This window comes from Fringilla coelebs (genome assembly GCF_963513975.1).
Source record: "Fringilla coelebs genome assembly, chromosome: 1".
NCBI classification, from domain to species: Eukaryota; Metazoa; Chordata; class Aves; order Passeriformes; family Fringillidae; genus Fringilla; species Fringilla coelebs.
The window spans coordinates 138,760,267-138,832,355 of NC_140028.1; the positions used below are offsets into that span (position 1 = coordinate 138,760,267).

General features: G+C 39.6%; 1 protein-coding gene across 2 annotated transcripts; it reads right to left on the bottom strand.

Moving 5' to 3' along the window:
• Positions 1-2,248: 2,248 nt before the first annotated feature.
• KIF5B (kinesin family member 5B) lies at positions 2,249-36,315 on the bottom strand. 2 transcript variants are annotated; one of them, XM_084223061.1, is made up of 26 exons: positions 35,959-36,315; positions 28,577-28,664; positions 26,936-27,009; positions 26,415-26,519; positions 25,963-26,011; positions 25,602-25,657; positions 25,401-25,488; positions 23,871-23,995; positions 22,273-22,377; positions 21,768-21,913; positions 19,862-20,010; positions 18,258-18,451; positions 17,225-17,293; positions 15,911-16,117; positions 14,042-14,185; positions 13,176-13,361; positions 12,199-12,316; positions 11,792-11,853; positions 11,569-11,678; positions 11,288-11,389; positions 9,166-9,226; positions 8,997-9,068; positions 8,718-8,822; positions 8,005-8,221; positions 6,181-6,310; positions 2,249-4,795 (listed from the first exon to the last, which is right to left on the bottom strand). In XM_084223061.1, the coding sequence occupies exons 1-26, from the start codon at positions 36,082-36,084 to the stop codon at positions 4,789-4,791; spliced, it is 2,895 nt and encodes a 964-aa protein (XP_084079187.1). In that variant the 5' UTR covers positions 36,085-36,315; the 3' UTR covers positions 2,249-4,788. The 2 variants fall into 2 exon arrangements, with proteins under 2 accessions (XP_084079187.1, XP_084079186.1); XM_084223060.1 differs by having other exon boundaries at positions 13,176-13,364.
• Positions 36,316-72,089: the final 35,774 nt, after the last annotated feature.

Genomic DNA, 72,089 nt, shown 5'->3' on the forward strand with positions numbered 1-72,089 from the left:
GAAGCTCACCCTGCTGCCGTCCCACGCAAACCAGCCCCGGGCACGGCAGTGACCAGGCTGCTGCAGGCACAGAAAGGCTCGCAGTGAGCTGCGGCTGAAACGAGCCTTCCTGTGGCAGCAGATAAACTCAGTCCTGGTTTCTGCTGAAGGGTGTTTCCTGCAGTAAAAGCATTCAAAGAATCATTTACACACTCTCAAAGATCATAACAAAACACCCTCCAAATACTCGTTTGTTTATCGGATGATGAGTGATCACTTAAAACATCTGTCCCGGCAGCACAACACGCCCCTGGCCGATGGAATCGGGCCTGCTGATGAGGACGATAAGCAGACTGGATAACGCCCGACATTTACACTTTGCTGAGCTAATTCACCTTTACTTTTTAATTCTGCTCCTGACAAAAGCAAAATCAAGAATCCACTGAAAGAGCAAGTGGCTTGCAGGTATCTTCAATACGCTGTTACAAGCTGTGAAGTGTATTTGTCTTCAACTGTAGGAGACAATTTAGCTGACTTACAGGACAGGGGCTTTCAGGCATTTGCTTCTCGCATCAGGAGCTGTGGAAATAGCTCTCTTTAACACACACCCGGGGGCACCTCCGCGTTATTTCCACGCCCAGTTTTGTGGATTCAGGAACGCGGAGAATGTGGGTTATGCTGCCCTCCTTGCTGCAGGTACATATCAACACTTCCCTCGGTACCGGAGGTGGAGACGGTCGATGGATTTAGCTCTGTTCCACAACACCGCTGTGCCCACACCATGCAGAGCACAGCCTGCAGGACATGCCAGGGTGCAGATATGCCACACCATGCTGTGCAACGCCTCAGCTTTCCCTTTATAATAATTAGCCTCTTACTTTCCTTTTCAAATGCAAATAGGCTAAACAGGCTCTTTTCTTTTGTACTGTATTTTCCTTCTTCACTTAACTCTTCTGCCCACCACCCTGGACAGCGCAGCTGACTGACCCGTACCCTCTGCCCCTTCAGCTTTGACAGTGAAAAGCTCCGAGGAGTCAGCGGCTCACACTGCCCTGCCCGCACTGCTCTCAGCAAGGGCTGGGTAAAGACAAAACAATGCACAGCCCCGTGCAGAACTCAGGAAGGCTCAGGAGCTCAAAACTCCTCAGGCAAACTCTGACGTACCCATCAGTCCACAGTGATCATCTTCCAGAGGTGTTTCCATCGTCATTTAGTGAGGGTTTATTATTTCCTTAATACGTACTTAAGTGGCAGTTTTGCACATGTTAAATAGTGATTCATTTCGACACTTCCTAAACGGGTGTTACAACTCAGTGCATTCAAGGGGGAAGGCACCTAGGCCAGCCACTGAATTCCTTACCAGTTTGACAGTGCAGGTAACCACAGCTTTTCCCTGGCAGAGATGCAATAATATTTTTTGCTCACTTTCGAAAGTGATTTTAGACCACTCCATTGCTCATAAGAAACTTCAGAGTGAAAGATTTCCTTTCCTTTCTGAGCATCCCTTAGTGGCTGTCTGCAATTAAAGAGGGCTGAGTTGATCAGCCCTAGCAGATACAGAGATTTATTCAAAAGGGAGCTCTGTGACTGAGCCATCTTCTGTTAACAGAGCACACTAGGAAATATTTTACAGTATAGATCAGCTCACTGCTGAACAGTTTTACAGATGCAATTTCTCCCTCCTGAGATCTTTGCTTTTACAGTAACTGTACTGGGAGACTTAAATCATTACCTCCTTTCTGCTTTTTATATATATGCATATTTTTATAGTACAAAGCTATACATCCAGTTAAATCTCTTTTTCTGTGGAAATCATCCAGAAATTGTTTGCAGCCTTGCATAACCACACTGCTCCATAATAAACATCAGTTCAATAGCACTAAGAAATAGCAGAATCAGCTATTAACAGATACTGGTAAAGGAAAAGGAAAAAAAGCCTACAGAAGTCTACACAGAAACACTGGAAATGGATTAAACCGTCTCAACCAGAAGGAGGGGTCACCAAATCAGCAGACACCAAGTTTAAGAAAAGAGAAGTTCACAAAGCAAGTGATAACTCTTGGCAATTCCTTTCCAACCAAGTTTACATGGATTCTGGAAACAACTGTCCAAGCATGTGGATAAAAAGAGAGCTTTGAGCACCACCATACAGACAACTGCCATTACACTCAGGAGAGCCCCAAGCACAACACAACACACCTGGAGAAGATTGTTGCATCACCACATTTGACCACATGTGGAGAAAATAAATGGAATAAATACACAAAAGTTCAAAGATTTTTCTCCTCTTTATTTAAACACAAATACATTTACAGCATGCAGGTAAGTTAAAACTATATGGCGTCTTCCCCAAACCAATTGTTTTAATGCATCTTAAGTGTACTGAAGTTAAATCAGATTCCACAGGTAGACTTGTCCTCATGTCAAATTTAGAGTTACACACAGTAGTGAGTCAGCATTTAAGTTATGTAAATAATTTAGTTGTTCACCAGAAATAAATATTATTTCACCAAGTTCCTATCCTAAACCATCTTTTAAAAATATGATCTAGAGGAACAAAAAATAAGAACCACTCAAAGACTGCAAGTCGAAATAGCAGTGTTGAACATTCCCTGTATAGACTGAATACTTTCATTTACAAAATACAGTAATTGTCCTGTCTGGCTGAACTATGACAGCCAAACCAGAAAGCACAGAAAGTTGTGTGGTTTTTTCATTTTTTACATTTTAAGAGGCAGTTCTTGGTAAACTTCATAAAATGTTTAAAATAAAAAAAAAAGTTTAAATATAAAAAGGTGATGTACACTGAGCTACACGCTAGTTACTATTTAATCTAATTTTTTAAACACAGCAATTTTCAGCACCAGAACCCATGACAATTACCTACAGGAATGAAACCCCCATTCACAGGCATGAGAAAAAAATCCTGCTTCATTTGAGTGTGTTGTTTTGTTTTTATGATTGCACATTGACAAATGAAGGCCTGAAAACCTGTAGTTAACATTGAGAAAAATAATGGACAGTGCTGATTCCATGATGAGAAATTTAATTCAAAATATTTTGTTGTTTTTTTATTTTTTTCTCTCATTATGCTGCCTTCAACTGTGCTCTAAAACAACTGCAAGTTTGGAGTGTTTAGCGGCCTTAGTGAAAAAAACTGTCTTAAAAGCTGAGAACTCCAAAATAGTGGGATTTCCAACTGATACACTCAACCTTTAAAAATCAAACTACTAAAAATTCAGACTACTGTAGATATAGAAAAAAAGTGGTTCAAGGTCTAAAATTTGACTATACTCTGTCACAATATAAATATTTTGCCTATTTTAAAATATAAAAATTGAAAGTGATTTCCTGTCTGAACAGTCACAGAGTTTCTACTGTTTCCACAATAACTGAATACCCAGCAAAAAACTCAAGCCAGAACAAAAAGTTGTATTAACCAGGTCTCAAAAACTCATTGAATTCTTCCAGCAATACTAAGTTTCTTCTTTCTTAAAGACCTGGTAACTAGCTAGTTTCTATACAGAAGAAGGCTGTCCTAAAAATTATAGTGGCTAAACCCTATGAATAAGTTAAGTAAATTATACTATAAAACTTTAAACCCCGGATTCAGCTCAGTGAGAGTACCGGAGCTCAAAACAAACAAACAAAAAAAAATCAAAACCCCATGTTTTGTTTTGTTAGCCACTTTACAGGACTTTATTGCAAAGAGAAGAAAAATATTCAACAACTACTACTTTGGACATTTCATATACCTACTTACAAATGAATTACAAATACAATTCAGGGTAGCACTTTATTTTATTGTTATTTTAAACACATGCCTCTGGCATTTCTGGATACATCAGTTTTAAAAAGTTGTGTCCTTTATTTATGTATCTGAATTCATTGGCCTGTTGCTGAAAAATGCTTTTAAATTGAAAATTAAAATTTTAGTCAAAAATTCCACTACTGTATGTAATGGAATATAAAGTTACAGTTTAGATTGCCCTCATTTCACTATTACAAAATAGTGAAAGTGAACCGTCACAGATACAGACAAATGGACAGACAGGCTCATCAGAATGAAGCAGAATGTTTTCACTCCACCAGACTGTACTGTGTGCAGGAACAGGACAGATGGGATAATCCATTGCCAAAGTCTTTCTTGTAAACTCAGGTTTACTCTTATTTCCGTCCAGTATTTAATTCTAAGTCAGCCGCTGGCCGGGCACTGGATGAGATAACAGTTACAGAGCCTTGTTCTCACCCAGCTCTTTAGGTCGGTGGTGCCCCGAGGCAGCCGTGTCAGCACTTCAGGATCCTCACACTGTCCAAACACAGTTAGTTCCAATGCTCTATGCAGCATTCCAAAAGAACACTGTAATGCAGAGTGCCGCCCTAATTCAATGGGACATGTAGTGTTATGTGAAGTGATAAAAATGAAAGTATACTTAAACACTGTTGCACATTCCCTAAGACAATAAGATGTACACAAATTAAGCTAGAAAATTCGAACTAAGATTTTTCTCAACGTACATTCAGCTTGGCACAGTGCAGACTAAATTTAAGACATGAAAGACAAACTGTGTAATAAGCAGAGCTACACTTTAAGTAACATGTCATTTTTCAAGACGCCAAAATTGCACTCTAGTTGGTTTTTTTGGGAATCAGTTAGCAGAATTTGTAGAAGGGGGAAGAGCTGTACAGGCCAGGTATAATTTATACAATTTTCAAAAAATAATCCTACAGTCCCCAAAAGGAGAGATTATTGTCATGGAATGACTCCCTCTACACAATATCCAATCGTCCTCATGCTGCATTTACTTTTCAGCAACTGTAAATGAAAAAAAAATAAACCACAGAGTTAAGACAAAAAAAGCAAAGTTATTTACATTTACAGTAGACCATATCACTATTTACATGGCCTTTAAGAGCCCAGTTCTTAAACCACTCAGATAAGTGCCAATAAAAAACCCACTTTAAAATAAGAAATCACACTACACACAAAGCATTTTAGCAATGCTGTCTGCTACCAATGATTTTACAGCACCACAAACTGACTAGGTATGCAATTTGGATTGCAATAACGGAGTAAACATTACAGACAGAAACCATTTAGAGCCCAGCTCGATTTCCCACGACTGTTGCTGCTATTCCTGGCAACTCCTTGGTCATTCAAGGCAAATGTTATTCAAGGCTGAAGTACCCATCAGTTCAACCTCTTATTTACTGAGACATTTCTGAACAGAACCAGGTACCTTGACTAGTACTACAGCCCTCTTTTCTCTCAATTGGAGAGAAAGCCTGGAAAGGCCAGTCAGCTAATGAAAAGAAACAGATAGAAACAAGATTGACAGAAGCTGTTCTGGAGCCCTTCAGAAGAGGAGCACCCAGATTTCAAGCACCACACCCCATTTTAGATGTATTTCAAACTGAAGATGCAGATAATTAACTAAGGGAATGCCTACAAGACATTTATAGACACATTCAAAAGTGAAGATGACAACAGAGAATATAAAGTACAGCATTACTGTTAGATGACCAACAGATCAACTATAAAGCAGATATTAATTAAGAAGAAAGATGGTTCTGTAAAGCAACTTGAACATATTAAATACCATGCAACAAGTAATTACTTTGGAGATCAGAGATGTTTTAAAGTAAGTGTACATTTAATTTCAATTACTGAAACTGCATTTCAGCTAGGCTAACATTTTAGGTTTACTGGATGAGGACATGGATTCTTCTGTTAAATAATTCCAAATCACTGACACACAAAGCAGTGTGCAAACACAGTAAGAAAAGTAAATAACATGTAAAAATAAGGGAAATTTTATTTTATTGCCGAATGTTTTCCTGAAGAAAACCGTATTTAAAAAGATACTAGCGAGCCAAAAGAATTTAAAATATCCAATCCTTTCTCAAACAGTGGCTACAGTCTTTGACTGGTAACCAACTCCAACTGATTGTTTCCACATTTTGTTCTACTCATGCAGAACACCATCAGAATTACCGTTTTACAGCAAACACATTTAAGAAGAAAAGCAGCAGCATCTTTAGTCAGGTGTACATTATACCATTCCACTGGCTATAAAATTCTGCAAAATGGAGGAGTTTATCTGACTATTCAAGTGACTTTATGCCACAGAATGAACTGTAATAAACCTAATACAAGTAGTTTGATGACACATTTTAAAAAATGCTACAGGACAAACTTACACTTTGTCTTGCCGTCCACCTCCGCGCAGCACAACTGGCTGGCTGTTCTGAGTGAACGCACCTCCACCGCGAATTGCACTTGGATGAGTTGGAGAAGCTGCTGGATGCTGGCCAGGGCGGATAGGCTTAGCTGCATGACAAGAAATGTGACTTACAAATATACACACAACAATACCTTGGATTATTCAAATTTCCTGATATCATTAGCCAAATGTAATAGTCACAATTGAATGCACTTTGAATAAGAAAACAAGTTTAGAGGATAGCATTCTGAGAACATAACAGATTAGTGTCAACTACAACAAACCCTGGAGAATAGACAAGGTTTTGCTTTTATTGTTCCCTGTTAGAGCTTGCAAAGCTTCTGATAAGGATTATCTTCACAAGAATTATCTGTCCCACCTAATGTATTATCTTCTATGAATCCTTTTTTTTTGGCAATAAGAACTCAAGTAAGACACAACACTAAGACAGCTTCCTGAGAGTTATGTATCAGTAAGGAATCATACTTGCTGTCCTTCCCACATCTACTTATTGATAAAGTCACTAGTTACTCTCTCTGCAGGGGGTTCTGTGTACCAATACTCGACAGATAACACTGCTTCATCAACCTACCACCACATAAAAATCAAACTTGTTCTATAGCCATAGTACAAATCCAGCAGTTTCAACAGGTCATTCATAAGCTGCATACACTTAATAAACTGTATTTTCAATCAGTTTTGCACTTAGCTCTTAACAGAACATGCATAACGTATGTGTAGGACTTCACAAAGTTCTGTAATATTAAAGAGAAGCACTTAAAATTTCAGCAGGCAAAAAAGAACCTACAGGCAGCAGCTACAGCAGAGAAACACTTCTCAATTACTGCCTTACAGGAAACTGATCTCCAGGAAGACATGACTAGTTCATCTAGACATCTAATCACAAGAGGCTGTGTACCTCAGGTGAGCTCACTAGAGAATTGTTTGGTTTCTTGGAGACCACTTGAGAGAAAATTAAGACACAAAAGCACCTGTCTGCAAGCTGCCACTTGATGTGACGAAAAAATTTTAATTATTTTGCAACAGCTCTTTGCAGACCTGCAGAACATGAGCAAAATTTAACTGCAACACTCATTTTAGTCACGTGAACATTTAAGAGAAGTATACTGATGACTGAAGTCCTTCAGTTCTACAGCTGTAGCGTAATGTGCACAGTTAAGTTCTCCACAGGTCACACACCTTCTTCATCCCCAGCACTCGACAGAGTAATGGCAGGTGGAAGAGCAAAGGAATATGACTATTTTGCCTCCACCTTCCCTTGTTTTTCTGTTATTTTCCCCTAGAGAGAGCTGTGGATACTGTATGTTTTGGAACAAAGAACTGAAAAAGTAATTAAGGATCTTTGGATATTGTGGGTTTCTGTCTGCTCCTCTGCCCCATAAGAACAGGTCAGTTTTGTTGTTATTGTTGTTGAAGGCAATGGCTTGATCTTTCTAGTTTCATTGAAATACCTATTTAGTCTTAGAAATTGGAATGGAATTGGAATCATCTAAGAGATTAAGACTCACATGCAGTGAGTGTACTGTTTCTTCTAGGAAATGTAACATATTCAGGATAGAAATCTAGATTGTAAGCCTTTTCCAAAGCCAAATAAAATAAATAAAAAGCCAAACAACCTCCACATACAGTCTGTTAACCAAAATATAACTCACACTAGAAAATAGATCACACTGATATGTGAAGTTTCAATGAAGGCTGAAAGACACATATATACACAAAAACAAAACAAAACAAGAAGTAGGAGAGATGAAGCTTTGGGGGTAGGGCATTCTTTACTCACCAATTTGTGCCGAATGTCCTCTCCTGGCCATATTCTTGGATCTTACAGCTTCCTTTATACGATCTACTTCTTGCTGGTAGCGCTTGCGATCACGAGAAGCGTTCTCTTTGGCCTCCTTCAGCGCAGACTCCAGAGCTTTAACTCTTTCAGCTGTAGCTCGAAGTCGCTTCTCCAGTTTAGGAAGTTCGCAGCGCAGATCAGCATTATCACGTACCAGCTACAAAACCAGAAGTGATTATTTTCTTAGTACCTCCCTTCATAGGGAGAGCTAACCAAATACCCTCCTCGCCCCTAAAGAAGAAAAGCAGTAGGCCTACTATACTGCTTAAGCTTTTAGTAAATCTCTGGAGGTCAGTGACACTGAGACTGTCATTTGCAAAATCAGTTACTGTGGAAGAACCTGCTACGCAACAGAGAGACCTCTTCCATCTGAGACAGGCAAGCAGCCCTAGACTCACATATGCAGTCTAAACATGAACCTGGATCTCCTTCTGTTTAAATGCAGCTATTTTATTATACACCCACATGTATTTAAAACAGCTAATTAATTTATGTTACAAAATAATAGATTAAAGTTTTCCTGTATCAAGAGACACACTTAAGATGTAGAAGTATTCACTTATAGAACGTATTTTATGACCAATAGAAAGTTGCTTCTCTAATAATGGATCTGGAGTAGTTTCATTAAATTTTGAAAAGAAGTCTCACTGTACCTGCTTGTGAACCTTTGTAAGTTGCTCAAGATTATTCTCAAGGAAGGAAATCTTCTGTTTCTGTGCAGCACTACCTCCTGTATCATCTGAGTCGATCTCAGCACTCTGCAGTAACAAATACAGGAGGAGGGAGACAGGAGGCTGAGTACAAATCTGAACTTGCATATTAAGATCAAGCCACAAAAATTAAACCAAATAAATATCAGTTCCTTAACTTAGTTCTAAACTGAAATTCATGCAGCATTCCCAGAAACAAGTTTAACTACAGCAGCACATTACCTTTTTCACCCTAGTAGCCAGATCTTGAACAAACAGCTTCCGAAGATTGTGAAGAGTCTGAAGTTCTTTTGCCTACAGTTAAGGACAAGAAATTAACAAAACAACCCAAACAAACTCTGAAAGAAAAAAAGACACAAATATTGACATTTGCTTTGGAATATATTCTTACCACAGTCTCTTCCAAACCCTTTAAATCTTGCCTCGCTTGTTCCCGTCTGTCCTGCATAACCCTAAAAGAGAATATATTGTTCCTGAAATATCCTAGAAAAATTAGAAATTTTCTTTTAGAGGACTAGAGTAATTAACACTCTATGGTACAAATGAGAAAAGTATTTTGGTTGAAGTCTTAAATTAAAGATGTAACCAACAGATGACACTCAGAAATCTGTATGGCATGGAGATGGTGGGACTGGGGGAGTTGCAAAAGGAAAAGAGGGATGTATTTTTAATATTAAATACAAACAAGTACATTCAGATACATAAATTATAAAAGTTTCTAGAATAGTAAAGGACAAAACTCTCAGAGTCCACTTTGGAGTGAATATTTGGGGAGATCTTATTCTACAAATGTTCTTAGCTGTGACCAGCTGAGATGATAAGTATCATGTGCCAGATTAAAAATTTTCTTTGTTTTCTTTAACACCTCATTCTCAAGATGTTGGCAAAACCAGCACCATAAACAACAGTGTCAGTGTACAGGAATAGAACCTGATGATTATCTGTGTACAGAGCTGCTATCTTGCCAGTTAAAGTGAAAGCATTTTCTGCACAGGAAACGTTCTTTCTCAGAACTGTAAGTCAGTGCAGTTACCAAGATGACAGAATACAAGAAAGGAATGTGGACTTTTCTTTTTATGACCTGAGATTGGAATAGAAAGGCCAAGGACTGCACAAAAATGAAGTGTTCCTAGTAGTTAAAAAAGCTTCTTTTCCTCTTGGAATTTCTCCTCACTCAAGTCAGTTTCGCTACTAGTTCACAGTTAAATGAGCAAACATTTGATTTAATAAAATATTCTAAATAATGTCACTGTCCTATCCATTTTCCAGATGTCTCTGGATAAATAGTTCCAGGCATCTTCTGCAACTTCAAATTGAAAAAACTTAAGTGAATCTGCATTTTTCCTGGTCTGTCATTTGCCATGCACACTTATGATATTCAGTGGAAAACAACTGGATTCAAAAAGTCTGTGGAAGGACACAGAATACAATTTTTAGAACTTCTTTGCAAATCTTTTGAAGAGGAATGTTCCTATACAGCAGGTACTTTAAAGTGGTCAGTGCTAGATGTAACTGTGCCTACAAACTGAAATAGAAGCAATGTGGTATGTACAGCAAATCTTACATTAACTACAATAGGTTTTCTTGTCTTGTAAGTTTTGTAATCATTGTGGAAGATAAATAAATCAAAATAAGATAAAATCACAAGACCAGACAATAACAAGACCTGTTAAAATTTTTTTCAGTTAAACAGGACCAACAAACAAACCAACAAAAAGGTAAAAAAAAAAAAATATCAAGCATTGCTTCTTGGTTGCCAGCACAGATCAGTCAGGTCCCCCTGATTACTTCAAATACCATGATAAAAACACCTGAAAACCACTGTGTGCTTTAATCATAGCCAAAAAGAACTTTTCAAAGAGTACTTTTAAGTATAATATATTTTTAGCTCCTGTAAAGATAAATTTGTATGCATCAGGAAGGGGTTACAACTGATACACTTAGAAAGATTTCCAGGAGATTAAGGTCAGATTTCTAGAAGCTAAGAACTCTTTTGGAGTTTGACTTGGAAATTTCTCTGCAAGCAGAATGTAATTCCATTTTCCACTAACTTTCGAGTCTCTAATTCACTAACACATTGTATTTAGTTAATCAATGAACATGCAACTGTTTAATTTGAAGAATAAACCAATTAGAGCCACCTAACAAGTCAAATCACATAAGAACCGTAAAAAGATTAAGGGAACACAAGAACCACAGAAAGAGTAAGGGGAATTGTTAGAAGACTCTTGCAGTCTTACAGAATGCAATACTTAGCTGCAAATTGAAAAAATTAATTACTCCAATCCATAGCATACCAACAAAAACAAAACAGGTGTGGCCTTCATATATTTCATAATTTTGCTTCCTATTTTAAGTATTCATGCAGTGCAAAGGTTTTAAAAAAGGTTCAAGAAGGCCTCTTTAACAAGCATGCTATAAAATGAGAGGCACTGCATCATATTAGGTCTCTAGTTATAGAGCAAGTGTCTCCACACACATTTGTTTCATACATCACTTTTATCATCACTCACGTAAGCTCATGAAGCTTTCTGCTTTTCTCCTGATCAGTCGCTTTCAGCTTCTCATGCTCCACTCTCAGACGTTCCTGTTCAAGCATCATCTTCTGGTTTTGGCTGAACACAAAGTAAATATTTTATCAGCTGAAACTCTCAGACAGCCATTCAGTAACATAATGGAAGACAGAAGGACAGTTCTGGAGGAAACTCTCACCACTTCCTTCCACTGTACTGTGCTTCTGTACTTGCCCAGTCCAGAGACATTTGGCACCACTAAAATAAAGACAAGTACTTACTCTTGAAGCTCAGTGATGAGCTTCTCCTTTGCATCAACTTCATCTCTCAGGCTACTGATCTGTTTCTGATGCGTCTCACGATGGCTCTGAATTTGCTGCTCCACAGCTTGCTATTAGAAAAAAACAGAACATATTAAATGCTCTGAGTTACCATCAGGCTTCACTCTGGGGGGATTTGGGTTGTTAGGGTTTTCTTCTTTTTGAAGCAATGAAATTGGCTTACCTTGACTTCATTTGCAGTTTGAACCTTATTTAAGTGCTCTTTCTCCATCTCATGGACCTTTTCTAGAAGGGACAGAAAACAAAAAAACACAATTCAGCTAGGTATCTATGCAATCACATGGATGATGGCATTGATTTACCTTCCCTTGCCAACACCTTACAATTTGGAAAAAGTCCCCTCCCACCACAAAAATTAATTAAATTAGTAACATCTTTAATCCTGTCAATAACAGTTCTTTGAAGCAGCAAACATGTTTTACCATGGATTAATTCTACATGTTCAGTAGCAAAAAGCCTTTCTATAGCTCTGCTTTTCAACCTAAACAGAACAGAGCAATTCCCACTTTATATTTATCACTGTATTGTTAAAATGGTGGTGGTGGGTGGGTGTAGGGAGGCAAGTCCTACCCTGTGCTCGGAGTTGAACTAATTCTTCATTAAGGGAATCCACAGATTCTTCCAGCTGCCTCTTTTTCTGTTCCACATTCTGAAGATATTCAGTCAGTGACTTGATCTTGGCTTCATGCTTGTGGAATGAAAAGATTCATTTGCTTTGGAACTAGGTACCATGGAATTACATCTGCATAAACGGTTCATACTTTTTTTTTACACAGCAAGTAACCTCATCTCAAAACAAAAATGGTGCCAGCCAGACTCTTAGAAGAATATGACTACTCAACTAGATCTGTAATGCAGCCTTTAAGACAATGTCTTTATTCTGGGTTGGAATGAAATACATTTTTGGCTGGGAGATGTTTTGAATGTTAAATACTAACAGAGGCAAGAGTGGCCCACTGTATTTAGAAGATTGTCCTGAAATGAGCATCCCCTGATTTTAAAAGAGATGATTATCTGTATGAAAAACAATATAGAGAAATATTAAACTGCATATCTAGATTACAGTTTTAAGAAGTGTTAGAATTCACATTACTTATCTTTTCTAACAATCACATTAAAACAGCCTTCCTCACATTAAAAATAAATTTGATCTGCTATAAAAACCTCCTGGAATTTTATTCTGCTATTACCTCTCCCACTTCCAGCCTGGGCATTAGCAGGCAGAGTGCCACTAGCCAGTGCTTCTGTAAGACTTGTATTTGTAAAGAATCCTGTGATGGAGAACACACAGGCTCCAGTATTTAATACAAGTGCTACAAAAGCGTTAGCAGGCCACAGATAAATTGCAGGAATTCTGACATCCTGCCATGCAGAATTACTTAGAAGCATCCAATCTGATGAGAGAACTAAGGAAACAGCTGACTCTTATGGCTGTTCACTCACAGTGTGCTTTGTTAGGTGCCAAAACCCCTGCAACTTTTTTTTTCCCCAATAGGTTAATAAATTTAATTTATAAAGAACACTGTGCACTGTAGAGAAATATTTACCTGTGAGATCCGGAGCTGGCAGGCAGCCAACTCCTTTTCATTTTCTTCCATTTTCTTATTGCTTTCAGCTTGTGTGCCTTCTAACTGTTTGCAACGTTTCACCATTGTTTTCACTTCTGATTTCATTTTGCTAATGTACAGCCTTGCGACTGTGAATTCCTCATCTATCATGCCAGTTCCCTCAGGCTGCTGAAAAGGGTGGATGGAATAGCACATTTAGAAAGCTCACATAACAGAAGTGAACAAACAGTGCACTGGAGCATCTTAATGCCCAGGACACATCCCCAGCCTCAACTGATAACCACAGAACTTAAGAAAAAAAAAAAAAAACAACCTACATTTCGGTATTCAAAATCAGTTTTCTGATTGATTATTTAGAAGTTTGTGCAAAGACAATGAATTGCTTGAAGAAGTAAATGCAATTCACAATTTATTTCTAATACTGCTCAGAATGACTTACTGCAAGTCATTCTTGCCCTATAGCCATCTTCCAGACTTATCCTTTATTTCACGTCCTCATGCTGTTTTTAATACAAGTGTTATCCTGACTATCACTGCAAGTCAGTATTAGATTTCCAAGACAATGCCATTGATTAAGACCACATCATACAGCAGTTTGATAACAGGAATGAGAACACTGCTTCAGAAAAAAAAATACAAGCTCTTCCTTGTCTATGCATAATCAAATTCTGTCTGGGACCTGATTAAGTCACAATACAAGCAATGGAGAAGCTTATGTCCAAATTATTAATATAGATGAAGCTTCCTATGGTGGTAATTTTTACCATACTAAGAAAATATCCCCACCTATCCACAATACATGTGTTTAATACATGGCACTGAAGACAGCAGTGATTAAGTCTTACCTTGACATCATTATTTCCTACTGCAATTCCAATCTCTGCAAGATCTTTTAGTAAGGAGGCCATCATTTCTGTTGCTCGTTTCTTCTGATGGTTGGTCATTTCTTTAAGTTTCTGAAGCTCTGCATCTATACTGGCTAAAGTAACCTACAGTAAAAGAAGTTACCCTTGATTAAACAAAACACACTCTTGTTCTTGGAACTAGTGTTGTACTATTTACAGAGAACCAGCATTTCTTCTGAAAGAACTAAAAAGTATTGGGGATAGAGACCTTCAACTCACAAAATCTTGAAATTCTGCAGCAAAAACAGTGTTAACACTGCTAAACAGCATTTAGAGTCATATACAAATAAATATTGCAGGGAATCACATTTATAGAAAAAGGGTAAATGGACAGTAAGTCCAACACTTTCCACCATATTTTGGTAAATTAAAAAAATTTCACCTCTATCTGCAGAGCTCTTAAATCTTCCCTGCTTGCAAATCAAAAAATGAGAATACTCTCCCAGTACTGACATTTTACAAGTACAACATTTATTCTTGAGCGCTTTTTCAGCTGGTTTGAGCTGCTGTGGTTGTAGTGGCTGCAGCTCAGCAGCTTGCATGCTCAAGTGTCTGCTATTAGTCCACATCTCAGGCAGAGATGCCAAAAGAGGTTACTGCATGGGTTAGCAGTGCCAGATTGGGATGTTTTAATTTTATGACACCTCTGAACAGTTGCTTTCTTGCAGATTGAGTTATTTCATGACACTCAGTGGATGTTAGTTATAATATCTAGGATCAGTATGTATAATTTAAAACTACATCAATAAAGCAAACAAAAAATCCCAGCCAAAAACAAATCACACACTTCAGAATCATACAGACATACAGCAAACCTACTCCAACAGACTTTAAATGTTGCTCATAAGACTCCAACTTTCATAATTCTCTGACTTTTGGCCAAACTTCAAGTGATGTAAGTTACCAATGAAGATTACTCAGTTCAGAATACTCAGAAGATTAAAAAGAAGTTTCATGATCTTGTGGACTTCAATTACATCACTAGTGTTCTCCCAAGTCAAATCTTACTAACTGAAAATTGGAAGACAGCAACTAGAAGACTGAGACCATCTTATTATCATCTTCAAGAACAGAGAAGAGTGAGACTTGTGCCATTGTCTGCAATGCCAGCAAACATGCTGATCCTTTCCAGTACTTAGAATTTTAGGACAGTAGGTAGAGTATCAACTGCTTAAAACTGATTGAGGTTTGCCAAATAATTGGCTACCAAAACTGTCAGTTCAGAAACTTTGCAGGGATGTAAGGAGATGCACAGCAGCCTGTGAGACTGATGCTGCATCTGTATTTTAACAAGGGTTATCTTGTGGAATACATCCCCAACTACTCCTTTCAGAAAGTAAACCAAACTGCTTATTTTTGAAGGCATTAAGCTAAGTATCTCACATTCCAAACACACAGCAGGCAAATACACATTCCTTTCAAGAAAAACTGCAGCATGCTCCCTGCAACTTCAAGATTGGAAGAAGCAGATTCTTAAGTCAGGATTTCCCCAACTGCACCAGAAAGACAAACAGAACCAGCATGTAATGAAAGTGTTAAGTTTTCACACCTAGGATATTTCCGAACACTGCAGGTAGTAAAATGCTACAGGCACTAAAAAGACAAGCACTATCAAGGTCAATAATCACCATACATTTTTTTCTTAAGTTTACAGGTTTTAAATAATAATTCTCTGCAAAAACGAAGTAAGTTTTAGACTTAGGATCTCATTTTCCCTTGTGAAACCCTTTCAAAAAACTTTAAGAAGTACAGGTAAGGCAAGAAAGTCACAGTGAAGATTGTCAGTAATTTCCTATCCCAATTCCATACCGATTTTTGATTGAGTTCATCACTAAGCAGTTCATATTCCTTTGCCTTATCTTCTACTTCCTGAGACTTCTGATCATAGTTGACAGCTAATTCTTCAAGGGCTTGTAGCACCTCTTTCACTTCCTCTTTAGAAGCATCATTTTCAGCCTGAAGACGATTCAATTCTGCTTGCAGGTTGTCTTGGTCCCGTCTGGTTGATGCCAGAAGCTGCAACATTGATAGAGGTTTAATAAAAATACAACAATAAATAATCATTAAGAAAATTCCACACATATCTTGAATTTTATTAATTCTTTCAGCTGCTACAATAGCTTGTAGCACTACATTCTACATTCCTAGTGACTAGCTTCATGCAATATGGATACCAAGAACAGAATATAATGAAAAACTAAATTCACCATCTATATTCACAGTTCTTTAAGTTTTTAAATATCCTAAAAATGGAAGTGATTACAAATCAAGACATATAGGATTAGCAACTAGAAATGCACATGGAATATTCTCAAGTTCTCAAAAAAGCCACTGAACACTCATGAGTCTGGAATTATCAATAGTCTAGGGACTAAACTTCAGCATTTTAACATTGTTAGCTGGTGAAGAGTAACTAGACAAAGGGTACAATTGCTAAAAAAGCAGATTTATTTATTTACTTAAATTAGATTCAACAGTACCTCCAACTTCCTTAGTCCTTAGCCCATTCCCTTCTGAATACGCACACAAAGATTCCTTTTTTAACATTTGTGCTATAGAGAAATAATTTTTCTAATATTTTGGTTAAATGAAATTTTCATTATTAATAGGAATTTCCCCTCATTAATTTATATCCCTGGCAACATGTGCATACAAATAATTTCAATATTCTAGCAAGTGTGGTGTGAATTAACACCTAGATACTTCCTTTTTCATTATGGGCCAGTAAATTCCCCTCCTCTCCCTTCTCTCTCTGTACAGCAACTGACCAGAAGTAAACCTTTGAACAGGTTTCTTACATTAAATCAAGTTACCTTCAGTTCTGACAACCTGCTAACTCTGCATAGGGAAGACAACTGCCTTTGCATAAAATATTTCCATTTTTTCAGTCTTCATGGATACTTAAGAGCCAAGTAAAGCTGGTTTAAGTTTGGCCATCAGCACAGTGTAGGTGGGAGGAAGGAACAGGCAAAACATTTAGATAAGGCATAGAAGAGAACTATTGTGCAGCAGTAAGCTTTCATTCTACTCCCTGGTCATAAACTGAGACCTATTCCAAACACCAAAGATTTCTTTAATGGAAAGACAATGAAAATAAAATATAGATGCAAGAGCTAAATTTACCTCTTCCTGATCCAACATCTGTGTCTTCAGTTTTTCTACTAGTTGACTCTGCTGATTAATTTCTTCATCCTGCAGTTGAAATAAGACTGTGTTCATTAAACTGACAAATACCACTCAGAAAAAAATAATCTATAAGACAGCAGACATCAGGTATCTAACTTTTCTCTATTCCAAGATAATTACACAACAAATCAATAAAAGTAAAAAAGCAATTCTTTTCAGTGGTTGGACCCATTCATTGGACCCAGGTTGGACCCAGGCTCTTAACTGGAATGTATGTGTAATACACCATGCTTCAGAGACAAAAATCTTATACCTGTGCTTTTACAAGTCTTCTCCTAGTTGTTCTAACTTCCAAGGAACAATTAATATTTAATTAAAATATTTTTTTCTATTCAAATACAATACTACTGCTTAAATTTGAGATTATTTATTTCAAATAAAATATTCAAATCATGGAAAGAAAAAAAATTTTGTCTTCAAATTACTAATTTTCCCACATCCATTGTTTTCCAACTAACAAACAATACTCCTTTAGCACCAGATAACTTTTGATTTCTCTTAATCAGAATTAAGAGGAAGCACTCTCAGCAAATACTTAAACAAGCTGAGCTAACAAATTAATATTGGCAAATTAAACACAGAATCACAGAATAAGCTGAGCTGGAAAGGATCCATCAGGATCATCAAGCCCAACTCTCAGCCCTGTGCAGGACACCCTGAGGGTCACACCCTGTGCCTGAGAGCATTGTCCAAAGGCTTCTGGAATTCTGTCAGGTTTGGTGCTGTGACTACTTCCCTGGGGAGACTCTTTCAGTGCTCAACCTCCCTCCCTCTGGATGAAGGACCTTTTCTAATATCCAACCTAAACCTCCCCTGACACAACTTCAGGCCATTCCCTCAGGTCACAAGAGTGAAGAGATCTGTACCTGCCCCTTGGCTTCTCCTCCTGAGAATGCTGAAGACATATTATACAATAACATAGTTCAAGACATATTTTCAAGAGATCTTGCATTAAGAAAGAATGGCATACCTTATCATCCAGTTGTTTGTAAAGTTTGGCAATTTCTTCCTCACATTTCCTTCTCTCAGCATCAGTGAAATTGCCAGTTACTCCAATTGTGGTAGCTGGTTTATCATTAATAACAGTAATATCCTTGTCCACTGCAAAAGCTTCTAAGTTGGCCTTCTCCTTGTCAAACTGTTCATCAACTGGTACAGTCTCCCCTTAAAAGTAAACTTAATTTTAGTACTGTTAGCCATGACATATTTCCCACAAAATTACCCTTGAGAAGTATCACATATGTCCTACTAACAGTTTTACACAGTTAAGAAGCAAATGAGTTCAGCTGATTACTTGGCAAAAAAAAAAAAAACCAAAAAAAAAACCAAAAATAAAGACCACTAGATCATCCAAACTATTTCCTACTTACCACAAAACATTCTATTTCACCCAGTTACTCTGCTATGAGCTCCAAACTTCACATCAAACCTTAGCTTCTAAAAAGCCACCTAACTTTCCCAGAAGACATAGAACTCTCTGTCTCCAATGGCACTGTTTTACTAGGTAGCCACAGTTACTTTTACACTGCTCTGCTTCTAATTTCAAATCTTTTCAGTTACTCTTTTATCCTTTTATGTTCGTAAAGATTTTTCTGATGAGAACGCTAACTTTACAGAGAAGAAGACAGAACAAGCCAAGGCACTTCTCTGGTAAATTAAACTGAATTCCTTAGTGCTTTATTCAAAACATTTCACGCAGTCCTTGGAAGGTATAGGCTCTTTCCAACACTCCAGTATCTCATGTTAAGTATAGTTCTTTCAGAATATTGACATTTCAGGGGTGGCCTCATATCAGCTCTACGAAACAATAAAAAAACCCCAACAAAAACCAAAAAACCCCCAACATCCTACCAAACCTATTTCAGCAAACCCATTATTTTTCAGATTTGTATCAGGATGTGGTGCAGTTGTCAGATTGCAAAATCATCTTCTACAGCTGCTAAACTCCAGAGTATATCTGCATGACCTACGTTCTCTCTTCCTGAATTTATGGCTTCACTATTAACTTGCAATTTGCCAGCAACTTGAACTGATAAGAAGTTAATCATTCAAGAAGAATTAACAGGCACATATTTGTTACTGTCAGCAACTTTGGGGTTTGGGTGGGTTTTTTGCCTACTCACATGTTCGTGTTTTAAATGAGGGCAAGATCTTAAGATATTCTTTTGAATCAGAAAACTAAAACAGAGGAAAGATTTTACTTAGTTTCTGTACTTACAAATAATATCAGTTTTTTGTCCCCCAAAATTAATTTGGACTAGTAACTAGTAGAAGTACTAGTAGAAGTAACTACTAGTAAGGACTAGTAAGTAACTAGTCCTGGTAGAAAACCAAGTGTTGAACAATCTAACAGGAATACACTTTCAGACATTTTTGTCATAACATGATTATTAGAAGTTATTTCAGTTGCAATAAAGTGAAAAATATATTCCAAAGCTGACTTACTACTGCAGCTTTAACATCCCTATTACTGCCTTCTATAGTGCTCTTAGCTATTTCTGGTAGCCTGAAGACTAACTCAGTGTGTGTTGTCTTGCCCAAAGTTTGCAGAATAATAATAAAACTGCATCTCACCATTCCTCCATCTGTTGAGCTCATTTTCCAGCCACTGTATGGTGTTACGTAGAGTCTTGTTTTTCTCTTTTTCCTTCTCATATTTTTTCTTCCACTGTTCTGCAGTGAGCTCCACATTGACACAGACCGTGTTCTTAATGGTCTTTGCTCTACACAGAGAAAGCAAAAAGCTCTGAAACTTCAGTTTTAAAGAAAGGGATCAAAGGTTACTCAATACATATTCACATATCACTAGTGAAAACAAACATTCCCACCTCTTCCAAAACCTTATTTCTATTTTCTGTCAAGTTACTATTCTTTCAATTGGATTGACACAACTGTTGAAGGACAGAGCAACACAAATTTCTGAGAAAAGCTGAGAAATCTCAAGCTGATTGAGTTGGAAAAATTAAGCTGCATATCTTCATCTGCAAGAACTGAGGTCAGGACAGCTGTACACAGTTTTGAACAAAGGACAGTATTCCCCATCTAGCAAACACTGTCCAATGGAGAAGACACTTCTAGCACGCAAACCATCTGGCTTACCTAAGAAACAGCTCATTTCAACCAAAACGTCTAGTCACTAGATCTCCACTAACCAAAAAGGTGTTTACTTAGATAACGGCAGACGTGAGTCTGCATTCCGGTGAATTCCATTAAATTATGTTTGGAGGCAGGCACTGATAACATATTCACCAAGTAATGTATGGTTTTTCACTATAGTGCCATACCTCACTTATCTCAGTAATTTTCCTGTTTGGTCTTCTACTACTGAATATCCCACTCCAAAATTCAGAACAGGAAAAAAGCTTAATGGCAGTTAAACATCTCTCTTGCCCTGCATTGACTCCAATGAGGACCCTTCTGCAAAATCTTAGGGAGACATTACTACTAAAATAGATATGATTTTCTACTATGTTATATGAATATTACATAGCCTTTAGTTACTACAGCTGAGGGCTTCAGCATAAATTTGATATCCCTAGGAAGCTGAATCATTACACTGGACTAACTGTGGCTGAGACAGGAATGCACTCTGTTAATTCCTGAAAACATCAAGAGCACAAGTTAGTGAAACTACTAGCTGCAGCTGGTAGACACTTTGCAGTAGCTCATTCACTAAATGATAAAAGGAAAAGACCTCCTACCTTCTAAAAAGAAACCAAAAACCTCCACTACTGCAGAATGAAGTCATTACTCCATGCTCACTAACTATTCATATTCTGCCAGATTTCTAATCTGGTCTCTTTTCCATAATACAGAACTTCTCAGAGAAGACCAATAGGAAACTATCTCGTTGGACTAAAGTGGCAGAGGTACTAACATCAAAGACCAGATGGACTAGCAAAACATTGACTGGTTTTGGAATGTGCTCCACTAAATGGTGCTATTGAATCTAGTGGTCAGGAACTGGAGTATAACAAAGCAGCAACAATAATACAATGGTAAAGAAAAACTACCTAACAAAGTACCTAACTGGAAATGAGTATGTATAAATTCAGTTGCAAATGGCACTGAATTTATTTATCATTTCAAAGTTTACTGGAGTGTTAGATACAGACTAGAGAACAGGCTCTCCTGGCAAATAAAGGATTCAACTTACCAGGAGAGAGCTCCTTCCTGCCTTCTTCCTACCTACTTTAGGGAGGGCAGGGGACAGGGAAGTACTTGAAGCCCTTCAAGATTATCATTAAACCACAATTTGAACAAAATTATATACTTCTTCTGAAAATACAGTCTTCGGGATCCTGGCTGGTTTAAGGATGTATATATATTATGACACAAGACAGACCACAACACTTAGGCAGGTATACACAAGAATTACAGAAAGAAAGTAAACACTGTAATTAACCTGGTTCAGGAATCTTAATAGAGCTACTTACTTATTTCTCATTCTGTATTTATTCCTATTAAGTCATGTACTCACCTTTGGCCGAACAGAAGTGTAGATTTAGTTTCAGACTCATTGTAAGAAGATGGAGAACAGCAAATGACAATAGTGGTTCTGCAATTACCCCCTAGTGAATCTTGAAGGATTCTGGTCATTTTGCTATCACGATATGGAACATATGTCTACCAAGGAAGAGGTTAAATGATCAGTCACAGGTTTTCAGACACATTTGCTGAAATAAGAACTACACTTTTGCTAGGTATGACCTCATTAGAAAGACTGAATGAAGATGCACGGAATGACAAAATTGTATTCTATGTTTGGTAACCATTAGAGCACGAGGAAACTTTCAGTATGATGCTCAGGTCCCTCAGCATCAAATGTAACTTACTAATCTTTACTGTCAATACAGTACAGGAGTAATGGCCACCTGCAATGCACTGGCTCATATCACTGAGATCAGTAAGAATTTCTGCACAGTATGTTCAGAGATGCAAGCTTTTAACCTCTAAGTAATAAAAAGACAAAACAGAACACTTACACTGCTTTCAGCCAGGGCTGAGATGACATTTCCAAGAGCAGACAAAGACTTGTTGATGTTCTTGGCCTCATCCAGCACAGCACCTTCTGCTCCAGTTTTACTAACCTATACAATATTTCAGGACATTACTAAATGCATCTTCAAAACATACCTTAAAAATTTAAGAGAAAACTTACGTAATTTCCCCACTTACAAGTCAGTCTCCCTGACTTTATGAGGTACACATGAGCCAACTCTTAGCCAAACTTTCCCCAATTCATTATCAATTTCTCATTCAAACCTCAGGGTCTGAAGACATTTCTCATGTTTTTAACTGAAGTGAATATTTTCCCTGCAAAGTACACCTTTTGTAGCAGATAAATGTAACTTCTGTCAAATTATCAACTTCTGTCAAATTATCAACTTCAAAAGTTTTTAGAAGTCTGTAAAAAAAGATTCATTCCTTAAAAATAAATAAGCATTATAGATAGTTTGTCCAGAGATCATCCTTAAAACCAAACTACCTCTCCCCCTTAAAAACCCTAACAAAACAAACTATAAAACCCAAACCACATACCACTACTACCCCTGGAAAATACAGCAGAAAATCTTCACAAGCATAAATCTGTGAGAACAGATTTTAGAGACAGAATCTGACCTACATGAGTGCTCTAGGAACTTAAATAGGCAGCAGAAACATGAAAAAATCTGACCTGATGCCATTCTATCTACCTTGCCTCTTTTGCCTCAGGGGTTGAATTTGACTTACAGTTCCATAGCATTCCCTTTACTATTTCCACCCAGCTGTGACCATGACTACAATGAAACAATTCTACTTTCTTGTGTATAAACCAATACAAGCCATTAGAAAACTCCATGCATTTCAAAGGGACTGGGGAAATGCACCAATGTAAAGTTTGAAACAAACACTGAAAAAAACTACAGAGAAAGGAGATCTGCAACCCAGCTCTCTTCCTTAAAAAAAAAAAAAAAAAAAAAGACTTTGACTAAAGAAACGCGTTTCAAAATAAATATACGATCAGAGACAACAATAAGGTCATAGAACAATGATGTAAGAAAAAACAACAGCAAGCAGAAATGTCTGAAAAAACTGGAGGTAAAGACAGGGATAAACCCAGAAGCAAAGATGAAAAGAATGTCAGAAATCCAGCTTTCAGAAGACTAATTACAGTATGTATTTCCTTCTCTACTTTAAGCTACTGATATAGGAAAGCAAGCTGTCAGCTAATGTTAATCAGATTTTCAAATTAAGAAACTTGGTATCACTACATAAGAAAATCCAGATATTCCACAACCATAAAACTTGATTCCTGTACCTGGTTAACCCACACATCTGTAGCGCTTTTTTTTTTTTGCACACTCAGATACTGAAACTGAACTTTACCCTCTTTCCCCACCCTAGTCTAGATTTACAAATCCTCACTTGCAGAAATGTGGATCAGCTTAAAGCGTCTAACAGCCAAGCCTGCCTAGGATTCAGAAACCATATTTCAACATCAAAATTTACACACCTCAGAGATGACAATTGAACCATGTAAAAATACTTGACTGTACATAAAAAACATAGTTTCAGAGTAGAAAGAGAAACTTATAATTACCTTCTCACTACCTGCCAAGTCCACAAGGTAAAGTTTTCCACTTAGTTTCTGTTCTGTTTGAGTATTCTCTTGTTTTACATTAATAAGAAAAATACTATGACTTCGGGAGCTGTGTTCATTCATATCTATAATTCAAAATAAACACATCAAAAAGATTTGTACAATCAGTCTCACTTAAAACAACACCTCCCCACAGTGCAGCAAGAGATCCAAAGCTAATGAATCTGTATAGTGTAATCTCTCAATGACAGCAGACCTAGAGGCAGCAAAACCAATGGTATCATCTAATTGGGTAAGAAAGATCCAGTTTTCCCTTGGGCTCCTATTAATATCACATAAGTTCACTCATCAGGTTTGCTAGCTTGTCAACCATGGATTTCACACATTAATTTACTTTATTAGAACAGAAGGTGTATTTAGTTCTTGATAGGAGAGTCTTTTGAGGATTTCCTGTGTACCCCATTTTATCCTTCTCTGTAAATTTTAAGCAGCCACAGACTTTCATTCCTGTCTTGTACTGTCCCCTCTGTTGTGAAACATTAAGAGAAAACAACACGTGTTGAATCTAAAGTATTATTTTAATCCAGTAACAAAATTTAACTTGAATGAGAACATCTGGCAATTTCTTCTTCCTTTTAAGTATAAATCTCTCATAGCTCTAAAAGTACTAGCTTACTGATGTTAAAGAAGCAGAACACAAAATAATATTCTATTCAAATTTTCTTAGTGCAGTCCCCACTTGAACCTTTTTACTCAGGAGAAATGAAGCAAAACCCCAAGACTGAAACATTCCTTAAAAGGAACATATTATTTTTGGTTTTGATCCTTAACCTAAGAAATGAGAAGAAAATGCTTATATTTTCTTAATGACTGTATAATCTCTTCCTGAATAAAGAACTAAACACAGGAAGATTGTGAAACATCCTGAAATTGGCTCAGAGACTTCTGACAGTCACCTCAGTTGCTAAGAGCTCAAGTCTTACTTTGCACACACCTACATCTTCCTTTGTCTTCTCTAATCCCTCTGTCATTTCCAATTCCTGCTTTTTGTGGGAATTTGGAGACCTATGGCATAGCTCCTTGCAACTCAGTTGCATGCTACAGCCAAAAATCTTGGGATGCTGTTTAAATCTGCAGCAGGTCTGGATTCAGATCAGCTGCTCTTAGAATATGCAACAGAATGATCAAACTGTGGATGAGCCACACTTACAGACTTCTAGGTTAATTGAAACAAATTCCACAAACTGTGATTTTGCACTATTCCCAAAGCAGAACAACTCCTTTTTTTCCAGTGATGCATAGTTCCTCACTGATTACTTACTTTGTCCTTTCAATCCCAGTCTAAGCAACATGATCTAACCAGAAATTAACTGAAATACTTGTTTATGAAAGACATTCTGAAACTGCTTATGCCAGACTCTTTCAAACACCTGAATTATTTAGCTCGCTATCTGGGCCTTCCCTCCTTTTTTAAGGCATACCAGAAGCAAATAGATAAATCACTAAAAGGAAACAGCAGATGATACTTACTTGTAACTGCTACATGTCGATTTGATTTTCCTTCATCTATAGTATCCATAACTTCTTCTGGACTACATACAAAACGCTCTGTGCAACCCTTTGGAAAAAAAAAAATGGAGATTGTGAAAAATAATACCACATAAACAAGGCACAAGCAAATGGTGCACACCAGAGGAGTGCAAGATGAAAATACATCAGACTGATGCTCACCTTTACATAAGGAACTCTATTTTTGTCCTCATGAACAGAAAGATTGGTCTTTGAAACTGGAAGAGAAAACATTCAAAGGCTAAGGCAAAACTGAATGAGAGCACTGCATACAATCCATGCCCGAGTCATAAACGTTACCTCTCAGCAACATATACATAGCAAAACAACAAAAACAACATATAACAAAGCACCACCACTGCAACTTTAGTAATATATAGATGGGCTCCATGCTTTCCCATTATGATTTACCTTTCTCATGCAAAGTTATTAGGACAATGAATACATAAGTAACATAAAGGGTTTTTTAATATGTTCCTCCAGAATAACTTATTTTATAGTTCAATACAAATAAAAGTCTTACCATCCAAAAGGTCCCTTATTTTATCCAAATATATTTCAAAATATGACACCTAGAAGTAAGCAGAGGAAAAGGGATACATCAGAAGGCAAAAACGCTTTGCTTCTGGATCACAAGGATTCAGCATGATTACTATGACCTCCCACATAACACTATATCCAGCTCAAGTTCTTAAGGCTGAATTAAAATGTATCTTTAAGAAGAAACTGTTTTGATCAGAAGTTTCAATCACTATCAGCACTGCCACAGGTTATCAGCATAGTTTCCATCAATGTTGAATGGAACAAAAGAAAGCTTTAACATAACGCTACTTTAGGAAAAATCAGTTACTTCAGTAATAACTCAGGTTATGAGGTTTCCAAGTTACAGGCATTTGAAACAGATACAGAATATCCATTCACACACAGACTACCTTTAAATTTTAATACAGATTAAAGTAAAAATGAAAAGTTTACCTTAATATGAAACTCAAGATTCTCATCCATGGAGTAAATATAATTAAAAATATCTTGCACTATTCTTGGAATAATGCCCATTCCATCTGGGTCATGAAGCTTCCCCTTAACAGAAAAAGATAGAATATAACAAAAAATTCATACTCAATCCAGCATTACAAACAGTATTCAAACACAAAACATCTGGTTCAGTTTAACAGACAAAATGCTGACAGGTATGATGCACTTACTCCATGAAGTAAAGTGAGCCCCACAGTTCCCCAAAAGTAAAAAGAACAGCCTCAGAACTCTCCCAAACTACAACTGAAATGATGCTATTGATATTATTCCCGTGTTTTTCATCCTGCTACTGATTGGGAAAAAAACCCCACACTGCCATTCTCAGTCCTAAAAAAAAATAATGGGCTATCAAAATGTTGCAAGAAGAAAACAAGCTAACATCTTATTTCTACAAAGCTAAGACTATTGTGATGAAAAGACATGACAGCAACAGAAAGAGAAAATAATTTTAACATTCTTACTTCCATAGTGTGTGTCTTTCCAGATGATGTTTGCCCATAAGCAAATATTGTACCATTGTATCCCTCAAGTACATCTAAAGGGAAAGAGTATTTTCATTAGTGTTCATTTCCTTCTTCTAAGATAACTTCAACTAAATAGAATGCAAGCAAGCAGGTCCTAAAATGGCCAGCAAGTTAAATCACTCAATGTCAGGGAACGTTGTGCTAGAGTTAGGGGGAGGGAGATTGTTCCTCCTTAAATATTTTAATGCATTTGGCCATCACTGATGGTGTCTTAGAAGTTCCTGTTTCTTCAACCAGAAATATCAGGACCTTACATTTAGGAACAAAAAGGAAATCAATACAATTGCCAGGCTGAACAGATTGCCTTTGATATCTCAGAAGAACCCAAACAGGAGAACACCATCATATTTTCTGCCTTCAGAAAAGTTTAATTGTCCAATTGTGATGAGAATAGGCAATGCCCTAAGGGTTGAACATCTTCCTCTTAGGCCATCAGCTTCGATTTCAAATTATGAATGAACCAAGCAAAGTTTTAGACTGAGGGGTGAGGGGCTGGTGAGCTGGCTTGTTTATGTGTAAGTTACTCTAGAATCACATTCTGCAAGCAAACTTTTATTTTCCAAAAACAAGCATGAGGAGATACTCCAAATGGGGAGGTCTTTGCCACTCCACCATACCTGTAAATCCATTTGTCTCACCACTAGAGCTCATTTGCCACTTGATGCAGCACAGGTGAGAAATGCTACACAGAGCTCAGAGGCTTACATGGCGAAAAGGGGCAGCATTACAATTCTTAGCTAAATTCAGTTTTCAAGGAGCAACCTTCTGACCTGAGCCTGATTATTATTTAACTAATTAAGGGGTTAAATACTTGCAGTAACATCAATTTCCCACAGCAATTTACTTTTCTAATGATGAAAAACACAGTATGTTTACCCAATATTGTGTTGGTATTAACTAATAGTTGGTATTTCAGGGATTTCTGACAAGGCTTTGTAAAGCTGTTTTGAAAGCTGGGTCAACTAGAACTTATTGATGCCCTCAAGAAGTGAAGCAATTTTATTTTTAGGGAACTAGCTAATTGCTTACTACAAAAATGTACTGTGGCATATTCTTCATTGTGACAACACTCGATTTTCTGAAGGTACTAGGCCAAATCTGAGAATTCAGTTTTGGAGAAACTGTACACCCTAGCATGCACAGCAATTACTCATATTTCACAATTTTCATTTCCTCTTGCATTCTTCCAAACAAACTTCTGTATGATGTTTCTCACCAGTAACTTTAGGAGGACATGGAGACAGTACATGACACATCTCAAACGTATTAGTAACAAATATTATGTTTAATTTCTGACAAATTGTTTTAAATTATCATTGCAGAGAACTGTAAAAAAACCCCTAAAACATAACAGGTAAATGTTACCAAATGTTGCAATCAACTGAAACAGCAGGTTTAATTAGAGCATTGACATAATTCATTAGCTCAACTACAGGATGACTGTATGGTGCTACAATCCATGTTGGCACTTATTAAACATTCCAAAGATAAAAGGCAGCAATACAAGTATTAGTTTTCAACACTGAAATCCACAGGAATATGAGATTTTCTTATGGTAAATTTGCTCTTCCACCTTACCTTTGACAATCTTTTTAGCACAGTCATTGTATACTTGTTCTTGTGATGTGTTTGACTGGAATACACGGTCAAATATATATGGCTTGGACTGTAAAAAAAACCCAACAAAATAGTTATCAAAAGATGCTGGAAAAGAGTTATCAAAAAATGCTGGAAGGTGTTTGTTAATAGTTCAGAAGTACTCTACACTGTCTCAGCCCAATCTTCTATTTTAAGCACTTGAAGACTGTTGTGTGGAAATCAGCTTAAATAGTGCTGCCTAAATCTTCACAGGCTTGCTTACAAGGAAGGCCTTGAATTAAATATATTTGGTTTCAAAGTATTATTTACATAGTTCTGCAAAACTGCTCTGCCACATGACCTCAAGTTACTTCACTTACAAGATAAGCCAATGCCTGGTCTGTACATCTAAGAACCCCTTATTTTTACCTACCCTGGCAGTAGGTTTAATCTGGTAAACTCAAATTATTAAAAACATACCTCATGACACAGAGTACCTGTCTTGGTAGAGTTTATTGAAAAAATCAAACCAAAAAGAAACATTCAACATAAACTATTGTGCCATATAAGACATCCTTAAAATAAAGCTCCCCAATAAGAATAAAAGGCAATACTGGGGAAGGAAACCTTTTACAAGACTCATTTTGGAAAAGACTACATGAAGAAGATCTGACAGAATTTTGAGAGGAATGCTGGTTATTGCTTTGTTTTAGAGGAGAGATTCTAACCATTCTAAGCAGCTGACAATCTACTGGGATATAAATGATTACTCTCGTCTTACAAAGCTCAAATTTTTTTATAGCCCTTTCAGAGCTTGATTTTGTAGGTAGCCAAGCAGATGGGCAAAGTTTACAAAAAACCTAAGTCAGTTAACACTGTTAAATGCCCCACAACTGTTAAGCGTTCCATTCTGCCTAAATTTAATTCAATATTATCCTCCCACAAGGATATTCTGGAATTGCCTCTCCGGCAAAGAAACAAGTATGGCTTCCATCTTTTACCCACCCACATTTGCCTTCCCTGGCCTGGCCTTCCATTTGTCTTCTAATAATATCTAGCACCATATGAAACAAAGCTTCTTTTAGACTAAACATATTTATCTGAGGCCTTGAAATTAGGTGGATGAGCGCTCTCTTCGAAAAATAATTACAGAGTTCACTGAATAAATATGTTCAGGAAACCACAAGACTCAGTAGGCAGAAACTGTCCCTAAGGGGCTGAAGTTTGTCAGAACACTTGTTTCACAGCAGGGAAAACACCACCCTCTTCCATTACTCATTTCAGCTTCAAAGACACCTCAAATCCCTATGTTCTACAGGTAGAATTGAGGCCGTTAGATACACCAGGAGGGAGACAACAAGTAACCCTGAGGCAAGAAAATGAAGACTGAGAACACATTACACAAAAAGGAAGATCCTGTAGAAAAGATGACACCATCTTTCTCACTAGCAGCTGTAGTTTCAATTAGCTTCCAATTTCACAGATATCAATCAGCTACACTACACACTGCAAGTCAGCTACACCACAAAACAATAATCAGCTTTTTTGTGCTACAGTGTGTATTTATATGCACTGAAATAATTCCATAGTGGAACTGAAAATCAAGCTGCAAGGCCTTCACTTGGGCAGTATTGCCTTTAATTGATCTTGCTTATTTATACAGTGAAAGCTACTAAGCACATGACCAATTTCAATTTCCCTGAAGTTAACAATTGCTACCAATATACAAAATTTAATAATTTTGGCCAAGAGAATCCTCACAAGGGGTCTTGTTGTCACTTGTCACTTCTCCATCCTTTGCATGTGGAAAGTGGAATATTTGCTCACATCCTCATTTTTTATCACACCTATGAAAATCCATACTAGTGGCATGTCCCTGCTCTATCATCACTGAGTCAGTATTTAATCAAGTAAGTTTAGACAAGCAGGTTCCAGGATAATTATGTTTTAAGAATGCAAATTACTCCCACTCAGTATGGTTTCACATGTTTGACATCTACAATGCTATGTCTTATCATTTCTCTTTACAGTCTACTTTCTGCAGTAAACAAAGCTAAAACAGTATTACATGGATTACCATGCCCTAGAATGTCTCCTCATTACCTTTAAGAGATTAATCAAGAAAGATTAAAGTGTCAGATATTTTTTCTGCACCAGATGCCTTTTCTTCCCCAAGCAGTAAACAATCAGATCTAATGATGAACCGAAGACACAAAAGGCCCAAGCAGCATTACTGACAGGGGTAGCAGCAGTGTCATTAACACAGCACAAGACTGCTTTGACACACCCCAGAAATTTTCAGAAACTGGTGCTCAAATTCTGGTAAAAATTTAATACATAAGGCCTTATAAGCAAGACATAAAATATCAAGCAACAAGGAGAACTTCTAACTTCCTCTCTGAGAATCTTTTAGTTCCTTGCCTAGCATTTCTTTTGTCTGTAGTCAACCACAAGACAACTGCAGCTCCCGCAGCTGCCTTGCACTTGAAGGGATGTGGTCTCACAGCAAAACTTTCCAAGTGCTCTCACAGCCTTCAGAAAGGTGCAGCAGCCAACATGATTCAGCAGTAGTTAAACTGAATCTTAATAAAAAGACAATGCTGAAGTACAGTACCATAGCTAACTTAAAGACTTGTTACCCATTATATAAAAGGATGCCCAGCCAATCCAAATGATACAAAATTTGGAGTACATGCGAGTGTCTGTGGAAAAGTTTTTTGCCAATATATCTATCCAGTGAAGACTACAGAAAAATCTGCAATCACAACTACACTGAAAACTTACATCAAAAGTCCAAGAAATACTAAAGGTTATTTCCATAGACGTAATTTTAAAAAACCCTTATTACTATTGCAACTTTCCATAAAGTGCAGAATTGGTTATTCATGAGATCACCTGAGTTTACCTTACTTCTTATGCACTGATATCTGCAGCAAAGTCAGCAGTAAAAAAAATCCACTTGAAAAATCAGTAGCATATTTTTCTGCCACAACACATGCAGAAGCTCTTGAATGTTTTTTGCTAGAATGGACAGTTAAAACAATGCTACAATACCTACCCACGCTCAGCCTATTCTTGGTGAAAGGTTAAAGTAGCACATAATGGGCTTACTTTGCCTTTAAGATCTGCATCTATATTAAAGAATGCTCTTCCCATCAGCACAAAATATGTTAAAAGATTTATCCAAAACGGAATAGTTTCTGGAAAGTATGATGTCAAATACCTGACTCACTTCTTCCTATTACTAAGCTAAGGTATTGCTGCTTTGACACACCTAATCAAGTCCAACACTGCCAATGGGTGAAAAGGCACAGCTACAAACTAGTATTTTAATTTCACGATAAAGAAAGAGGATTTTCTTCTTGTCTTAGCCCCATGCACACAAAAGTGCAGATGATGCAGAACAGTCAGTGAACCTCAGCTTTTGGTCCCCTTTTTCTTATTTCTGTGGAAGTACTGCAATTCAAGTATTAACTATTACAGCAGTTATTGTTTGCTATAGAATTACTAAAATATGTGATTTAAAACAATGTGACTAGAAACTCAATTTCCAGAATGAAAACAGAATATATTTGAACAAATGTTTCAGCCAAACTTTTTACTTTAGTAGAAAGGTTCTTCTAAAGAGAAAAGCAAGTACTGCTGTTTATAAAAATGGTCACTGAATTTTGGGACAAAAAAACCCAGCAAATATGAGCAAGGTGTTTCTACACAACTGGCACTTCAGCCAGGGAGAAAAGCTTTGCCTTGTTTACTCCTGTAAACAAGAATATTTCCTTTCTGTAAAATCATCACGCCACTGTCACCTGAAAAGCACCTTTGTTATTCAACATTTAATAGAATAAAGTGAGAAAAAGAAATAGAGGGTAACACAGGAATAACAGTATTATTTCAGCTAGAGATTGCAATTCCTGATTCATATTTATAGTTCCACTGTAGACCTGATGTCTTTTTCTTGTCTCTAATTAAACACTGCTTTCTTTCTGCATTAGCTAATAATAATAATAATAAAGTTACTTTAAAGAATGGATTTAATTTCTTGAATTTATACAGTCCAGTATAGCCTTCAGCATTTTTCTTTTGAAAAGCCTACTACTAAAAGCTGCAGTAGTAGAAGTGACCTTCATTACCTGATTTTAACAACTTTCTAACCTAGCCTTGTCTCATTTACAATCCAAGACTAGTTTAAAAGATAATGAAAAAGAAAGCCAAATGTCCCAAGCTCTTTCCAGGATCACAGGGGTACATCTTGAACAAATATGAAAATACAGACAAGTAGCCATGATTCTTTCCTGAAAGCCATACAAATAAGGAATGGACAATGATAGTTACTAAAAACCATTTGGACAATGAGGCATACTGCCCATTCCTGTGCACACCCATAAGGCCTCACCACCACAGCCACTGGATAGTGTTGCTTCTGGTTCAGGCTTCAGTTCCAAACCCCAGTGCAGTGTCACTGCATTCAGCAATGTATATCTTTTGGGTAGTTTTAAGATGAAGAAGACTAGATGTAGAAAGATTTTTAAAGAAGATCTATAGATACATTATGGAGAACTATAAAGCTAGTCAGCTGCAAGAAGTTTTATATTTGATAAAACAAAGGAGATAAACCCACATCAAACTGCTCTTCCTCCCTGTTCTATCTTACTCAAAAGCCTGAAATCCACTAGCAAATTGCTATCAATTTTCACATACGGGTACATTTCTAATGTTTAACATGAAAGTCATATAACAAGTAATCCTATCATCTGTTTTAACAAAATCCTTATCCTTAATTAACAGGAGAAGCCATTAGGAAAAAATAATTAATAGAATATTAAAATGGAAAGAAGCCACCTGCAATTAAAAAATTTAAAGCCCTTTACTAGTTAAAAAGTCTCACCCTCTGGAGAGAAAATACTTTGTTTCAGAGTCTGCTCTTTAAAGCAGACCGACACCAAATGTCCCCTCATACTGCTGTTACACACTAGCTACTGTAAAAACTATTATTTTATCTAACACAGATCAAAATGACTCACTCCTCCAGAAAGACAAGGATGACATTAACTTCATAGGAGCTAGGAAAAGAAGGGAAGACAGGTAGCTCAGAGATGACAGGGGAGTCAAACAAGGAGGAGAGTTTGGTTATAGCCACTGATTTTCCTCCCCACCCTCCTCCAGAGGAGTCAAATCTGCAGCCTGGGATCACCTCTGCTTCCGCTGCCTCCCAGTCTTCACCTCCCATCGACCATTACAGGCAACTCCCAAGCATTATTAACGCAGCCTCCACTGCTCCAGCCCCAAGCCACGCACCCACGGGAGGTGCAAGTCCTTCAAGCAGCTGAGGGAAGCAGCTATAAAAAACTAAAAGTGGCTCAATTACTGCTCAACAGGCAGCAACAAGGACAGAAACCAAAGAGCTGAGGTAACCAAACACACAGCTTATGAAGGAAGCCTTTTAGACACTGTTTCATGAGCACTGCTTCTGTTATCCTCCCCTGGGCAATTCTGCAACACACAGAAAGAAGTGGTGCCTGGCTACAGGCTCAGGTTAGAGGGTCCCTAAATTTGTAAAAACTCAGTCAAGCTATTAAAAACAAAACTACCAAACACAAGTTATTGTCAACAGTTTTAAAGATTCAAATAATAATTTTGAGGATACCAATCTTGTAGCCACCATTACAAAGACAAAATCAGAGAGTATCAAACCTTTATTCAAATTTTATGAAACAAGACACAAATACTGTCACTGCTACCCAATTCAATAATTCTAGGGGCATTTTTCCCCAAGTCAGACATAGCCAGTCCTGGATCCAGGACAACTGGGAAATTTGTTGTGATTTTTACCTAGGTGAAATAACCAAGGTACAGCTGGCAACACTAAACATCAATCCTAAGCAGAAAGCCCGACATGATCCCGCAGGAGCACACCATCAAATTGTTTACTCAGATACAGAACCACCTCAGCACAATCTACATTTTAGATTCAAAGTGCACCTAAAGAGTATTTAAAAAATATAAGCTTTCATTTATACCAGGGCTACTGAAAGAAAACTTATTTTTCAAGCCAGAACACATGAAGGTTTCTACACGAAACTGTGGATTATAAACAGACTATGCAGTGTCACAATGAATGGGTATTCACTGATTAAAGTGAGATTATCCACTCTAGTTAAATTTTCTATTTTCCAGGATTGGTTCCTGACTCAGAGTTTACCTGTACAACCTCAGCAAGAAGTGATGTACTCCAAGATAGTAACTTGCCAGCTGAAATGAGCCCAAATTACCTCATTTCACAGGCATGCTATTGTTCTTGTCATTCCAGACTCATGGAATTCCATATTTTATTGACAAATTCAGCCAAATATTATCAGACTAAAGCACTAGTATTTAATAACTCCTCTCACAAAAACGTATTTTATTAAATTGCCTCCTGCAACTTCAGATACTGTGCAAAAAACCTATTTTTGGTAGCTTCAAAAAACAAAACAAACCCCCAAAATTTTTAGACAGATAACTGGCCTCTAAGTTACTTTCAGCAAGAATCAGCAGTCTCTCATGAAATATATTTACACAAAAACACAAATTAAGAATTAACAAATACAAAACAAACATTGGGGCTAAACCGTGTTTGTACAACACCAACCAAACCAGGCAACAAACAACCATACTTTATTTTTATATTCCAGCTCCACTTTGTAGCTAGCTATGATCCACTGAAGAAAAAAGGAAAGGATTATCTTTACCCCTGCAACATCCCTATTGATTTTAACGGGCCTCATAACTTGCAAGGAGACTCCAGTTAAAATACATTCACGAACATGTAGTAAGGCAAACGGTCTGTTTATTCTGATTTAACAACAGCAGAAAAGAAGCTGTCAGTTGAAGACTGATGTACAGATCTTGAGCACTAATTCCCTGGAGCCTGCACGGTCGCTTCGCATTGCTTCCCCAGAACTCTCCGCAGACACTTATCGGGCGGCAGCTCCCACGCGTGCCTTTAGCAGTCACACACACGGCCGGGGGACACTGCGGGACTCGCCCTCACTCCGCACCTCGGCACTCGGCCCTTTGGCGGCAGCCTTTGTCACGGGTCTCCTGACCTGCCCCCACCGCCCTGTCCCCACAGCCTCACGCCGCTCTGCCCCCACCGCCTTCCATACCCAGACCAGCCCACCCCGCCCGCAGCCGTCCCTGCCCCCTTTCCCCTTCGCCTCGGTCTCCAAGGAGGCCGCTCCCCTTCCCGAGGCGTCCCCGCCCGCGGGCGCTCCCGAGCCCTCCCGCCTCACAGCGCGCCCATCCCCGCGGCGTCTGACCCCGCCGACCCGTGACACCCCCTGCCTCCCTGCCTCCCTCCCCCGCGGCGCTTCCCGCTTCTCCCGCCCGGGGCGGCCCCTCACCGCGATAACGACGGTGTCTTCGCCCTGGAACTTAGCGATGTACTTGTCGCCTCGGGCCACTTCGGACTCGTTGAGGGGCCTGAAGCGACACATCACTTTGATGTTACACTCCGCCGGGTCCGCCATCTTAGGCCACCGCCGCCTCCGGGGCGCTCAGCTCCGCCGCCGCCAGCTGCTGCCGCCGCACCGCCCGCGCCGGGGGTCTCGCAAGCCGCCGTGGCCGGGAAACCCGCGCCCGCCCCGGCAGGAGGGAAAAGGGAAGGGCTCCTTCCTGGCCGCCGCCGCCGCCTCCCGCTCTCACTTCCTCCCCAACATGGCACCGGCCATGGCGGCTGCGGCCGCGGGTCCCGCCCCGCCCCGCCGGTGGGGCGGGCGGGTGACGTCATCCACCGCAGCGCCCGCCCCGCCCCCAGTCCTGTCCTGTGCGCAGGCGCAGCACCGCCCCCGGGCGGGCGGGGCGGTGCCCGCGGGGCCGCCGGGGGCGCTGGCAGGGGCGGGGCTGCCTCAGGCGGGCGGGGCGGCCATGGCACCGCCCGGGGCCGCCGCTCCTGTCGCGGCGCGGCTGGATTCATGGGACCATAAACCCATAGAGCTGTAGAATTATAGAATCATGGAATCATCGAGGTTGGAAGAGACCCTTAAGAACATCAAGTCCAACCGTCAATCCAGCCCTTCTCCTGTGGCCCCTAAAGCACTAAAACATCACCCAGAGCCAGATCCAGATGCATTTTAAACACCAGGGATGGTGACTCCGCCACATTCCTGGGCAACCTGGCATCATCCACACAGAATCACAGAATCAGGCTGGAAAAGCCCTGAGGTCAGTGATTACAATGTATGACCAAACATCATCATGTCAACTAAATGCCACATTCAGTCTTTCTTAAACACATCCAGGGACGGCCACCACAGCCTCCCTGAGTAGCCCATTCCAAGGTCTAACAACCATTTCTGTGAAGAAATTCTTTCTACTGTCCAACCTGAACCTCCCTTGGGCCGTCTTAAGGCTAAGTCCCCTTGCCCCAGTCGTTGGTTGCCTGGGAGAAGAGGCTGACCTCACCTGGCTACAGCTCCTTTCAGGTGGATATAGAGTGAAAAAATCACCCAAGCCTCCTTTTCTGCTGGCTAAACACCCCCAGCTCCCTCAGGTTATCCGCCGAAGGCTGCAGGGATGAGGCCTTGTCGGCCAGCCTGGTGAGGAGTGTTGGGCACCGACCTGCACTGCCACCTCAGCTCCACAGGCAGCTGGTGTCAGAGAGGTGACATGGCCATGTCACCAAGGTTTCCAATACGTGTGCGCTGTGTGATGAGGGCAATCCATTTGGGTAATGCAGTGTCGGTGATGTGGTAGGTAGAGGGAACCTTACATTTAAACATCTACCCCAGCACTGCCGTGCCAGCACTGTATGTGTGACAAAACTGAGGGGCTGAGTGTGAGGTAAAAAGCTTAAAGCAGGTGGTTGAGATAGGAACCTATGATATTTGGGATTTTTAGTTAGTTGGTTTACATTTCTTTTCCTCTGCTAGCTAAAAGGGGGAAAAACCAAATCCATGAGGTGTTCACAGATGCCAGGGTGATGGCAGTGTGCCCTCATTGCCTGTGTGCATCCTGGAGCTGGAACCCTGCGAGAGGAATCAGAGCACACACGGCCCACTGCTCATGGTGTCACCTCCAGGATGGAGACTGTCACCACTTCTTCATCCTAAATGAAAAAAAAAAAAGAAAATCTGGACAGCAGTTTTATAAAGCCTAATTTATTGCAAGTTTTGTTTATGTTATTAATTACAGGGGCTCTAAATCTAGTTGAACAAAACTTAGGGTCTGTGTCTAGACAAAAACATCAGGTAAACCCACTCTGATAAAGAGCCCCAAGAGTCTCACACTTTTACAACTGTGCCTCTTACATCCAGGCGTGAACTTTCAGATTGGAATAAAGTACAAACTCACAGCTTGGCTGAGTTCAGCCAGTTTCCTGACAGAAATCATGATTTGTACTGGTAATTTTTCAAATAGCCTTGAAGTTAATAAAAAAAAAAACCAGAAAAAATAATAGGGAGCTTTTCTCTTAAATTAGGATATTTTATTAGGCCAGAATGACTCAGAAGAGCAGTATGCTTCCCTTAAAAGTACTAATTTTTTATTTTAAAAAAGGGAGAAACTAGTGTGAATTTTAACAGGGGCTATCTGTAATCAGGCATTCCCCATTTTTAAGATTTCTCAGTTTAGGGATTTCAGTGATGTGCTTTTACTTAGGATAGGTGTGCAAGGGAAACACTTCAAAAGTGCTCCACATGACAGAAAATGGCCTAATAATCTAGTTGTACTTATAGGTTCTTTTAACACAGTAATGCAAAAAATATTTCTGTGCCTAGTTTATCTTATGAGGTAAGCTTAATCTTCTAAACCGAGTTCGTGTTGTAACAAGTTTATTTTTCCTCTGTGATTAAAAATGCAGCTGGACTGTGCTGCCTTATGCAGGGCAGCAACAGCGATGTGTCCACACCTATGAGCACATGTGGAAATATTTGTCTGCAAAAGCCAAGATGCAGGCTCAGTCTGTAGAAGGTGCAGTGCTAGTCCACAAGATCTAGCATCTGAGATATACACAGACATCTGTCTGCAGTTTTCAATAAAATGTTTTAAACATAGTTGTTACTAGGTTTTGCATGTCAGAAAACCTGGTTTAGTTGGTTGCTATTTTAGAAATTGTTACATTGTATCAAGCAGCAAGATGTATTAATACTTCTACCTCATCTATTTCTGGGATTATTCACTAGTTTATGGCTAGCAATGTTCTTATGCAGCTGCAGGATTTGAATCCTCAATAATTTCCTCTGACAGAAGAGAGTTTGAATTATTTACTACTTTTTCAATTAATTTACTTTTGTGCATAAGGAAAAAGAAATATTAGCTGCATAATAAACAACTTTGTGATTATTACTCACAGAAGTACATGTTTCACCATGTTGAACATCCTTTACCCTAATGTGTTGAAGAAATCTCCAGTTCTTGTTATCCATAAGCAGAGAGGATGTATCTTTAGCTGCATTTACTGACGTGTAGTGCCCGATGTAAGAACATCTCAGGCAAATAAGAAACCTCATAATTACATGATTGTCAAGAAAATAGGGGCTTGGCCTTGCTTACCTGTTGAATGTTTGACAGAGCAGACACTCCAGAAAGACAACACAGACACATGAGTCGATAATTACTCATTTTAACTATGTTGAAACAAAGAATGTCAGCATGTGTGGACTCTGCAGTAGGAACTGGCCACTCTGAAACTGTTGGTTCTGTGTGAGCCCATAGGAGAAGTGGCTGGGATGGTGTCCCATCCCAGCTGTGGGAGCTCTTGGTAAAAGAGCTCTGCTGAACCACAGTGTGTTCTCAGATCCCTGTCAGGAGCTCAGTCATGAAGTTTCTCTTCTCTGATCTGTTGTTCAAAATAGCAACTGCTCCTTGGCATGACCTACTTAAAGGCTGACACAACAAAGCCGTGTGCTCAAAGAGGGCACTGTGTTATCTCTGCTGGCGCCAAGATGTGTCAGAAAAGCAGCCTTGAGGACTTGTGTTTAAAGATGTGGTCTCATGAGAACATGGCAGAGACCAAGCATCCTGGAAAGTTTCCCATTTTGTGGCAATAACAGAATGTGCTTTCTTTGCCAGTTGAGAATATATTTGCTGTCTTCTATGTTGTTATGTAATGTCTGTAGCATACATTTTTTGACACTTAGGATAAGAGACTCTGTTTAAAAGGAATATATTATAATGAGAAAAAAATATATCTCTGTTGTCACAAAAAGTGAATTGTTCTGTCTGGTGCTCTATGTAGTAAAGATCAATGTGTTTTATTAAAGAAATTTATGTAAGGAATTTGTGTTGTTAGTTCACTAACTCTTTTTCTTTCCATTTATGAACTGTGCAATAAACCCCTACAAATTCTTTTATGACTTATGGCTCTTTCAGACCTTCAGTCTTTCCCAGAAATAAAAACATGTTAAGCCAAGGAAATTGGCAAACCTAAGCCTTACAGGGAAGTTATATCAGGATAATGATGTAATTAACCATCAAAATTGTTCCAGCAGAGCAAAAGTGATCTTGATTTGGTTTTAAAAGAACATTACATATTTGAATAAATCTTTAAACCAGGTGTTTGTGGAGAAGCAAATTAAAGCTGCTTCCTCCTCACCTTTCAAGTATTAAATTCTGAGATTCATTGGTTGACAGCACGTGTTGACGTTCAGTGTGCCTAATGCAAACACAAGTACTCTTCTCATTTTAATTTGCAGTGTGCTGGGAAAATATATTACATGACTTCTGAGAATTTGAGATGCATTCTAGGTCAAATTTATTCCAAATTTGCAAGTCAATTTGCAGGACAAAAGAGCAATTAATCTGCCAGATACAGTGTACCTCAAAGAGAATTCTTGGTTGCTTGTAGCACACTCTGTAAATAAAGACTATTAACATGACTTACAAAGTCTAGCAACATCACCTGACACTGGAACAGTGCAATTAAAATTAACAAGGTGTTATGGTTCAAACAGCTCGTGCAAATATATTTTAAATAATATAAATATATTTTAAGTCTCTTTACCAAGAGTCTGTGTCTAGTCAACCCAGCTAGAGGAACTCACTGACTGGTTTATTGAGATTAGAAGGTTGGTGGATGAAATTCAATGGCCTAAGAAACTGTTGGAATCCAACTAGATCATTTTAAGCTCTTATCTTGTTGCAAAACATTAAGGCTTGTTTCCATTCTAGCAAACAATATGATATGGAATGTATCTCCTGTCCAAATAAAGTTTTGGATTTTATGTGAGCTAGAAGGATGAAATGTGTGTTGAGAACGTTTCTGCTGGTACATGGTAACTTCTTGAAAAAAAAATGTAATTAATTAGAAAGTTTTATTTCACTTTTTAGCTGGAAATGCATTAAAGCTGAAAACCTAATTTGTTCCTAATCAGCAAAATCATATTTAATATTCTGATAGCGATAGACTAATTAAAAGCAAAAGCAAGCTCTGGGAATAATGTCACATTTTAGATGTTTATTTCAGCTAATTTGTGCAAATTCATGCAAAAAAATCTGTCTGTTCACTACCTAAAGCATTGACTCCAATTCTCTTTGAAGAAGAAACACACTTTTGGACCTTATTTATATTCTTAACCATAACACACTTTTGGACCTTGTTTATGTTCTTACCCATTAAAAGCATTCAGCCTATGTTGTCTGAAACATCCTGTCATAAATATCTATTCTCAGTTGCTTTTCATTGTTTATAACCCTTACTAAACTGACCACTGGATTGTATCTTAGCTTGCTGGGTGCCTTCCTGAAGCAAGTTTTTAGTAAGTTTGCAAAAATTTATTTTTTATTTCTTAAAAAAAATATAATTAGAAATGCCTTGTTTTCCATTGTTGCAAAAGGAAAACTTAGAATCTTTTCATGTGGGAATTATAAAAGAGAACCTAAAGACTGAAATTTGGTAGGGAGACTTTTGTAGGGCTCTGATTTTGATTGTCAAAAACCAAAGCTGACAGTGGGGGAAAACCTCATATGAACATATTCTTTAGAGTCCTGCAGAATCTTTTATTGGAATTAAAGCCCCCAGCCCATGCCTATTGCAGTCCGTGCTTGTGTGTGAATCACTGAACAAATGATCTCGCTCCATGTCTCAGCAATGGGGGTTTAGAAGCCTTTGCTTTTTCACTCTGTCTGTTTAATCTGAGAGCCAGAGCTGAAGGCAAGGAGCAGGACTGTCTTGAATTTACAGAAGAAAACAAGAAAAGTAGTTGAGACAGAAGAAGCAAAGCAGAAGACAGAAATTTGGGAACAGAGAAGAACCATGCAAAAAAGCCTGTGATTTCTGCAGCAGCTCTGTATGCATCAGGAATGGGATTTACAATCCCTCATTTTCTACTGTGAGCAAAGATGCAACAAGTAAGTGAAGCTTGGCACGCTCAGAGGGACACATCCTCTAGCTGCCATAGGCTTTGTTATTGGGAGGGCCTGGGACCAAGTGTGATCATGAGATGTCTGTGTGGTCTGTGTTTTTGAGGCACCCCAGAAAAGAGCTGGCTCGGGTGCTGCAGAACAAAATTCATGCCAGTACTATAGTATAGCAATATGTAGAAATAGAGAGAAATTTCCAAGCTTTTTAAAGACAAAGAAATTATGCACTGAACAAGCTTTGCAAAACTTAGCATCCAAAAGGTTCAAAAGAGCATAAAATTGTTCTTGGCTGATCCATCTATAAAGATCTGGTATTTACAGGAGTGGTGGTCTCACAATAACCTGATTTCAAACCACTGGTGGCTATGAACATCACTGCTTTGCACCTCGGGTCACATACAGAAACGGCAAGAAATCCCACGGAGATGATCATTCTGTTACATACTTACCTGGTGGAGAAACCACCATTTCACAGGAAGCAGCTACTACAATCTTACCTGAAATGTGAAATGAAAGTCAGCCTTAACTATATAACACCAGTGTAATCTGAATGCTACACTTTTCTTTGACTCATTTTGGATTTGCACTTCTTTTTCCCCCCTATTTGTTCTCAGTTTTGTTTTCTCCTTCTCTTCACTGCAGCATTTTTCTTCTGAAGGAGCATACTGTGATAACCTTGCCTGGAAGCAGCAAAATTATAGATAAAAGGTCTACATTTGAAACTGAAGCCTTGTTTATTTCTTCAAAATGCAGCCTTGCTTTTTTTCTCAACATTTAAACAGCAAACAAAAATATAGGGAGCACAAGTTACCTTGTGAACTTTAAAGGATGCTCAATCTTTGGATCTATTCTTGATTGTAAAGTGCCAGTCACAGCTCCTCATTGGTATGGTCTATAGATAGCCTGGTTTTATCAATGTAAATGCTTTTATGTGCCAAAAAAACCCCGCCACTCTAATATAATTTAGGTTAGGTCATAGCTAATTTACAGCCCTTCAGACCCCAAACGTGGAGAAAGAAGAGTACAAAAAGGAGGTTGAATGATAGGAAATGTCAAGCTATGTATTTTATGACCAGAAATCTCTATGACATGTATTATCTATCAAAATACATTAGTCATATATCCTGTGTAGTTCCAAGTGCATCAGAGTCTGTCCAGTGGTCTTATATAGCTGGCTATAAGGGTATCAGAAATTATATGCAATGTCCCATCCTGAATGTGGAAAAAAATCCCCCAAGGCCCCTAGGTAAATTTTTGTTTTGCTTTGTTTACTTTTTCTTGTTTTGTTTTGTTTTTTTGTTTGGTTTGGTTTGGTTTTGGGTTTTTTTGGGGGTAGGGTTGTTTTGGTTTTGGTTTGGTTTCGTTTTTTGGTGGTTTTTTTTTTTTTTGACAGCTCTTGTCTTGAGCTTGTGCAGGTAATACAACGAGAGCTTATTTTCAGTAATTGATGAAGTTTATGGAGTCTTTTGATGGAGTTTAAGGAGTCTTCTCTGACACTTTTTCCTCCACTGAGGTTAAGGATATTTTATTGGGCCCTTGCAAGAAAAAATTCTAAATTTTTATATGTCTATTCATATGTTTTTTGAATTTGAATTTAGAAGCATCAAAGGAATTAAAAGCCCCTAAATGCAGCAGTTAAAGCCCCATCTCTTCATATGCTTCTTTAAAATCTAAAGCTTAAAAGACAGTAATATTTGAGAAGGCCTTTTTGATTTCTTGGAGAAGGACCTAAAAAGCCTGCTTGAACAGAGGTCCCATCTTGCTTTCTTCTTGTTTCTTAATTCTTGCAGCTAACCAGCCAAGCTTGTCATGCTTCTATTGGCCAGTGAAAATTGAAAGTCAGAATCAGTTTAAGATAAATGGGGTTTGCCTCCCACTGATATTGTTCTGAAAAATTATACCTGGCTAGATCTTTTTGTCCAATTCATGCATCAAAAAACATCTGACATCAGAGGCTGTGACTGTTGAAGCAAAGTGTGTTTTTCACAGTCATTACACACACACACACACACATATGCACACACACAAAGGGACTGTAAAATCCAAATTTATTTTGTAGGGCTAATTCTGTATAAAAAGATGACCATACACAGCTTTTTACTCAGCAAGTTTGAAATATGTTTAAATTCATGTTTAAAATCTCTTAGCAAAATTATATTTTGTGAATCTCTGCTTTAAAGCTTTGCAGAAATAATGTTGGAAGAGAAGAATCTAACCTTTTTTCTGGTTCTTTTATCAACAGAAATTTCTCAATTTTGACATTTATCAATGGTGACAGTACATGTGATAGAGCTGACTTTCAGAATTCATTTTAAAACTGCCAGGCTGAAAGTGCTTTTTCCAGTTGCACACTGAAGAAACTTCTCTGGCAATGGTAAACACACCATTTATGAGGTTTGGGAGGGTGGGACAACTGCACCTCAAAAATGAACCTTTCCTGTGAAGTTCCTGCTGACCTCACACAGACTCACCGTCCTGACTTCCACGGCTCCCATAAATGGATGTGTGCTGCCCTAGGTGGAGGGAGTGAGGAGTGTGGGGGAGTGTTGCTTGCATGCACATGTGTGTGTCAGGGTGCAATTCATGCTATTTTCTCCATCTCACCCACATTTTTATCAAGCTTGTTTACCATGCTGCCACAGGAAGCAGTAGAGAGGTTGCACCATATTTCCAAGCTATTTAGTAAAAATCTCCCTTTTTTTTTTCTTTCTTCTCTGGATGTTTGCCAGCTCTTACAACATGGATTTAGTATGTGGGAAACCTGGAGCTTTGGTGCTAAAGTGCTGATTTAGCACACTAAGGAGTGGCTGAGTAAAGAAAAGAAAATCAGGTAAGGGATGAGCCAGGTACTAATCACTTTTTTTGGCAACATCTACAGAGCTTTTGTCATCCTAAGTAAACTTCTCTCTCATCCCTATTGCATTCATGAAGGTGGTCACTTTTCAGCTTTAATACAGCTCTACCCTGGTCTACCCAGCCCTGCAATGGTTTTCTGTGATACATTTGTTGCTTTCCCAACATCCATCAGGCATCTCAAACAATTTAAAAAAAGTATAGCTACTAATAAAGCCTTTCTTGCCCCCACATATTTGTCTCTTTCTCAAGTACCTTCATGACATTAAAGATCATTGGTTTTGTGTTTCATTATCTGTATGAGTTTGCTGCTCTTTTTTAATCTGTCCTTGCCTCTGCTCTTGATTTCCTGTTCTCTTTTCTTCAATGTTGAGCGTAGGGGACAATTTGTCTCCTGGAGTTGCAGCAATGCTTTCTACCGCATCACCCTAGCTATAAAATAACCTGGAAGAATGACTTCTGTCATGCTGCCTACCAAAATGATGAATAATATGGGTAAAGACAAAAGAACAGTGAGAACAATTTATAAAACCCCTTTATTTCTGATATTAAGAAAACATAGATTCATCTTAAAAGCCATTAATCTTTTTGACTGTGGTACTCTGAGTTCTTCTTTTTCCATAGACATCAACGACCTTGTTGTTTTCCTAATTGTTTGTAGAAAATTTTAAGGCATTGCCAGAAATACAGAAAAAAAATGGAATAGTGAAACTGAAATTGCCTTTGTGATTCCCACGCCTCTTGAATAATTGTATTCTGATTTGCCCATATGCATCTCTTTCAGAAACAATAGTATCATCATTCCTGGCAAAGAATGCTTCCTTCCTTGGTTACAGTGCTGAAGAGAGGGCTTGTACTTGGATAGAAAAATAAGGAAATGGATTCCTCAGTTGGTGCACTCTTTATTCTTGGAGCCCCCAAAAGCCTTAGAATTGTCACCAGCTAAAAATGAAGAATTCGTAATGAACTTTTCAGTAAGGTTTATGTCTGCTAAAATGGAAAGCAGTGCCCCTTGCAATAGCTGGAATTTACATAGCATAGTGTGACTAAAACTAAAATTTTCTTTTTCTTTGTGCCCTTTGCTCTGTCCAAGCACTTAACAGTGGGCATACAAGGGTGATAGATCATTGCATTCATCTGAATCCAGTTCAAGGATGTGAGATTAAAGGTTTACCTTGTAGAGTGTGTGAGGGTTAGGATGTAAGATGAGGGCTGGGAGCTTAGAATGAGACAGCTGAAGCTTTAGGATGTGGTTCATGGTCATTGCAATTTGGTAGATCAGCCTGTCGAAGGTTGAAAAGGACACTGTAGGTTTGAAGCCTCGTGTGTCCTTTAGCTCCCCTTCCCTCATCCACCAGACATCTACCCAGCCACAGCTCTACAGAATGGTTACTGCCCATGGACCTCATAATCAGTGAGGTACTTTTAGAATAACTTGGAAAATAATTTTATACAAAGACTTGAAAATTTTCCAGAATATTTTCTAAAGTGAAAATGTATTTGAAACTAATTTAGTAATGTCAAAATTATAGTGTGAACCATCAATTGTCCTTGTATGCTGTGGCCCAGTTTACATTGTACCTGATGCTTGTCAGAGTTAGCAGCCTTGGAAAAACTACCTTTATGGATATCAGAGTCCTTTTTCAAGTGTTTTCCTTGGTTGCCCTTCTAGGTTTCTGTTATAGAATTACATCTTTGTTTACCTGTTAATTCTAAGACTCATCAACATAATCTCCCTTTCTACTTACGAGTCAATAATATTGGTATTTTCCATTTTCAACAGTTAAACTCCTCCTGTTATCAACCACATTAACAATATACTGAAGTAATTTTAGTGCAGAAAATTTCCATTTCTATTGTTATGGGTATTTGTCATTATTGAAAAGAAAATAATTTGTATTTATTTACTTTGTAAATGTACTATCATTATTTTATATGTGATATTAAAATCATATATATAAATTTCTCACTGTTAATGAAATTGAGGATCAAGTATCCAGAGCAGATATAATTCCCCAAATTCATTGAAAATGGAAGAGGAAGGAATACCTCTGTAATCCTGTCACTGTTTCTGAAAATCTTCCCTCTTGAACATTATCATCTCATGGGTCACAGTGGCTTACATGGGTACCTAGTATGTCTTGAAAAAAATTATGCTTGTATGTGTTCTGCATTTAATATAGGACTTATAACTTCAATTGTAGCAGTGTTTTATGCATGAATTGATTACCTGGAGCAGCTGTCCTTCCTGTGTAAGGATTACAGGTCACAATGATTACAGATACATCAGCCCTACTTCCATTGCACGAAGGTACAGCCTGGTCTGCAGAAAACTGCAGTGGTCACTATTATTTTAGGTGTATAATATTTAGCAGAATGATGTAAGGGTTAACACAGAACACAGAAGTTCATGCTGTTTAAATAAAAAAAAATGCATCACATTCCTGCTGTATTCCCCAAGGCTAGCTTTCCCTGGGAAAAGGTAGACAACAATGGTACATTGTTATAAGAAACTCAAAGTGTTTTAAGATGGAGGTTGATAAGTTTATGGAGGGGGATCCCAAAACAAGATAAGAATGACTGTGGAGTTAGAATTAAAGCTTGAGATCACTGCTCTTTTGTAACAATTTATTGGTAGGGCTGGTAACCAAATGTTGGTTAGGGAGGAGATTCTGTGTGTTTGCAATGCTTTTAGCCTCCCATTACAGCACTTCTGTTCTTAGCTCTGGCAGTCATGTGGGTCCTGGGCTGGGTGCTCAGCAAGAGGTGCTGCTGTTGTTTCTGGGGTTAGGAGCTGTTGGAAGCATCTTTGGAGCTTTTGGTCAATTTACTTCCGATTTTTACTGCTGTAAGGGTGTTTGGAAATGACCACTCCTGCTTTCTTCTCATGGTACCCCAGATGTACCGCTTTACTCTTTTTTCTTTGTGTCTCAGGCCCACAGGGAACCAGAAATAGCCTGCAAGCTGAGGTATGGGGCTGTTCCTGGATTGTATGGATCTTTTCAGATTAAATATCTGTTGCAGTTTTTCTTGGATTGCCTGGGACATCGTTCAGTGACCCAAGTAGTCTTTTTCAATTCTCTATTACCATGTTCTAGACTGTGTTCTCTAGACCTGAACCCAGAGAAGAACAAGCAGTGCTTGTAAGCTTGGAAGGCTGTTGCTTGTGCCTCTGACCTGCTTAGGGCTCTTTTTCTCGGCCAAATTAAAGATTTCTCCAGAAATCCCTATTGAGCATTTTGTGGGTGTTGAATGTCGCAAGAGCTGGTTTTGGCTTTGAGTGCAAGTATATTCTTCCTTTCTCTTCTTTGTATCCAGGTGTAGGTAGTGGCACAGCTCTTTCCCAGAGAGACAGGCATTTCCTTTCTTTTACTTCCCAGCTCAACTGCATGACTTGTCTTTAAAAAAGACAAGTACTGGCATGTTGATCACATCACCTTAGAATTAAGTAATATAAAGTGATATAAGTCTTCATTAAGATCACTGAAGGTTTTATGAGAACTACAAGATTGTAGAGGAAACCCTTTCATAAAATCTCATATGTATTAATGAAAGTTAATCCAGTGTGTTCTGACGTGTAGAATATTTTTACTTTAAAGAGTATTTCTGCTCTGAGAAAAAAATTATATGAACCTGGCAGATTTTCACTTAACAAATCCATTTCTTTGCTCTGTAAGGATTTTATCCGCACACACAAGCAACAAAAGTAATTTTGCTTTGTTTTTTATTCCTGCTAGACAGGTTAATTAGGTAATAAGCTGAATTATGTTCCTTTTTATACATGGCAAACGGAATTTACTGCATTGCTAGCAAGGATATTTATGTAACTTAATGAGAACACAGAAAAAGGAGCAAAGGTTTGGTTTGCTTCAGACAGGCTTCCTGTGAGATTACCAATATTTATTGCTTTGATCTTTCCTCAAGGTTCAACATTAAAAGAGGCAAAATCATATAAACAAGACTTTAAAGTTGCTGTCAACTGGTTAATTGATTATTAATTTTTTGAGATTACTTTGCTCCTGCAAAGAAAAAACAGCCAAAATATTAATCTTTTATCTGTGAAAACACTGTTCTTCTGCCAATAAATTTTTCTTGAAGAAATAGCAAGGGAAAACAGATTATCTAAGGAAACATCATATACCACAGTATATAGGAACCTTGGTATTCATGTTCTGTATTCTGGTTGGTGTCCAGGAAAGTCTCTTCAGCATTCTGACTGAGGAAAGCTGAAGTTGTGTCTGCCACAGAGGTGTTGTGTTCTTTTTTTTCACCTTGCCTTGGGCAGGAGGATTTCTAGAGTGTTTAACAGAACAGTTAAAACCTGACCTGTTTAAGCATCTATAAGCTAGCACATGGTCTAGTGTTCCTAGTCTCCTCTTGTAGTCTAGGAACAAATTTAAATAGCCCAGAAGGTGATTTATGTCACTGCAAGGTAGGGCAGGAAAAATATCTTTCGGAGAGGCCCATGTACCTTCTATTTACTGTAGAGGAGCCCAAGTAATCCAGCTTAGCTTTGGATATCCAAGTCCTGGATGCCTAAAGCTTAGACAGGATGAAGACTGAGCTGGACCCCTAAGTGGGGTAATTTTAGTCAGGTGCTTAAGTTTACCCACAGAACCCTGAAGTGTAAATTTTGACCCACCTTAAGTAGACTTCCAGAAAACTGCAGTAAGATATGCAGCAATGTGCAATATATTGATAACAGCAACACATCAGGCTCAGAGCAACATTTCTAATCACATGAGAGTCTCAGATGTGCTGCACACATCTAGCACACTCCTCAGAGCAGTTTTTTCCAAAGCAGAGGCTGTATTTGGCACTCACTTGAAGGAAAGCATTCAAATGATGTAGAATTGGATTGCTTCTCTGTATCTTGCAAAGATCAAATAGAATCCATTAAAACATTATTGATTCAAAATTTGTGCTGGAGTGCTGTCTGTGAGAGCTCTGCCATTAGCCCTTTGAAAGGGCTGATTAGACTCTGGCATGAGTTATGAGCAGAGAGAAGCCACCAAATGATATTAGTGTGCATAGTGAAAGGCATTGGGCATTAGCAGGGGGCAGGACTAGATCCTCTGCAGAGCTCGCTTCCAGCCTCAGCTATTCCATGATTCTGGGATTACTGCACTCTTGGCATTCATGTAGATCCCCTCTTCCCCATTCCTGAGTTCTCAATTGCTTTGTCCACCCTATTATTGCATTTTCTCTAAAAAAACCCTACCAACAACCAAAACAAACCAAAACAAAAAAACCCCACACAACTGAAAATAGATTTTTAAAATCTTCTTTAAAACTTTCTACTTTTACGCCAAAGAGAAAAATTTGCCAGGTGCCTGTGGTATATTTGAAAGAAAAGTAAGGAGCAATCAGATTCAAAATGGAATCCCTTAGAGACTGGCTAACCAGCCTGCCAGTAATGGGCTACTCTGCTTTCCCCACCAGGTGGGAACAGAAACATCAATTCAGTGAATGCATGTCAGATTGAGTGGAAACAAGCCCTAAGGGCAGAATAGTGTGGTGAAGTTATCTACCCACACAGCATTAAAAAAATTGATCTGCCAGTGTATTATAAGTATTTAACTGACACTTTGCAATGATCAAAATCAGACATTCCATTGGCAGAGCACAGCATGCACTTTTAGTTTATGTACTGTTTTATGTGATTAAGAAAGCGATCAGCTTTTTTGGAAGGGATAATAAAGATAATTGCATGAGAAATAAGCTACCACATATTATGTTAGATGCTATTTTTGCTCTTTTCTTTGTCTTTAAATACACAGTTCATTTTCATAAAACTGAGCTTATAAAATAGTCCCTACTATAATTGAAAGTATTTCGATAATTTAGAACCAAATAATAAAATTCTTAGCATATGCAATCAAAATTAAATTTAAATAGAAGGGCAATATCAATATTTTTAAAATTTCTGCAGTCTTTTAAAGTTCATTTTTCCCAGTAAGAGGATGATTTCTCTGCTGAGTTAGAAGTGAAAATAATGAATTCCATTCAAGATACAACAATTTTCTGTCTTCAAGGATTTGAAGACAGAAAATTGTTAGTATTCTAATTCCAGATTCCCTAAGCAAGCGCTCACAGTCTGATTTATCTAAATGCAATGGCCCTCATTCAAACCACCTCCATTATTTTTTTGGTCCAGTTTTAACCCTGCAGCAATGCTTTTGAATTCCAAAAGAATCAAAGAAAGTTGATGAATAAGGCTGTGGAAGTTTTGTTTATTAAAATCAAAAGATAAAAGGATTATTTTGATTGGATGGATTTCCTTTCAATTTTTTTTCTGCTTTGGCATATGGTGTTTTTAATGAGTCAAACTGATGATTGACTAATAAATGCCATCTCTTAGCATTATGTGCATATGATGACATTGCCAAAATTCAAACTCCTTGACTGCATTACACTAACTTACATTTTCAAATAATGTTAATGGAGCTCTGTGTCACAGACATAATCAATCAGAGGAGAGATGATTTGCCTTCCAACTGTGCAAATGAATGCATTGGATGTGTGTCAGAGATACTTTGTTATTTCTGAGGGTGCCACAATAAAATACTCTTTTTAACAGAATGCTTAATTATTCTGTCAGAAGAACAAATGTATCACTAACAAAACTTGAAACATTTGCTCTATCAAGCTATATAGTTTCAAGTCACAAACATCAGGTCTGTACAGATGACTGTATTTATTGTTTTGGCAATATGCTGATTGCCAGGTGTCTGACAATCTACCATGGGCAGTTCTGCACAAACTGCCATGAGTCAGTGAAGGAAATAATTTCATTCAATTTGGAATGTACAGACTGTTTTGTTTTCTTTTCTTAGGGCGTGTATTTTAGCTTCTCAAGGTGAAATTATGATTGTCATCTCTGATATTGCAATTGAGGCTGGGAATGGAACAGAAAGAATGTGTAGACTCAGCCAAACTCAGAATCATTCTGCGTGCCCTGCATCCACTCTGGTTTTCACTAGCAAACCCAAGAGCTGTTTTTTTACTTTAGCCAGTGCCTGCCTTGGGATGCAGACAAAGAACTTTTCAATATCAAAATGTTAATTAATAGAATAAGTCTGCCTGTAGGCCAACTGAGATACTTTGCAGATGCATTTTCCTCTTCCCTTGTATCTCTGTATAAAGTTTGTAAAGCAATAGAAGGCCCATCAGTGTTGAGACTGCTTGGGTATTTACCCAATCTCCATGAAAAAAAGCATACCCAGTGCCTTTACAAGGAAAGAACTGCTATTTGCAGAGGCATAAATGAGCCTTTCCAGCACTTTTCTCCCTTGCATGCCATTTCTCTGCCTGGGTTACAAGTGCAAAGAGAAATTCCCAGTGGCATAACTGGCAAAGGATCAAACACAGTGCCACACTGCTGATCTCTAGTTCAAGATGCAGATCAACTTATTTTAATCCATTTATTGAGGTGTCACACTTTTGCTGATGATGTCTTTTTTAAATTTAACATTTCTCAGTGATTTTCTGCTAGGTGAGATAATATCCAAACCCATAAGCTTTTCAGAAAGGGCTGCAAAGGGTTCTGCTTTATTTGACCTGCAAACACAAGGCATAGAGCTGGTTGGTTTTTTAATTTGGGTTTGGTTTTTTTTTTTTAATTGTGTTTTACTTTGTTTTTTCTGCCTATTAATTTGGAGAGCAAAATATCTGTATTACTTAAACAAGGGATGAATCAAAAGCAGATCACATATTGCCTGTAAGTATTTAGCAGACATAGCAGGTTCACTTCATGTGAAATATTCATGGTAGTTTTTAAATTCTGATTTATTTAGTTTTATTTACATTATTTCAAGTTTTTTATCAAAAGAGAGTTGTTGAATGGGAGCCAGTTTTTCCTTTTATAAGGCCAGGATTAGTTTCACCATACAGTAACTGAAACAAAAAAATTGCACTTGTTTGAGGAGCTTCCTTTCATGGTCAAGGAGTACCAAAAAAACACTTCTAAATTTCTAAATGCCCAGGTGTTTTGCAATGGGAGGCACAATTTATGCTTCTAACAAAGAGTTTGGGTCAATTCTCCCATTGGCAGCAGCACCTTACTGCCAGGTATTTGCTTGGTGTTCTGCAGGAGCTGTGGGCCAGTTCCCAGCACAGAAGTGTCCCCAGAACCCAGACTGCCACTTTTGTCACACATGGCAGCAGGGTAGCAGCAAGTGAAGCCTGAACAGAGAGTGACATCAATTTCTCATTCTACCTGTGCTCTTTTCAAGTTAGGCTTGGGATACATTAGGTGTGGGTGGAAATGCTTCTGCTGCTTCTCCCTTCACTCAGGCAGCTGCAGCTCTGAATGCAGTGAGGGCAGAGGGCCCAAGACACAGTTACTAAATTCCCCAGGTCTCAGTTTAGGCACAGGGGGACTGAAAGGAATGTCACTGATCCCAATGCCCAGAGCACTGCACAGCTCCAGCCGAAGGAACAGAGATTTTCAATTGTTCTCTGAAAACAATGTTCTCCTGACCACAGCCCATGGTCCAGTGCATGACCATCTTGCATGGGATTTTTTTGCCTGAGAAGCAGGACAGAACACTAGAAATTCTCTTTATATTCTCTTGTTAATTTTATTTTTCCTTGTCTTGTCTTCATCTCAATTCAGAAGAATTCACATTCAGAGAATTCACTAGCATAGAAAAAGAAGTGTTGCTATCCTGCTGTTCTGGACTAGATCAAAGTAATTTGAGGAACTAGTCAAAGCTAGAATTAATTTCTAATTGAAAGAAGAAAACAGTTCCTTCTTCCTTGGTGACAGGAATATTCCTGCCTTGTAATGCTGAGATGGATCTCAAGGAAGATGTATCTTTGGGTGCATTATGGAAGGCATGAGGATGTTTGACTTTGCTGACAGCAGAGTCACGAGAAAAAAGAAATAAAAATATCCTCAGCGGCCTGTGTGGTAATTATAAACACATGCAAAGTAGGGTTCTCATTGCTATCTGTCCTCCTCCTGCCAACTGACCCATCTGGGCATCAGAAAGGTCCTTCATGTGATTTCTGTTTGAAGTGCTGAGGTGTTTTCTGACTATTGACAATAGTCTCTTTGTATGTTGAGCAGACCAGGGTTTACTCTCAGTCAGTCAGCTGATAGAGAAATTAGTTTAAAGTTCTTTCCTGGGTTGAAAGTTGGAGAAAAATTTACTGTTAAAATTTTAGGAATTAATTACTTATTTTCCCATTCAAGATAAAAAAGGAAAGAAAAGAAAAATTAGCCATAAAGCCAGTAAGAGACTCTTGAAGTTAATAGATATATTCTAACCCCTGCAAAATATCATGAAGTATGGCTTAATTCAGGAAAATAAAGACAATTCTTCAGGCAGTATCATGTGCTTTCCCTGTTTCTAGAAACAGACACTTCATTTCCTTTCTCTAGTGAGCATAGTCTGATTTTTCTCTAGAAGGGCACAGAGACCATAAGTTCATATGAAATAAAGAGGACAAAAAGTGGTTTGGTATTGCTCACGTCTCATAGGGACTAAGAAAGGAGCGATACTGCCAAAAAGAAAATGGTCTAAGGACTCTCACTGATCTGGAGTGTCTTTTCACAGAGTCCAAAGGGTCTTTAGCAAAGAAGTCTGGGCAGTGCAATAATCCTGCATCACCCATGGCCAAGAACAGGCAGCAGTGTGCAGGGTGAGGGCAGGGAGACCCACCAAGCCCTCCTGGCGGACCCACATCTATCCTGAGGCTGTTCAGCAAACAGGAAAGGCAGCTGGGAGCAAATGCCCTCGGCATGCCTCCCATCCCCACCCTGAGAGGAATCCTGCCCTTGGCACCACATTGCCAGCAGCAGGGGACAGCTCTCCTCCACTTGCTCTGCAGCCTGCTCTGCTGACAGACAAGACAGAAATCAGCCTAGGGAATGCAGACTTTGGAAACTAAGCAGCAGTAATTCAGCATTTTACTTCCACTCTCTAGCAAAGAGGCCTTTCTAAAGCATGTTTTTTTAATTTTATATTTTAAATTTTAATTTTTGTCTTAGTGCCTGGTCATCAGCAGATTTCATCTCTTCAAGACATCAGGAAGTCTTTTTGACCCCAATTAATGCTTTGAGGAACTAAGCTAGTAAGCATTTCAGCAATTATTTTACCATCATAGGGACATAAATATATGTTAGAAACATGTGCTTTGCTAAAATGGTCTTGGAGCAGTTTCTGCATGCCTCTGTCCCTCCTTGGATCACTCTTGCCGTTCTTTCTGTGCTGGCATTCCAAAGCTGCTGATTCACAGCCTACATCTGGTCTTGTAGCATTCTTGCCAACTCAAAGCCTGATGGATTATTTGGACACTTAACTTGCTCAAGTCATTCCCCCTCAAACAAATCATTCCCACTGATTTGTTTGACTTCCCATGTGTTATAAATACATTTCTGCAGGGCCTTTCCTTTGATTTGCCTATTAGATTTATCAGATATGAGGTGTTTTCTTTCCTTCTTTCTTTCATTCTTTCTTGCTTTGGCTCACTTCTGCTGTTGAGGATAAGAGAGTTGCTGATTCTTGTACAGAGGCCCGCTGGCTTCAGAAACACATAGTGTAGGTGAGGACATCTGCTTAGAAAAAGTGACCAGACCAAGGACTGGGCTCCAGCTCTGTGAGCTGTCACTGGTGAGAGCAAAAATGGAACTTTCCAGATGTTTTACTGTGGAGAGTCACCTGGGAGTTTTGAAATTTAACATTAATGTATTTTCAGACTGACATATACCCCATTTGCTTAGTGTTGAATTGTGTCTGTGTTAATTAATTTATAATTGCTCGTGAGTTCTTTGTTCATGCAATACAACCTGGGCATCAAAGATAGTGTGTGAGACCAGAGAGGAGCTGATTTCTGCCTAACTTGTGGCTGTGAAAACGCTGGGAACAGCAGAACAGTGACTGTGTGTCATTACATGCATGTTAGGAGGGATTCCTTGCTTGGAATTCCTGCACTAAAACATGTGAAAAGTTACTTGACTTGCCATCCTATGGAGTTCATCTCCACGACACCAAAAGTGGCCAAGGTCCCATTCTGTTGAAATAAATCAGAATTTGCAAGTGATTTCAATGTCTCTAGGATTACTTCCAATGAAAGATATCCCTTGCCTTAACCAAGACTGTTTTTTCCTCTTTGGCAATTTCAGTGGGAGTTCCTCACTGAAAAAGCTGCCTGGGGCATGAGTGGCTTTTGCAGGGTGAGGGCTCCTCCACTGAAATGTTTGATATGGGGAGGAGTATCTTTGAAGACCTCTTTGTCAATGCACTTCACAACTACAATTTCCAGCTTCACTAGGCACAAATAACTTCCAAGGGTGGGATGTGAATTTAACATCCTTGGCCCTTCAGTCTTTTCCTGTTCAAACTGAGTTACACCACCCATTGGTGGCAGTGGCAATGACCGCTGGGAACAGGACAGGTGATTCCTAAGCACTAAAAAACTTTGTACAGTGCTTTCAGTGAGTGCTGGCTGTTGTTCAAAAGACAACCAGCTGTCTTTCAAGAAACCTGCCCATAAACTGGTGCAGAAAGCCACCATTAGAGATTTGTGACAGTAGTCATGTTATATGGTGTGCAGATGGACACAGGGTAGACACTGGTAGGCTGTAGGGATCCTTGTCCATAGCACAAATAAGCAAAATAATCCAGACTAGACAGAGTCCTGTGTTCCTGCAGCTGGGTGTTCTCAGCTGCCTCCAGTCCACAGCAAGATTTGCAACATCAGGTTTTTTTCATCCAATCCATCATTGCTGCAGTCTGACCGTTGTGTGGGAATTTTCACTTTGAGGGATTTTCTTGCTAAGAAGCATATTTCCAGTCTTTAAAAAAACTGCTGAATGTACACCCCACTGGCTCAGAGCCAAAAGTACAGCACAATGTGTGTTTTATTCGTTTTCAGCTAGTCATAATTTTTTTACTAACTTGAGTTCAGCCCAAGGAAGTAGAAGTGCGTGGTCAGATCTATCCCTCAAAAATGTAAGGTGTGGATTCTAACAAAAGCAGAAGGCAAATTTAGAGACCTTTGGTCTGGCTCCTGTAAGCTCTGCACCTCTGTGCTGCCTTGCCTCCTCTCTCTGCTTTTCTCTGCCCTCAGGACCTTGACACTGCTCTGTGTCTCACCCCTCAGCACAGAGCAGCTGCTGTGCCAGGACAAATCTGCCTTCTGAGAAAGAGTGGGGTCCTGGCCAGCCAAGCCAGGGCCAGCTCAGGAGCTTGCCCTGCATTGCAGAGAGCAGCTGAGTTTCCATGCACAGCCTTGCCCTACCTGCAGGCTGAGCTCAGGTTTTCAGCTTCCTTCTGCACATTGTCCCAGAGCAGGCTGCTACAGGGAGCATTATGAGTGTCATTGCAGGAATCATCCTGGAGGTTTTCAGTCTCAATTATTTAAAGCCATTGCGATTTATGGTCAAAAATAAAGTCTCTATCAGCAGATGGAGCTGACCTGAGGTCACAATGATCCCATTCGCCATTTTCTGAATAAAAGCCTTCTAGATGAAACTAAAAAAAAAGGTACTTGCGATGTTTTACCAGTACTGAAAACAAGCCAATTTAGTGCTGGCTGTGACTGGTGACACAGCTCCTGCCTTTGAAGTGTCCTGATGTCCCTTGTGATATTCCCTACACAGGGAATGGTGACCCAGGAAGGCCTGCTGCACATCCTTGATGATGGCCAATCCTTTTCTTCCCACAGAGTGACAGCTGCTATCAGACAGTGCAGCTCCACTGCCAGCCAGTGCAAAGTCAATCTCCTGGCAGAAAGTCAGACTTCTATTCTGGGTACTCTTTCCCCTCATCTCTGTGCTTTTCTGACTAGAATTCCCTTTGCTGTACTTTCACTGAATCTTTCTCAAGCCTGAGAGCTGCCCAAAAAGCCACGTTCACAGCGAGCTGATAGAAATTTACACCAGGAAATGTAGTGGGAAGGACAGAGAACAGCCAAATGTATCCAAAATGACAATCAAAGAGAGGAATAAAAGCCAAACTAGCTTAGAGAGATGACTTCTGGGTGCCAAGCACGTAATCACTAGAAATCTTCTGATAGTTATGGTATGGGTGCTTTGAAGATATTTGAGGAAACCAGTACCTAAATGGAGGTAGATGCTAAGTCACTGCAGGAGCATCTAGAAATGACCGTGTGAGAAAGGCCACTGAGTGCAGTGGCATGGATGTAATTCAGTCCCAGGCACTGCGCCAAGCCAAGGCCTAATCTCTGCCAAATTATTTTGGGCCAGGTTTTGTGGTTGCTGCTGAATCTGTCTTTTTCCATGCTACAGTAACAGGCTGTTTAACCCCAGCAGACACATGGAACTGAACTAGCAATTTATTTCAGGGAACAGGCTTAATGTTCCTGACAAGATGGAAAGTCACCAGCTGGGTTATCTGCTGCATCTCATTCAATCAAATATTTTCATTATAATGTCTATTAGAACAAGCATAAGTGAAAGGTAAATTTTCCCAGTATCCACAAAACTCCATAGCAACTGAAAGGGAGGCCAGATAGCACATATTTTTTTTTGTGTTGAAACAGTCAGTATCTAAAAAGACCCAAAGCCTTGACAGATTTCCATACTTTAGTGAGTGCAATTTTAATGGCGTTTTTATACAAATAATCTCACCACTGAAAGTTGTTTGTTCAGCTGATCTGGCAAAACTAAATGTACTAAAGAAAGATGGATTATGAGATGTCTCCCTGAAACTTCCAGGTGAAATGTAAAATCCTGTTAGAAAAGGCAGTGTATGAAGACATTCAACACCTTTAACCAAATTGTTCTTGCTGCTGAGAGTTCTTTCAGGTCTATCCTGGGATCATCACAGGTAACAGTGTCAGGTGTCAAGTGTCAGCAAGATTTCTCCTGTTCTTGCTGTAATTTCAGCAAGTTGTAAATTTCAATTTTTAGCAAGTTGGTCCTAATTCCAATTAGGTTATTTGGTTTTCCTGGTATGTCAATATTCAGCAGAGATTTTGTGCATGTAATTTTCCTTGCTGCTTTGCCTTGTTGCTTGCCTCTTTCTGTGGATCTCTGCTGAATCTACAACTTCTCTATAGAGTGTTCCATATAATTATCCTGTCACCCTGATTTACAGGGAATGAAAGAAAGTAGTAAATCCCTGAGAAATAATGTTTGTCATCACTTGACTTATTCTGAGGGAAGGTTTTTTTGAGACCATCAGCAAGGAGATAATTACATAGCTGGATTCAGTGGATCATCTAACCCATCTGTTTGGTGCCTTTACTTACATAAAACAATTCTTGTTTCCTACACCTGTCTGATGCAAAGGGGCAGGATTACTTCAGTACCACTAAATCTGAGGTGGGAAATGGAAATGTAGATTCCCAGTGAAAGGGAGCTGGTCTGTCATTGTTGGCTCTGTTTAAAGCTGACTTTTCAATGCAGAGCACTGAAGCACACTTCCATTACTTTTCAGGAGTGAGATTGTATCACCAAGCCTCAGTTGTCTGCTTACAGAGGTCCAAATTACTTGCAGTTGTGGTGACTGGTTTAATGATTATGATGATCCATGTCTGTCAGGACCTGACTTGAGACAAACTGTGCACTTTTTTGCTACCAAAGACTAAAAGATGTCCTTTGATGAGCTCTGGCCTGTGCTGCAAGCAGACAAATGCCCTCAGGGCAAGCCCCTGTTACTGTCCTGCAATGCCTTTGAATCTTCTGGAGTCTCCAAACCAGACAACTTCACTATATCAATGTTGTCTGTATGAAGAGAAACAATAAGGTAAAGCAGAAGGCCAAGAGAACCAGGGGCAGTGGCCAAATCTGAAGCAACAGCAAGAGAAAAGTCAGTGGTTGGTGAGCAGCTTGGGAGGGCAGATCTGCGAGCCATTCACCAGGAGAGAAACAAGGACTAGCAGCTGGAAATATGAGCTATAAAAAAGCCTGACAGTGGGTTTGGCTGATGGCAGCTGCTGCTCCTGCAGGCAGTCAGGGATTCCTCCCAGCATGGACAAACGGAGCCGCGCTCGCCGCTGCCAAGGGCTGCGCTCCAGCAGGAAGCGCCGGCGCCAAGGGAACTGCAAAGGAGCCTGCTAATTTTCATTCTCCAGGTCTGTTCAGTGTTTACCCACATCCATCTCCTCTTCCTGGGCAATCTTCTCCCCCCCAGCTCTCTTCCCAACCCACAGAGAGTGGCACAAGCCTTGTGCAGGAAGGACCTGCCCTCTGGCCAGCCGTGACCCCAAGGGGCAGCGATTATCCTGGCCACCAAGGCTGAGCTGTGCATTTGCTGCTGACAGCTCTTACAAATAAAGAGGAATGGTTATGGAAATGAAGAATGGGATAGATGATTTCTTGGTGGACACACTTTGTTACCCCTCCAGAGCCTTACTTTCTAACATATACATGATACTGATTATCTCCAGAGCACAAGAAAAATGTTAAATCACCCAAAACTCAGAAGGTTTTTCTTCTGAAATTCTTCATTTTGATCATATTGCTGACAAATACTAAAACACACCATAGATTCCAACTCTGGGTGGCAGTCTCCTGGGCTAAAGCAACAGCTATTGCCTCAATATGCTTTGAGCTTTAAATCAGGCATTTTTTGAAACTGAAAGTTTCAAAAGCCACAATGGGCCACAAACTACTATAGAATTAAACAAGCTCTGAACTCCCAGCAGATGCCAAACTTCATATTTATCTATGCTATACTATCTCTGTCCAGATTTTTGATGTGGCTGGTTTCCTTTGTCTGTGCACAAGCATACTTTGAGAGAAAGGTTTATCACACTGAGCCATGCAATTATAAACAGAATGAAAACTTTCAAGCCTTATGAAATACTTATCTCAAATATGCACATATCTCAAAACTAATACTGCTCTTAAGATGATGCCATCTTTGCTCTTAGAGAATACCATTGAACATGGAAGTGCATTTATTCAGGTGATTTGATCCCATTTTATCCATAGCCTCAATTATGCAATCAAGCACATTAAACAAATTCTCCCTTTTTTAAATCTTGAATTCTTTGATGATAAAAGCTGTTTTATCCCAGAAACTTATTAAACCAGAAGGCCAATTTGGAAGGCATGATTTCTAACACACTATCAAGAAACTGGACCATGCTAGTTTACGTTCAAAGCTGGGATTTGGCTGCCTGTTGGTGTCTGTAGAAAGTGGTAACCTAGTGAACCAGTTTCTATTGCCAAAAAGCCACGATCCTGGTCTTTTTGTATGTATGCCATCATCTCAGGCTTTTATGGAGACTAAACATTTTCTTGGGCAGCAAATTTTCTTCTGCCTCCTGGACCTTGTGTTCATGTCCTGCACAGCATTAATTTTATCTAAGAATAGTTGTTCACTTCCATTACATTAGTCAGGGCCAGACTGTTTAGATTTTAGACCACACATCCAGTGAAATTCACTTTAAAATCTTAGCAAAATTATTTACAGCCACAGTTTCAAAGGTCTGCTCATCAGATACATCAGTGCTAGCACTCACATTTGAAGTTCCAGTAAAAGCCACATTGCATTGGAGGAGTACAGGAAAGTGGCTTTGGGGACAGTGGCCAGAGTGGTTTTGATTCAGTGGTGGAGAAACTCTCTTTTGCCTCCAAGAAGTTTTGATTTCTCTGCACACACTGCAGCCTGAACCTGAACCTGTGTCCCTGAGTTAATCCTTCCTTCTCTTTCTGGTGGTACCAGGGCTGCTCCCTGCTCAGCTGGAACTTATCCACTGGGACCTAGGGAATGTGGCATTTCCTAGCACAGTGTCTTTATGTTGTTAGGGGTTTAAGGGAGAATAAAAGGGACCCTGAGTTTTTCAGTAGGGTCTGTGGTCACCCACTGAAGAGATTTTCTCAGCTTCCCCTCAAATGAAAACAAACCTTGCAGCCAGGTCAGTATGTCACTATCAGGTGCATAACAGATATAATCTTTATCCAAGCAAAGCACACTTGTTGTTAAAATAGCTCAGAAATTATTATGTCTTTGGTGTCGTACACTTTCCTTTGTAAAATTTAACAATTTTAAGATATATTTAATATTAATATTACATTTAAACTTTTTTATTATTATTTCTATCACTTGTACAGAAATATCTAGTTTCTGGGTAGATTCAACTTCACCAAATTAATGTAATAACTGTGGATTTCTATAAGAGCAATATATGCCCCACTAAGCTTGAAATACTAAATATTGTCTTCCCAATCTGACAATTAAAATATATATTGTTTTCTGAATGCTTTTTCAGTTATCTTTCACATTAGCAGTCAAAAGAATTCATTTTGGAAACAATTTGTTCAAAGATACAGACTCAGCTGAGTAAAAAGCTGAATTATGCCTTGTTCTCAATAAACATTTTTGTGGCTGATTAAGGGTAGCTACAAGGACATGAGCACCTAGTCCATAATTTTATTAGTGGACTGTACCTGCAGTAGTGGATGCATTAATTCACTTTCCCTAAGATTCTGTTTTTCATGCTCTGTACTGAGACCAATTATTCAACTGTGATTCAAGCACAACACAGTAAGAGATGAGGCAAATTAAAAGCAGTGATGGAGCAATTTTCAGCTCTAAGAACATTTACAATTCCAGGGGCTTGAAGATTGTGACAGCTGAAGGGGAAAGGTAGGTCAGAAAAGTTTTTTTTCCCCTCCGAAGTGCACTGCAGATATTACTAAGAATTACAAGAAGCTCCTAACTTGTGAATACAGGAACAAAGTATAGCCCAATTTTAAACATTTTTATGTTGCTATTATTAATTTATGTTATTTATATGTGTGTAGCTCTGAAGTGTTTAAGTCATACCCATTTTTCTTAACTCCTTCAATTTATTGTACAATGCAGTTCCTTTGCTAGAGAGTCCTAGTGAGCCCTTTCCCATCAGCTGTTTTCCAGGTGTAGAAACCCATTCCTGCTTGCACTATAAGAGGCAAAGGGCTCTGCATCTTTAGCCAAGGAGGTGCAGCAGGAGTCAGGAGAGCTGCAGCAGGAAGCACCATCCCTTGTGCCATGTTAATTGTGGGTTGCTCCAGAACACCCCCAGCACCACCCTGCTGTGAGCTGATATTCCCACAGTGCTGCCAGCAATCCATGCTCAGCCCCTGGCTTCAGCACGAGGGGGATGTGGCTGCTAACCCCAATTTTTGCCCCTTTCCCTGCTGCTGAGGCTGGGCTGGTGGTGATGGATGCCTGTGTGGCTCTTCTCAACCTCTTTGGCCTGAAGCTCATTTTACTTTCAGACTCCTGCTCCCTTGCTTTTTCTTGTTTGTTCCTTCTCCTTCTCTGTTTTGTTTTGTTTGTTTGTTTGGGTTTTTGTTTTGTTGTTGTTGTTGTTTTGTTTTGTGTTTTTAATAAACAGTGCTAATTTACAGCTGGGTCTATGCTTAGGCTGGGCTGATCTGCAGCCCTGTGAACCATTCCTAGCTCAGGACAGTAACATACACAGATATCAGTTCCATGCAGAATGCCTGGGATCTAAACTCCAGTGTTCCCAGAGTTCCAGAACTGCTATCCTTTATCCACAATAGCATTTGGTACTCAAATGCTAGAGACAGTCAGCTGCACTACAGAGGTGTGTTGAAAGGCTTTTGTTAAATATGGATTAAAAGGTGAATTACCTCTGCTTCGTGTACCTGAAGATTAGAGTAATCCCTCATGGCATGCAAATAAAATCCACTACACCCACAGAGCCCTGGGCACTGCCGTGGAGAACACAAGTTCCCTGCTCATCACTGGAACCCTGGGTGCAAGCAGAGCATGGAAAGCTTGCCTTGCTTCCCTTTCTGCTGGAATCCTCATGAGGAGAGTGACTGTCCCACAGGGAGGGAAGGAAACAGCCTTAGATGGGAGAATGAAAGGCAACTCAACAGCAGAATCTGGCAGAGATGAAAAGATCAACAATTGGAAATTTGTCAGTTTTGACAATCTCTTCAGATTACTCTGCATATACTGGCTACATTCCTTTGTAGTTTTGACAGAATAAGAAAAATAACACCAGAAAATGGCTGGAAGTTAGATAAAAATAATGGGAATCCATGGAACTAGGCAATACAGGGTAGCAATGATAGGTACCTCTGAGGCTGTGAGAATGAATCATAATGGAAATATCACCTGCTATGTAATTTTGCTATTGGATGTACCAAAGAAATGTTGTTAAGGTCAATGCCTGGTATTTATGGCTGGGGATTGATTTGACCTCAAGTTCTTTCATTTTGTTATTCTGCCAGTAGTTAAAAGTACACATTGTGCTGCCAGAAGAGTGGCTACCCAGCCTCAGTGCAGGCATTTTTCTTGTTGGCCTGTCTCGCCTTGAACAGTGTGAAATAGCTTGTGGCCAGCTCTTATCCCATTTAGTTTTAGGCATTTGCTATAGCTGGGAAAGGAAGGCATTGATAACAGAGACTCAGAGTTTATATGAGAAAAGCACTGGAAGTTTTACCAAAAAGAATTCTGCACCAACAAGGGTTGGTTTTTTATGGCTAGTGCTCATGGTTTTGTAACGTACAGATGTGATTCCTGATTACATTAGATTAAAATAAATTGGCTTGGCATGGTGACCAAACTCTTTTAAAAGAGGTAACAGTTCCACTAGTTGCAGCAATTAATGACATAACTATGCAAAGTATGCTTCCTATTTTCCTAAAATATCTCCTAAACCTTGCAGATTTCTTGCTTTTGGTTGCTATTTTTGATTATTATATTTACATGTTAGGAGCAGGGAATTTATTTCCTGGAACTAATAGATTTGTGTCTATGTTTACTGGCTAGCTGGAAGCTATTTGTAAATATTTCTACATCACTAACACTAACACTATCATTAACACTAACATTTAGTGATGTCCCTATTTCCAGGGACATCACTAAATACTGGAATACCAAATTAGCAATTACAAATCTGCTAATCACTACAGTGGTGTTCAGCAAGGCTTTCTTTAGCCCAGACAGGTTAATCTCCCTGTGCTGTCTCTACAGCCAGGAGGAAATTTCTGCAGCAAAATTTGGAGCAGAAACCCAACATTCAAGTTCTCTGAACAATTCTGGGGAGTCAACTTGGCTACAGGGGGTCTCCAGAGACAGCTTCCCAGGGCTGCAGGAATCCCTGCATTATACCCATTATACCCATGACTTTTTTTTTTCTATTTAAGAAAATAAATTCTAATAAATCAAAACAAATAGTCATGCAAAGGACAAAAATGAACAAAAGGAGAAAGCTGCTGATCTCATGCTTCCCTGCAGAGAAAATGAGGAAAGGGTGGAGAATCACCCAGGCACTTTCTGATTATCCTGTGAGATAGGATGGGAACAATGAGTGGCTGGTGTGAGCCTGAACAGAGCACTTTCTTTTTGGCACTTCAACAAATGTTGGCAGCATTTTCTTTTTTAATGTCAACATTATGTGCACAGCTTCAAGGTAAGAGTTCCAAGTCACTCAAGTTAATTGATACATCAGGGATGTGGAACTGGAACACAATGTCCTTGATGCTACTTAAAAGAATTGCAGAACTCTATGTTGCCTTTGCAGGAGGGACTAGAAAAATCCGATGCACTACAAAAACGCTGGCCAGAAATGGGGGAGTTCACTGCAGCCCTTTCTTTCAATGCCTGTCAGATTGACTGAAAAATTCTGAAATTATATCTTAGTTTTGATGATTAAATACTGTCCTGCCTCCCAAGATGGATTGACTTTTGTCTTATGCAGATCTGTCCTTTTGCTGGCTGCAGGAATGTTTTCATCCAGAAGTGAGTACTTTGTGCTCTGAATTCCCAGCTGTCTGCTGCAATGTAGCCTCAAGGCTTCAAAATTTGGTGTGAGATGCTGTCAGTGCAAAGACAGAGCCCTGTGCTCAGCGGAGAGGAGGAATGCTGCTTACCAGTGGCTGCTGCTCGTGGGATGGATCACCTGCCCCTAAGCTCAGGCTGCAGCTGAACACCCATCTGTGATGCAGGCATTGCAGAGGCTCAGGCCACGTCCTCTTCACCCTTACCTCGTGCTTGTAGGCTCCTGTCCCCAGCCCCTTCCTTCCATGGCCATGCAGGTGAAGCAATGCCTGAGCCACCAGCAGCACCGGCAGGGGACGGGGCAGAGGGAACAGGATGGGGGGCAGATGTTCAGACAGGCACCATGGAAATACAGGGTCAAGGGAGAAGTGCAGGGGCAGCCAGCCTGGCCTCCACAGGCTGTGTGTCACATCTGTCAGCCTGCTGTGGCTTCTCTTGGGAGTACCCAGGACTGTGACAGGGGATAAGGTAGGTCCACTTGCGCAAACCAAGCCCCTGTGGCTCGAACAATTATGGTTGCGAACAGAACGCATTTTTTTATCCTGTAAGATATTGCCTGTCAAATCTATTTGGTGTAAAAACAGATATTGCTCATGTTCCAGTAGAAAGTTGCCCTGACTGAGAGGAAAATTCTTCTCTGAGATTCCATGCTTTACGAGAATCTAAAGAGGGTCTTCAGACCCCCCAAAACCCTGACTGTGCCCCCAGAAGGAGCAGCTCTGCACAAACTTTACAAAGCCATGGTCTGCTCTGCTTCACTGCAGGGGCAGTTCTGCAGCTCACCTAATCCAACAAAGGCAGTATTTGTCTTGCTACAGTCAGGTAGGGAAGGCTTGTAAGACTTGTCCTAACTGTATTTTTATAATCACACACTTCCTGCACACAATGCTCACTGGGTGTAACTGTAAATAAGGATTGCTTTCATCCTCAAGTTCAAAATGATGAGGTTTCTCCATTGCTTATGCAGTGATCGTGCACTGAGACACAGGGGAATGACAGCTGCCAAGGCCAGCCAAGGGCTTGGTGTTCCTGAGAGGGTGGCTTCAATTAAAGTCTTTTCTATCTTACTGCTACTCTACTTTTACAGTATAATTCACTCTTGCAAATCAAAACTGACTTCATTACAGTGTACCCACGTAGTGAAATCTCTAAGATCTTTAGTGCTTGAAATCCAGAGCACTTCCTAAGTTTTGACAGCAGTTTCCAGGTTTTAACATCAGTTATTGTTCTCATGTGAGCAATAGCCCTGAATTCATTTCACTGGAAGATGTAGCAAAGGTGAGGAGCTAATCCAGCACTACAAAGGGAAATCTTGTGACACCGACAGCTGAAGCTCAGATCTGCCTGCCATTTATACCTCTCATTTACTTCAGTTCAGTTCTTTATTTATGCAAGCTGTATGTTCTGCAGAGACAAATCTTAAAGACAATATGAAAAAGCAGAGAAAGGGTGGCAGTTGCCTGTTTTATTTGTTTATAAACAACATAACTGGATGTGGCAACCTCCATGGCTTGGACAGGAAGACACTGGCTGCAAGGGAGATGCCTCCAGAACCTCTGGAAGCAGCTGTGAGCACACTCTCCAAAGGCAACCATGGCTCTGTGGTCTCTGTATGGTGAGATATTCCAACATGAGGTGATTTGATTGGAAAGGTGAGCTGCAGAGTTAAGAGGGAGCTGTAGTCTAGCACAGTTTGCCTCCATGACCAACAAGAGCTCCCAGGCCAAGGCCAGGATTCTCTGGTCCTTCCACAAATCAGCCTTTGCTTCTCTGACTTCAGAATTAGTGAATTCAAATGCAGAAAAAACCCTTCCCCAGGGACATGGGCTTGGTCCTCTGACAAAGAGCTGCTCCTGTCCCTTTGCCTCAGCATGATTCCACTGCCACTGACCTTGGACCAGGATCACCTTCCTCAGCCAGACTTTAGCAAAATGGGTATTTAAACAGGGAATCCTTAAGCTGTAAAGACCTTCCTGAAACGAGACAAAATTAGGATTGATATCAGTAACTGTATATTTATACTCTGCACTGGCCTCAAACCATATTTAACTTTTAACCAGGTTTGTTATGAGATGGTTTGTAAAAAACTTAAAACCACAAAAAGAATCTATAAAAACATCATAAGAGCTCTGATTTCTGAATAAATATATGCCAAATAAGCTAGCTTTGAATGCTGCTTTGACAGTAATTAATTTTTAACCTTAATCTTTACTCACTGTAAGACATAGTTTTCAGATGTATACACTAATTTTCAAAGAAATTGGTCATATATGGCAAGAAAAATTCATGCATGATGTTAATGTAGGCAACACCTTGGTATAATTTCCTTCTAGTTTTCTAGTACAGCTCACACCTTTTGTTAGTGGACCAATTTAATTCTGCTATGTTATGCTGCTGCCATGCTGGGAATCAGCATAGCTGCTGATTTCACAAAAATAAGAAATGAAATAGACCCTATGCCAGTGCTTAGTCACCCTCAGTGAAATGTGTTCCCTGCTGTTCAGAGGGAGCCTCCTGTGTTTCAGTTTGTGCCTCTGGTGCTGCCCCTGGGCACCAGGACCTGCTGCACTGTGCAGACCACTGGACTGCTGCTTGCTCTGGCAGCAGCTGAGCCGGTGTCAAACACTGCCCCAGAGCCTACAGGCTGCCTGGGAGAGAAGCACATTAAAGCTCCTACTCATGAATAAGCTCTGAGGAAATGAGTGCAGATCTCCATCCCAACCTGTGTCCCATCACTGCAGGTCAGGCTAGCCCAACAGGCACTGTCAGATCTGCTGTGGCTGCTCCTGACCTGCGCCTGCCACCTGCTGTGGTGGTGATGGTGGGCTTGGACCGTACGGAGTGAAATCTCTCTAAAAACTGGTTTGTTGTGGACTGTGACTCACAACTCTCTTCCCTGACACTCTCATAGAGGAGTGATTTTAGCTGTCTTATTAGTCCTTTTGCCTTCTTGCCTTATTCAGTGCAGCCAGCTAAGATATAGAGCTATATACAGGCTACTTGCAATAAAGCTGAAATCAAGCAAGATTGCATTAAGAAAAAATGAAAGACAGCAGAAAGCAACAGGCAGGAGGGCAAACATCAAGTCACCTGCTTTATCTAGTGATGTCTCAGTGCAAGGGGCAGGGAGGTGAGAAGGGAGGCCTGGCCTGTCCATGATGGCTGCTCTGAGGGACATCAGCAGTCAGGCTTAGGAAGTCAAGCCAGGAAAGGTGCAAATTCAAGAAGATTTCAGGTCAAATCTGTACAAGGATGATTTCTGTGGGACTGGCTCATGACGCCAACTCAGCCAAGACAGACACAGCTCCAGAGGAGCTGCAAATAGACTTCTAAGGACACATGCTGCTGCTTTCCCCTGTCAGCATTTTGTTCCATTTTTTAAGCCTAAAATTCTAAACAACTACTGCTTTATCTTAAAGCTTAATTAAAGCTGACCATGAGTAATCTGACACACACTATTCCTGTTACTCCTGAGGGGAACAAATGGATCACTCAAAGGCACACCAGGAAACTCTTAAAGTCTCAATGTGCTGGTTTTGGCTGGGGTAGAGATAATTTTCTTCACAGTAACCAGCTCAGGGCTGTTCCAGCATTGTGCTGGGAACAGTGTTGATAACAAGGGATGTTTCTGTTATTGCTGAGTGGGGCTCACAGTGTCAAGGCCTTTTCTGCTTCTCTCAGTGTCTTGCCAGCGAGGAGGCTGGGGGTGCAGCAGGAGCTGGGAGGGGACACAGCTGGGACTGGGATCCCTCCTGACCCAAGGGATATTCCAGGCCATGCAATGTCAATCTCAGGGAATAAAGCTGGGGGAAGGAGGAAGAAGGGGGAACATTCTGAGTGAAGGTGTTCGTCTTCCCAAGTCACTGTTAGGTGTGATGGAGCCCTGCTGTCCTGGAGATGGCTGCTGGCCCATGGGGAAGTGGTGAATGAATTCCTGGTGAATTACTTTCCTTTGCTTGTGTGTGCAGCTTTTGTTTAGCTGTTTTAGCCTGTTAAATTGTCTTTACCTTGACCCAAGAGTTTTCTCACTTTTACTTTTCCAGTTCTCCCCCTCATCCCACCATGGGGGTGAGCCAGTGAGTGGCTGTGTGGGCTGAGGTGCCTGAGGGGGTTAAATCACAACACTGAGTACAGAGTGTGCTGTGGGCTTTTCAGGAACCTGAAGGCAGTCTCTGTCTGCTGGCCTGGCAGGCAAACTGGGCACAGCGGGATTAGTCTGTACCTCTCTGGGAAGCAATAAGAAAATAGGAACATTATCTAAGACTGGATTCAGGGGAAGTTTCTTTTGTATTATTTGTACCTATTGTTACTGTTGCCCCTCCATGTGTCTGAGGCTGAAGGTTGGTAAGGGTTTGCTGAGCAAGTAGCCACAAGCATGAAGTGCTCACAGGAACAGTGGCTGAGCATCAAGTTAGTACCAAGTTACTGTCAGAAGGGATGCCAAAATCTTGATACATTAGTGATTTTCTCTACACTGGCACCTGACCTGTATACAGAATCTATAAAATCTGTGATTTTGTTCTGTTTCAGTCACAGGCTTTTAATCTACTTCTTTCTTCACTGGGAACTTCTGTAAGTAAAATGTGCTTTCTTAGTTTTGGGTCCAGCACAATCCAAAAGGATTTATGGGCTTTTGATACTTTATTGCATTTTGATACAATATTGCTCCCAATGTCCCTGACCACCATAATAATCCCAGATCTGGCAGATCTCTACACTGGGAAAGCATTGCTCCCTCTTCCAGTGTCTTCAGGGTGCAATTCTTCCAGCAGATGTGTTAAAACAGGACAAGAAGAGAAGACTATAAAAGTTTTAACAGAATTTAGGATGTGGGTGGTTTTGATGCTGCATGTGTCAGGAGATTATGCATATGAGGATGTGGCACATCTCACTAATAATTCAAGATGGAGAAGAAAAAAAGAGTTAATGCTAAAATATTTGCTTTCCCTAATCCCTACTGAAAAAATAGTCTCCATTGCACTGAAGAGTTGCAGCCCAGTTCCTAGTGCTGCTCTAAGCATCTCAGTCAGCATTTTCTTCTAGTTGTTCTAGACCACCACCTAACGGCGAGGCTCAGGCTGGGTCCGCCCGGCTGCTGCGTGCTAGAGAAAGGCATAGGCAGAGCTCCCAGCCCCAGCTCAGCAGGGGCAGGCAGGATTCTGCCAGGAGCAAACCTTCCCTTGTCCTTCACACTGACCCTTGGGACAGCTCTAACAGGCTAAGGCAGAGCTGCACTCCTGCACTTGTGGCAGCAGGGGTATTTGGTATTAAATTTTTTTGCAGAACTGAACTGTGTGACCTGGATCAGCACTAACAGGCCTCACTCACTAATTGCTTAGGACATTCTTATCCTAGAGCCTCATTGCTGTAGATTACTGAAGCTTAGTACTTACTCTAAAATAACTTGCTCTCTCTGTGACAGTGCAGAGCAATCTCCCAGAACAACGGCAGGCTGGCTTCTGTTCCTCGTCTTGTCCTTCTCACGCAGATCAAGCAGTGCAGTCGCTGCGCTGTCATCAGTCCAGGCTCTCTCCCATTACTGGTGAAGAAATTAGTTACTCTAAATTAGTTCCCTACTAAATAGTTTCTAATAACTCTCTCTTCACCTCTCTGGATTTTTGTACTTACTTACTGGGAACCTTTGAAAAAAAATAAAAAATAGTGCTCCTGCTTTAACTACCTTCTCTATGAAAACAAGCCGTAGCAGTCCCAGTTAAATGCCAATAAGGCTGGAACACTCACTCCCCAGGATGCACTCATGGAAAACACTGGTGAATTTCTGACTACCTCCACACTGAGCCATGCATGCAAACAAGTAGAAAATGTTCACATAAAATACTCGGTGAAAATGCAACCAGCAGTATCCCAAAGTACACAATTTTAATCTTCACCATTTTCATCTGTTTGGACTCAATTGTCTCTCAAGTAAGGGACAGGAGTAGTTGCAGTTTTGGCTGAGCTTATCCACCTACTCCCACTCATCCTGTTCCTGCAGCAGCAATCCCTCATCCCCTATTGCTAGTATTTTGCAGGATTTCTGTATGGATTAACACACCTGTATTAAACCATATCCTACAGAGAACCTGTATGTCTGATATTCACTTCTCCAGTTGTTAACTCTGCCATTTCATCATTACCTCCACCTGCTGGCACATCACACATTAAGCCTTCAGGAAACTCTAAAATTTAGGACAGTCCAGTTTATCCAGAGTTGTTACATTTTCAGGCACATTAGATGTTTCTGCCACCATTATGCATTAGCTCTTTTTTTTTTTGTCTGCAGTGTTTTTGTTATGTGGCAGTCCACTTTTCCCAGGTTTAGAAGCTTAACTTCTATGATTTTGCTTTCTTCTCTTCTCAGCAATGCAATAAAGAGCCACTCAGACGGCAGCCACATCCTTAATCTCAATTTTCCAGAGATAACAGCAACTAATCACTAAGTAAGACTAATAATCTGGAACTCTGTGGCACTGTCCTTCACCTCACTGTCCTTTTCCTTCAAGGAAAAGTCCTCTCCCAGTGTAATTTTGCTTCCTTCAGCTGCATGGTCACACTATGAACAAGAGCAATAACTCCTGTTTTAAATGGAAGGGACAATA

Excerpts from the sequence above, each read along its gene's own strand:
- KIF5B (XM_084223060.1), bottom strand. The coding sequence starts at position 36,084 with ATGGCGGACCCGGCGGAGTGTAACATCAAAGTGATGTGTCGCTTCAGG. Across the intron at positions 20,011-21,767 it reads ACACTTCTGTTCGGCCAAAG|AGCAAAGACCATTAAGAACA; the intron begins GTGAGTACATGA and ends TTCTCTGTGTAG. Across the intron at positions 14,186-15,910 it reads ATGAACTCAATCAAAAATCG|GTTACTTTAGCCAGTATAGA; the intron begins GTATGGAATTGG and ends CTTTTACTGTAG.